This window comes from Lissotriton vulgaris, chromosome 11, assembly GCF_964263255.1.
Source record: "Lissotriton vulgaris chromosome 11, aLisVul1.2, whole genome shotgun sequence".
Lineage (NCBI taxonomy): Eukaryota > Metazoa > Chordata > Amphibia > Caudata > Salamandridae > Lissotriton > Lissotriton vulgaris.
Genome location: NC_141699.1, coordinates 639,055,383 through 639,127,471, shown reverse-complemented (window position 1 = coordinate 639,127,471; position 72,089 = coordinate 639,055,383).

The window sequence follows — 72,089 nt, the reverse complement described above, 5'->3', positions numbered from 1 at the left end:
GCCTCTGTCTGCCCGTCGCACCCTGCATGGTATACGGTGTGGTCTGCACCCGCCGGCTTCTCCTCAGTCCCTTCCGTCTCTGAGTTTTCGGAAGCCCCCACTGTGGCCTGCCAGTAGACGGCACATTTGCAGCCTCGCGCCTCTCGCCGTCCGCCCTCTGGATCATAGGGCGCTCCTCCAGCCACTGCCACGCATCCTCCGGTGAGTGAAAAGGTGTGCCTTCTCTTTATAGATCACCTTCAGTTTCGCCAGGAAGAGCAGCATATATTGCATATGTAGGTCTCTCAATTTGGCTTTCACTAGATCAAAGGAGCGCCTCTGTTTCTGCACCTCCAGGCTATAGTCCGGCGATATCATTATTGGGACGGATCTCCCCCATTTTTCTGGCTTCCTGCAGTATCATGTCCCGATCAGCAAAGTTCAGGGAGCGCGCGATGACAGGCTGCGGCCTTGCGCCATCCGGAGGTTTTCCAAGCAACGCTTGGTACGCCCGTTCAATTAGGAAGCAATTAGAGAACTTCGCCGTCAGGAAGGTCTTCTTTATCCAGGAGTGCAAGAATGTCACCATATTAGTCCCTTTGATACCTTCCCTAAGTCCCACAAAGCGAAGGTTGTTGTGGCGGGCCCTATTTTCCGCGTCGTCCACCTTCCATTGTAGCTGGCGATGTGAGGACTGAAGTTCCGCCATGTCTTTCTTGAGGGTAGTGATAGAGTCCTCCGCCTCGCCCACTCTTGTTTCAGCCATGGTCACCCTCTCTGTTAGGTTACGAAAGTCCTGTCTCAGCAGTGTTACTTCTGAGCCCACTTCCCCGATCTTGACTTCTAGTGCCGCCAGGGACGCCTGTATGTCGTCTCTTGAGGCTTGTATGGCACCCATCAAACGCTCTGTGTCTGAATGTGGGCCTGGGGGACAGTCTCTTTGGGAACCTGGGTCGTAGCATACCGGTCCAGTGTCCCTTGCCATGGCACCCTGGCCGCTGCTTCTATTTTACCCATTCTGGGCGTCTCTGAAGGCCTTTCCCTTGTGTTGATTCCCCTGGCGGGTCTGTTCTTCTCCGCTTCCTGGGGGTCTACTCCCTATCCGCAGGTCTGGTTCTGTTCATTTGGGCCCCCTATGGCTTCCCCAAGGCAGGCCGTCTGCCTGGCCGCGTGGCCTGCACGTCCCCGATGGGTCTCACCCCCCGTGAATGCCATCCAGTTGAAGATTGGACCATCCGCTCCCCCTCCGGTTTCAGGCTCCAATGTCTTTGCAGAGTCGTTAGCCCTATCTCCGTGGGAGGGGGGAGGGGGGGTGGGGGACTGTGGGGGCAGAAGGGTCTTCGCAGTGCCTCTTGAGTGAGCAGTCCCTGCTGTCCAGGCCGCCCGTGATCGTGGTGCTATCTCTCACGGGGGTGGCAGACTCACGAATGCCCATCTTGCCATTCGTAGGCCCGGTGTGGGTGTCGCCTGATGTTGGCGGGGGGGTTCCCTCCGTTCTGGTTCCCTGCCGCCTTAGCCACCGGTCTGGAGCCCCCGAGGGCATCTCCGCTACGTCCTGCGGCCCAGCCTCCAGCCCTCGCGTGTTGCGCCCTCAGGACGTGGGTTATTTCAGGGCCCCTTCACCTTCTCTATCTCCGCCAACTCCAGCAGGGCCTCTGGGCCGGGCCCCGGTTCTGCAGTGGATCCAGCTGCGCACAGTGTCCCCGGGGTGTGTTGCCGGTGCCCGCTCTTCCGCACTACTGTCCCGTTGGGGGCCCAGTCGGGCGCTCGGTGCCGCCTGTAGTTACTGGGCTTCCGTTGTCCGCATAGCGCGGCTACCGTCTTTGACCCTGGGCCTCCGCTCTCATTCAGGCCCCGACGCCATCTTGGGTCAGTCCGCTGGGCCGGCACCGAGTTCGGATCAGCAGTAAACCCGGTGTCCGTGTCAGGGAGCTCCGATGTCGGACCCCGGGGGTGTCTGGGTCCTTAGCAATCTGTTGCTCGCTGAAACGGGGCTTCTTGGGTGAGTAATTGCGTCGGAGCTATGGTGAAATGCATCTTATTCGGCCGTGTTGTTGGCCACGCCCCCCGTACACCAATATTATTACTTCAATGCATACCGTCTGAGATTCACATAAGAATCGTATGAGACCCTATTAGTTAAGAACAACCATCTGTCAGCAGTTCACTAAGGCATTTTACCATCATCCCCAAACAATGCAGCAGATACAACAAGTGGAAATGGGCATCACAGTTTTTCCCCTAAAGTAGGGGCAATCATTTACCCATCACCATACTCAAATTTGCACACAGATTCCGTTCATCTAGTACTAGCTATTGCGTACAATTGGTATGTGATACACAACTGCGCTTCACTGCATATTCCAAACTCATTGCCAGCACCTGACATGTAGCAACATCATGGGTGTCAATAGAATCTTAACACAAAGCAAAGTCCCAGACATAAAGCCTGTTTGATTTTAAGAGAAATCCACACATAGCCACATGGTATACAGTGGCTCTGCTCACAACTCCAACTCTTAATGAATCCCCATTTTACTACATAAGTGACAGCTGCTGCCTCTTGAAGACCTAGTTGTTGACACCCTACCTCTACTACACCACCAAGGAACAGAGGAAATGCAGCAGGCTGGTATTGAACCTTGACCTGTATGTGGGGTTTCCACTTGGTGTTTTTTTACCAATGTTATTAGATAGCTTGACCATGTGCACATCTGCCTGGGTCAAAGAACTAGAATATCCTATTTTGAGTAGCCCTATCATGCTACCATTGCCAGCTCCATTGTTGCTGACCCTTACATCACATGCCGTTTACCACGATTGATGCTATGGATAGAGCCATTGAAATAAATCTCAAATGGTCCAGGGGTGCAATCCTCAATGACCCCTACCTCATCAAATAACTTGAACATTTTTCTGGGCTCTAGGCTTTGTGTTGGATCTGTTTGGTGTGGTTTCTCCTGGCTTTTTGCCATCTGAACTCCTGTTTTGACTGTGCTAAACTTTGTTTTTTTCTGGTTTTAGGACTCTGGGCGCCTTTTTTTTACTGCTGACCAGTGCTAAAGTGCATGTGCTCAGCATCTAAAATGTAATGGCATTTGGTTTCACCATCATTGCCATATCTGATAAGTTCCTAGTAAAGTGTACTACATGTTTACAGGGCCTGTAAATCAAATGCTACAATTGGGCTTCCAACACTGAGCCAGCCACATGATTAGCCCTTCAAACCTGTCTCAGGTGTGCCACTGCAATGCCAATGTTTGCAGTTTTAAACTGCCATTTCGACCTGGGTTAACCTACTTGCCAGTCCCAAACCTTCCCTTTTATTACATATAAGGCACCTCTAACATAGACCCTAGGTAGCCGAATGGGCAGGGTACAGTGTATTTACAAGATAGGACATGCACTTTGGAGTTTTACATGTCCTGGTAGTGAAAAACTACTACACTTGATTTTCACTACAGCAAGGCCTCTCTCTCCCATAGGTTATCATTGGAGCTACCTTGCAACACCTTACAAGTGTAATTTCTAATTGGGAAAAACTAGTAAGAGTAAGTTTGGTATCTCTGGACTCAAACTTTAAAAACATATCTCTTAGTAAAGATTGTTTTTACATTTTAGGTCTGAAAATGCCACTTTTAGGAAGATGGCATTTTCTTACTTTAACCATTCTGTACCTTTGCTTGTCCCTAGAATGCAAGCCTGGTTTGGGTGACAGCTGTGCTTTGTGCATCACCTCTAAACATTCACACACAAAGGGAACTGAGGTGTGCCCTGCATATTCTGATGGCCCATCAGCAGGCTTATGGGTCTTCCTAAGCTAGAGTGAGAGGGAGGTGCAGACACTTGCACCTGAATCAGACTGTGCCTGTCCCCAAACAAAGAGCTGCATACCCCCCTGTAGTGTGCCTAGAGCCAGGGCCAGGATCGGCAGGGTCTTGTGTACTACAGAGACCATTCCTTGATGTCTCCTGACTTCAAAGGCTAAAATGGATATAAGTACTGGCCCTCTGACACCATATGCTCAGAAAACGTCTGGACTGAGGACATTCTACCAGGAAGAAAAGCTGTTGTGCTGCCAGGAGGAACTGCCACTTTGCTGCTTGCTTTTCTGTGCTGCCTGCTGCGCCTTGCCTGGGAGTGAGAGGACTGGACCAAGACTTCACCTGCATCTTGCTACTAGCACCTGGGCTTCTGTGCTGTGATTCCTGCACTGCCAATACATGCTAAATCCAGTCCTGAGCCCTTGGAAGTGAGTGTTTGGTGCTGCAACCCAAGAAACCAGCTCATTGGCACCAAAGCAAAACTCCAGATGGAGCTATTGTTTTCTAACACTGCATTTTGATTTCATCTTGAAACATTCATATCTAGGCTTGTGTATGTTGCATTTTTGTCATATCTATCTTGGTTTTCTCAGATAAATATTGGCTATTTTTTTAAACTTGTGTGGAGTACTTTTGTGGTGTTTTCACTATGTTCGTGTGCACAAATACTTTACACATTGCTTCTTTAGTTTATCCTGACTGCTCTGCGCCACGCTACCAGAGGGTGAGCACAGGTAAACTTTTAGTGTGTGCTACACTCACCCTGACTAGGATAGTGGTTCCTGCTTGACAGGGTGCATACCTCTGCCAACCAGAAATCCACCCTCTAAAACATTGCAGGAAGAGTTATTTCACAGCTGTTTTATATTAAGAAAATTGTATTTAATAATGTTAGTATTGAAGAAGATATCCTGCAAATGTCTTATTTAATGGTCACATGGCAAAACATAAAGCCAAATCAGCGCCCCAAGTCCTCACATTCACCCTTTTGCCATTTTGGAACAGCTGCAATTTTCCTTATTCCCTATTATTGTGTCATTTAGAGTATCTTTTTTCTTTTTATATGAGCATTGTATGTTTGGGAGTTGGTCCTTTTATGTGCTTTACACCATAACCTAAATTAGGAACAGTAGCAGATTAATTTGCAAATAAAAAAGCATATGTAAGTGGCAGTCACGTGATGGTTCAGTTGGAGAGAGGGAAGACTGGAGAGTTGAATATATGGATGTTAAGAATGGCTGAAGCTATTCTGAGCACCTAACTAAAATGTTGTGCACACACCCATGGGTTTGGCATAGTTTTTTTTTCCGGGCACTACCCCCTCCAACTTCTAACTCTAATAACCACAGCACTTGGGAGCCTGTGAAAGTATGTGTGGTGCCATCGTCCATTCATCACCCAGACTCCAGTGATATAATTTGACTCATGTTGGAAAATTGCCCTCCCTGAAACGTTTTGCCTCCCGCCTCCTCTTTTTCTGACTTCGTTTTTGGTGGCCTTAGGATTGGAAGCACTTTCCCACTGCTGACAAGTGCTAAAGTGCATGTGCTCTCTCCCAAAACTTGGTTTGATTGACTTATCTACAATTGGCATATTTAATTTATACGTAAGTCCATAGTAAAGTGCACTATATGTTCCAAGGGCCTGTAAATATAATGCTACTTGAGGGCCTGTAGCACTGATTCTGCCACCTGCACCAATGCTTCTCCTACAAACCTTTACTTTGATGCCGACATGTCGCCTTCCGATTCCTGCATCTCGGCTCTGTTGACAACGCTTCTAAGGTACTTTTCAGCAGGCCAATGCTGGTCCCTGCCTCCGACCCACACTTCATCATGGTTCGTCTGAACTTTCAGATATACCCGGGTCTAGCACAACAAAATAACCCCAGTTGACTCTTTAAGCTTTTAAGCGCTGTGTTTTAATTTAATCTTTGAAAATGTATGCCTCCGATTATACTCATTGTATTTTTGTCATTTTTGTCCAGTTGTGTTTATTAAATAAAGCTCTATCGTTCTAACCAGGGGTGGTATGTTTTTGTGTGGTATTTTCACTGTTTTACTGTTTGAAGTGTTGCACAAATACTTTACACATTACCTCTTAAGTTAACAACTCATGATCCTCCACGTAAATCTCTAGAAAGAAAACCATGGGCCTACTGAATCTTACCAATTTTTATGGTCAAAAAGCCTGGCCTTTTCAAAATCACAGGCTTATTGACTAAAAAATGCAAGGATTCAATGTAATAAAGAGATTTTGCAAGTTGAAAGCTGTAGTAAATTGGGTTACTAGTTGGGGGGTGATTCCCTACTCAAGCAGCAATCAAAATTCTTGTGAAGGTAAAACACAAGTAAGCCCCATACTAGCCTATGGCTAACCCTCTGGAAGCGAGACACAACAGCAGTCAAGCTTAACTTAGAGGTAATGTGTAAAGTTTTTATGCAGCACTTGAAAAAATAATAAGGTGAAAACACAACACAAGAAAAATCTCACACCAATTCAGAAAAATAGAGTAACACCAACATGACAAATTATGCAATCAGTAGAGCCAGAAAATTGCAATGTTAAATATTTAGATTCAAATAGTACTTAAAAGCACAAAGGGCCATATGTATGAAGGTACCCGTTTGCGATTCTGAAATAGCGATTTTTAAGAAATCGCTATTTCAGAATCGCAAATTGGTATGTATGTACAAATTAGCTTTTTTTTTGCGATTTCCTAGTATTCCTTAATTGCGATTAGCAAATTGCGAATCGCAATTAAGGAATACTTTCCCATTCATTTCTATGGGCCAGGAGTTCCATAGGAATGAATGTGAAGGTATTCTCAATTTAGCGATTCGCAATTTGAAAATCGCAAATTGAGAATAATTTCAAGGGTGCAGGGGTGTCCAAAGGACACCCTGTTGCACCCCTGAAATATGCATGGGTGCACATGTGGCGCACATACATGCCCTGCATGTATGTGCGTCACATGGCACTTTGAAAAAGGCTGAAATGTGCATTTTTAAAGGAAATCTCAACTTAGCACCAACTAGAAGTTGGTGGTAATTTGCGATTCCTTAAGGTCATTTTGGCAATTTGTTTGACTTCATACATTGCATTTAAGGAATCGCAAAATTTGCGATTCCTTAAATGCAATTGCAAAATTAGGAATCGCAAATTTTGCGATTCCTTATTTTGCACCAGATTTTAATTCATACATATCATTTTCCTAATTTGCATTCACAAAGGCCAAAATTCTACGAATTTCGGCCTTTGCGAATGCGAATTTGCATTATACATATGGCCCAAAGTGCTAATTGTGGTCATCTGCTCATGCCAGACGGGACAAGCCCTCATGTTCAGGCCGACCGTGTTGGAGCGTGGGCGGAATACAAGGACCAACTGAACAAAGAACTTTAAATCCTGTGCATGGTGTGCGCAACATTGCTTTGCAAGGCTTTGCATTGTCCACCATCTGTTCCAATGCTATACGTGGGCCGCATTGCGAGGTCCAGCGTCAGGTTGCATTGCGCTACGTCGGTTCCAATGAAGCTGTGTGGTGAGGGTTTGCAAGGCTTTGCGTCAAGTTGTGTCAGTTCCAAGGAAGCTGGGCAGCAAAGCTTTGCAAGGCTTTGCGTCACTTAGCTCCTGGAGGGGCAACACTTGGCGGCTTAGATCCAGCAGTGGTCCGTGCAGTGGGGCAGAAGGGGTCGGGGGCTGGCCAGGAGGGGATTTTTCCTATTCTGTTGTCTGCTGACTCCCCCTCCTGCTCCGCCCCCACCCCACCCCACCAGCCCACTGCGTTTACATGCATGGACTGCCGCTGCTCAGAACTCACAGCAGGCAGAGTCCAGGTGAATGGTTCAAGAGAGGTTGATCCTTTTCTTTTCCGGAGGGCTACGACATACACTGCTAGAGGCCTTGTGTCCACTGCATATATTCATTGATTTGTTATCGTTTGTGTATGTTACACATCCTTTTGTTTCTTACAATGCAATTACTATCATCTTTAAACTGTATCGATTTGTTATTGGTTGTGTATGTTATACATGATACTTTCATTACTCTTGTTCAATTGATGTAACAACCCCTATTGTGTTGTGTTAGGAGGAATCCCAAGCAATTGCACCAGTGTTTGTATTGAATGCCCATGTACACATATTGCAGATTGAAGCACGGGCCGGGGAGGCGAAGCTGGACCCCGGAGGGGCCTATGGCAAGTGCCTTCCGGGGGAGGGAACCCTCCCCCAGCAAGCCTGTGACAACAGGGGTGCCTCAGATTGGTCACCCCGCAAGCCAACTACTAGCCACCCAATCGGGGAAGGAGGTGGCAAGCAGCTGGGGGGTTCAAAAAGGGGTAGTGAACCCTGACTAGGCACACAAACCCCCCAGAAAGAATTTGAAGGTTACCTGTTGCCGAGATCACCTAGGACCAGGGGCGTAGGAGACACTAAATTTCTGGGGGGGACAGGGACAACCTTTTGGACTTTCTAGTGCCCCTATTCAAATCGACCATTGTCTGGGAACCATACACTCCGTTAAAAGAATACAATTGCATAGTTTTGTGGTGGAACATTGATAAAGGCAGGCATGTAGGCACAGTTTGCAAGTATGCTTCGATTCACAAAGTAATTAGACCAAATGTGAAAAAACATGTTTTTGAATCTCACATCTTCATGCACACAGCAAACAAAGATGGGACAAAAAAGGAAGAATAAGCTGAATGCTTTTACGACATGTGCATGATTGTGAGGGACTGTACAATTTACTTGTGAGGAAGCACATCTTTAACAACTGTCAAAATCAGCAACTGCACCAGTACATGGTGGACTCAGATCTGACCTCTCCCCAAGTATTAGTAAAGAAGGAAAACTAGTGGGTCTGTACCAGAGTGCAACAAATGTCTCGTGGTAGTGCTGACCAGAAGAAGTAAGATTATTCTAAGGTCCAAAAGAAAGGTGGGGAGAAATCAAAAGAAAAGAGCCTTCTGAAGGTCCTCCGAAATCTTTCTCTGGGGGTAGGTCCCATTCCTCTTCCTACTCTAACAAGAAACCTTGGTGCTATTTGTGTAAGGAAAAGGGTAAAAGGGCAAAGGATGCTGATTGCTCTAAGTCTAGCACCAATACTGCTACTACTACTCCTAAACCTCCTAGTGACCCTAGCAATAGCACTGGTAGGGCCCCCAAGAGTTTAGCTGGGTTAACCTTGTGTACTAAAGTGAGCTCTGGCCTAGTCAGGACACCCACTCAGGCTGTTTTAGTCTGTGATGGTAGCACTGAGCTCACCACCCTTATTGTAAAGTCCCACTAACTTGGGCAAATACAGACAACAGCCTCTCATGAATGGTCAGGAAGCTGTGGCATACATGAACACATTGGGCCAGTGTCACTATGGTGACAGAAAAACTTGTCTCTACTGAGCAGATTCTACTTGGACAGCTTTATCAAGTGACCAATGCTAACAATAGCAGGACTGATCATTCCATGGCAGATGTCAATCTCAGCTGGGGAAGGGTAACTGGCCCAAAGAGAGTTGTGGCATCCCCCAACCAACCTGTGGACAGTCTACTGGGCAATCATTTGGAAACTTCACCCTGGTCTAAAGTGGAGTTCATGACTCATGTAGAAATGATAGGAATTTCAGCCAGTGTATTTGCTGCCACTAGAGCTGCGGCCAAGAAGTTAGGCACTGTGGGAGCCCTGGATCCTGTAGAAATGGACCAGCCAGCTCCCAGGAGATGGAGGAAGAAGGATAAAGATGTATCCTCCTCTCAGACTTACAATGAGAATCAGTCTCCTCAGGAAGATGTTCTCAGTACTTGTGAAGGAGCTGTACTAGAGGAGCTTGGGCCTGACAAGGCAGAGCAACTAGGGTCAGGGGTCCATTCAAGGGAAGACTTCAGTCTGGAGCAGAAGGCCGGCCCCTCTCTTGAACATATCAGTCATCAAGCTGCTGCTGAGGAAGCAGGACATTTCAGCAGGTCCAACAGGACTTATCAGGAAGAAGGGCTCCTGTTTTCGGTAAGTAGAGACCCCAATCCTTGTGCTACCATTGGTTGGTCATACCTATGAAGTTCAGAGGGTTCTTATTGACCCTGGCACACGACATTCCCCTTGCAGAACATCTTGGGCAAAGCAAGACTTAGTGCAGACGTGTTTCTTACTTTCATTGGCCCCACATGTCTGAGGCACCAGGGAGTTTTGTCAGTCCTGTGTCACCTGCCAAGCCAGTGGTAAGTAAGGTGGCACTACAAAGGCCCCCTTAATCCCACTGCCAGTGGTTAGGGTTCTCTATGAGAGGGTAGGGATAGACATTGCAGGTCCCTTAAACCCTCCAACAGCATCTGGAGATAGTTTTATCTTAGTGGTGGTAGACCATGCCACAAGATATTCAGATACTATTCCCCTTAGGACCACTACAGCTCCTGCATTGGCCAGGGCTCTCCTGGGAATCTTTTTCAGAGCTGTGTTCCCTAAGGAGGTCTTGTCAGATAGAAGTACTAACTCATGTCTAGTTACATCACTGCTATGTTGAAAGAGTGTGGTGTAAACTATAAGTTTTCCACACCTTACCATCCACAGGACAATGGGGTTGTTGAAAGGTTCAACACGACCCTCAAAGGTATGATCATGGGACTCCTACAAAAGCTGAAGTGAAAATTGGATGTCTTACTACCTGCCTTCTCTTTCTCTACAGAGAGGTTCCTCAGAAGGGGTAGGCTACAACCCATTTAAACTTCTGTTTGGACATCCAGTTAGGGGTCCATTATATATGGTCAAAGAAGTATGGGAGCAACCTCTCAAGCCTCCTAAACACAGTAGACAATGTTATGGGCCTGCGTTTTCACATGGCTGAGCATATGAAGGTGGCCAGCAAAAACCTTGAGGCCAGCCAAGAGCTTCAGAAAGCTTGACATGACCAAAAGGCTGTACTTACTGTTTACCGGCCAAGACAGAAAGTGTGGGTGTTGTGACCTGTGGTCCCAGCAGCTCTCTAAGACAAGTGGAGTGGCCCCAAGTTGACCTAGGGACTCCAAGAAGTCCCCACATGGTTCTTCATGTGATTGGCTCGAAACCTTTTGTTAACAGGGCTGAAATGAGCTTGCTCATGACCATTGATGAGGGACAGGAAGAAGAGAGTGATCTTCTCCCTAATCTCCTCTCTCAGGACCCTGTTGACGGATCAGCTGACGGAGTAGCCTTGGCAGACAGCCTCACTGATCAACAGCAAGCTGATTGTAGACAGGTTCTCAGTTTTCTGGTCTCTTTTCTCTGACACCCAGTCAAACCACCTGGTATACCCATGAAGTGGACACAGGTGACAGCAGGCCTGTGAAAAGTAAAATATACAGATAGCCTGACCATTCCAGAGACTGCATCAGGACAGAGGTCCAAAAGATGCCAGAGTCAGGAGTAATTGAGGCTTGAGATAGCCCTTGGGCTAGTCTTGTAGTCCTTGTACCAAAATCTCACAGCAGGATGGTAAGAAAGAGATGAGTTTTTGTGATGACTATAGAGGCCGCAATGCAGTCACTAGGGCTAATGCCCATCCAATTCCAAGGGCAAGTGAACTGATTGATACTTTGGCCCCAGCCAAATATCTCAGTACATTTGACCTGACTGCTGGTTATTTGCAAATCAGACTCAATGAGGATGCCAAACCTAAAACAGCATTTTCAACCCCCAATGGACACTATCAATTTATTGTGATGACTTTTAGTTTCAATAATGCGCCTACCACATTTCAGAGGCTGGTGAATAAAGTCTCAACATGTCTGGAAGCTTATAGCACAGGCATTTGATAACCTGAAGCAAGCAATGTGCTTTGCTCCAATTCTGCAAAGTCTATACTACTCCAAACCATTCATTGTCCATATAGATGCTTCTGAGATAGGGATAGGTGCAGTATTGTCAATTTTAATGAAGAGGGCCAGGATCGACCCCAGCTTTTATAAGCAGAAAGCTGACCACCAGGGATAAACATTGGTCGGCTATTGAGAGGGAGGCCTTTGCTGTGGTCTGGACCTTGAAGAAGTTGAGGCCATACCTGTTTGGCACTCACTTCATTGTTCAGAAAGACAATATGCCCCTCTTATGGCTGAAACAGATGAAGGGTGAACAACTAAAACTTTTGAGGTGGTCCATTTCCCTACAGGGGATGGACTTTTCAGTGGAACATAGACTTGGGAGTAACAATGCCAACAAAGATGGACTGTACAGATATTTCCACTATGACAATGAAGCCTCAGATGGGAAAGGTTAGTCTCATCCTTATGTTTGGGGAAGGGGGTATAGGAAAGTGGGATCTGCTTTCATTGTTTTTTCCTGGGGTCAGTGTGTTTTGACTGTAGTCTGCTGGGATCCTACTAATCTGGACGCCAGCAAATGTGCTCTCTGCCCAAAATTGGCTCGGGTATGTACTTTGGCACATCCACAATTGGCGACTGGTGTAACATTATACGTCGCTAGTATATGCCACTAAGATACCCAGGACATAGGTACACCAGAGGCTCCAATGGGCTGCAGCATGTATTTTTTCACATGTGGTAGTCCACTTAAACTTGACTACAGGCCTGCCCTTACAGCCTGTATGAGATAGTACTTGCACCTCTCACAACAGTTATAAGTTTCTTATATCTGAGGTCACTGCACTTAAAAACTATGTCACCCCTATGGTAGGCAGGATGCTTGGTTCCAAATGTGAGGGTGCCCCTACATGAGAAAGACACCCCTACAGGGATTCTCCTGGCTTTGGAAGAGCAATCAGCCATTTTAAGGTATATAGTGGACATCAGTTATTATGAAATGTCTAATTAAATAACTGCTGCACTGGACCAGGTCATGTTTTGTATAAAACGTGTTGAACTCATACCCCAACACTGACTCTGGTGCCAGAAGAATGATCCCAAGTACTGGAGGCTCCTTAGATGACTTCCCTGTACTTCAAGTAACAGCCTTTCAGGGTCTGCCAGCAACCTAGTGCTGCTGACCACAGACACGATTCTGGCCTCCTTCTCCTGAGCTGAACTTGAGCAAGGGAAGGTAGAACAATAGGTTTCCTGTCACATGGAGGTGTGACCACCTCCCAGACAGGACTTATTGTATTGGCCTGGGGTGAGGCGCTTGCCAGTGGCACCAGACTGCTTTGAAGGGTCATATTTCTGCCTGCCTTCCATACTTCTGTTTGAGACAGTCCAGGAACCCCTGGTTTCCACTCTGGTGCAAAACTGGACAAAGAAAAGGGAAGTATCCTCCCTCTGTCCAGTCCCTCCTCTGAGAGGGACCCCAGAGTCGTTCCAACCCTTTCCCTAGGGTACTTAAGGGTACCCCCGTGGGTAGGTCCTCTGATTCTTCATGGAACAAGACTCGCCTCTGAAACCAAGACACTCTTGTACCGTTTGGGAACTTGGACTTCGTCGGACTTTGACTGGACCTGAGACTGCATCAAGGAAGGCTCCTGCTGTTCCTGGTCTCACTGTTCTTCAAGTCTTCTGCGTCGTCTGTGTCTGTGCATCACTAAAGTTCTCCAGAAGCCCTGTGGGCATCAAGGGCATCCGAAGTAATCTCCCTTGGCGTGAAGGAGTCACTCCACTGCATCTGCAAGCACCGCAATAAAGCTGACCGGTCTGCTGCTCCTGTCATCCAACAGACTTCCCACAGCACAGCAACATAGGTGGTGGTTCTACAGCCTCTAGAGGCCTGACCTGTCTTCTCTGCAATTTTGAGGACAGTATAACTCATCGAAGTCGTTGGGACCAAACTCATATGCACTGCGATGAATTACTGTTGCCAAGGCTTGTTGGCTCTGCACTCCAGAGATATTTGGGCTGCAAGATGATTCACCCTCTCGCACCTCATCCCTCAAAGATCAACATCCTCACTACATCCTCTACATCTTTTGTGAGCTTCCTGACGTCCTCTTGCAACTCCTGTGCCTTTGGCATGTGGGTCCTTTCGAGGGTCTTCCTTTGCTTCAGTGGGCTCCCCTGCTTGCTCAGGGCCTGCTCTGACTCTCCTGCACTTGGTGAGTCGCTTGGATCTTACTGGTCCCAATGTTTGAATTTATTTGCTATCCACGCCATTTGCGGCTAAAAAGGCTTGTTATTCCTCCCGCTAGACACCGACCACCTGAACACCGACACCCAATATGGGACAGCTCGTGCATGGCTCCTAGTCTTCCTCAGCATTCCTGGTCATCGCAGCTGCAGAAACACGGTCACCGTCTTCACTCTTGAACCTCCCACCATCGGTGGGGATTGTGCTTCTGTGCCTCCTGGTCACTTCTGAGTGGCATGGACTCTATCCCCTCTGCTTGCAGGTTCTCTTCTTCAAGAATCCATTATTGGATTCCACCAGACTCCTTCATATGCTTCTTCAGAGAGATCTTATGTGACGTCTTCCTTTGTCGTCTATGGCAGGTTCCGACATCAATTCACACCATGCACCCGGCTTTCCTGGTGCAGGTAACCTGGTTCCTGGGGCATCAATGGGTGGGATGACTCTCCAACCTCCCGAACTTCAAAAGGGTTTCTTCGGGGTCCTCTGGGAAGGGTCCTTCTTATGTAAAACTACAACCGCGACTTCTCCTTTGACTTCCCTTGGGCATGTGGCTGTGTTTCTATTCTGCACACAGCCCCTTGAGGTTCCTGGGTATTTACCTTGGGTAGTTCCTTGTGTCTTCATCTCCTATGAGTTTTCTGGTCCAAGTTTTGTTTTCCTTGAAGTTTGCATACCACTTTCTTCACATATGGTTTGGTTCTCCCCCTGGACACCAGTGTAGATTTGTGCTACTTACCTAATTATTTTGAAGTATTCTTGTGTGTATTGTTGATATCTCTGTGTAGGAGATATGCCAACGTGTTAGTGATTGTGTTGCATAAGAAAAAGCCTTATTTTTCTAATCATTGTGTGGTTCTTTTTCATCTAATCTACACTGTTGATTAATTGTGGTAAACAAGCTGCTTTACACTCCTTCAAGATGAGCCTGAAGGCTTCTCTCCACAGCTAACACTTTGAGAGCTTTATATGGTTATCAAAGACCAGTAAAATCACCATAAGGGTTGCCTGTATTAGTGTACGGTGCATCACTCCAGAGAATGTGTGCCATATCCTAAGCCAGCCTCCCACAACCGCCAACACCAGTTCTCTAATATACATCTCCCAACAGGGCACAAGTCCTAAACAAAAAGTGGTGGACTCGAGGTCCAGCAGCTAGTCTAAGCAGCCGTGCACCCTTGGGCTTCTGACAACAAGCCCGAGGGCCCTCGCAGGAGCAACCCTCAGATACAGGAGAGGAACAGCACTGGTCTTCACCAGAGCGTCCATCACAGGAAATTTAGGCAAAGCACTGTGGCTGAAAACATAGCTCCTGTCTTTTGGTATGTACAAGCCTTCCTTGTCTCGCCGTTTTTCATGCCTTTACGTTTTATTGTAAACAGTCTGCTTGTCAATGTTTTTACTTAACAGCCTGCCCCCTTTACACCGCTGTACTGATCCATACTGTCTTACTTTACCGTGGTAGACATCCTGCCTGTGCCTATTTACACTGCTCTCCTGCTACCAGAGGCCTATCAGTGTGTCATGGACCCCAGTGAAAGAAAGAAAATGGGTCTTTCAGGCCAGTGGGTCCAGGCAACCCTGGGTGCTGTGTACAGTATGCCCTCATCTCTCTTTACACTACTCTTCTGGTGTACAGCCTACTTGTGTGTCTATACTGCTATCCCTTATATGCATTCTATTTTTTTACCCTCTTTACACTGCTGTGGCTTGTCTTCATTTAGACTGCTGCGCTGGTATGTACAGTCTGCCCTGTACCATTTTTCTGCTACTGTCATCGTGTGAACAGTCTGGTATGGACTTTTTTTTATACCGCTTTTATGCATATACAGTCTGCCATCCGACAAATTCAAGTGGCCAGGATACCAGATGTGGCCAAACGTATAGACCTTCTGACTTTCCAACTATGCACTCAGGTTAAAGTCCCGGCGTTGGCTCACTATGCTGTGTCTCTGGGCAAAGCATTTAATTTCCCCATACCTGGAAAAAACATGAATCTGACTCGTGTACTATAATCTAGTGTTCTCATGAAGCACTGTGATCCCCTTCGGCCAGGTTTGCGCAATAAGAAAATTACAGAAGTGGATAAAATGGTGGGTGGACACCCTGGGCCATGTCTGAGTGCCCAGACTCCCCCCCCCCCCCGCAAGCCAGGACCTCTGTAATACAATCTAGGCTTTCTAGCCACCAGTACCAAGCCTGCCACCCAGGCGTCGTCTAAGCAGGCAGACTGTTAGGCTATTAGGCAAAATGTTACTGCTAAGAAATCATAGAAATCGAACATATCCTCCGACTCAAGAAGCCACTCTCCATTCATATCACTACTAGGCATCTGTGCTCCTTTGCTTCGTGAAGGTCTGATACACAAGGGCCTAACCTGCAAATTCTTTGTCTTTGTGTCTTATAAAGCATCAGATGTCAGTCAGTCGAACAAGCTTTATTCGACATAGTCATAAAAGCATTACAGATAAAAATCTATACTACTATTATAAAGAGAGAACTGTGGCCTTTGAGCCAGGTAAACTCGAAAAATACTCAACCAATCGCAACACCCAATACAGCATTGGAAAGGGGGGGTCCTGTAGATGGACATAGGCTATAAAAAAAATTAAAATAAACGTTATTTAAGAAATAAACAATAAAAAAAAAGTAGTCCCTAAGAAGTAGCACCGGCCGTGTGAGCAAACAACGTGGACATGCGTGCTGACATCATCTAGCGCGGGGAGGAGCGGCGGACAGCAGCGGTGAAGTCCGGCTGAGATAGATGAAGCGCGGGGAGGAGCGGAACGTGTGCGGCTGACTGAAGCAATGGGAGGAGGTGGAACAAGGAGCGGTGAAGTCGGGCTGAGGTAGGTGTGGAACGTGTGCGGCTGACTGAAGCAATGGGAGGAGGCGGAACGAGGAGCGGTAAAGTCGGGCTGAGGTAGGTGAAGCGCGGGAGCGCTGGGAGGAGGCGGAACGTGTGCGGCTAAGTGAAGTGCTGGGGGGAGTGGCCCGTTAGTGCGGGGAGGAAAGGTGAACTGTGTGCCGATGATTGGGGGCCATGAAGGGGGCGGTTCGGCTGATTGGGGGCCCTGAAGGTGGTGGTTGCGCTCCAGGGGACCCCCGGACAGCATCAGGACGGGCTGCGGCCCTGAAGCAGCCTTTTGCTCCCGAACAACGTCGGGAGGGGCTGCTAGTGTGTTTATAAAAATAGAGTTAACATTTTTACAGAAATTTAAAACAGTTTTAAAATCAAAATTTATTACAATGTTAAAAAATCATCATATTAAAATGCATCAAATATTCAGGTAGAAGGTGATTTATCAAAAACCTATCCCTTTACATTTTTGTTTCTGATAATCCAGGCCCATACTAAAAATGTCGCCACAGTTATGTATATTGCAGGACTTGGGTTTGTACAGATGATTCTAGCAGCCACAATTCCACTCCGAGTGCCCAACAATTTTACCATGGGTCGCAACCAGACTCTGCGCGGAGCAGAGTATGCCGGGCATACAAAGAGTAGATGACTAACTGTTTCTTTGGGATCTGGGCAAGATGGACAAGAGACACTTCCACCATTAGACCATCTGGATGTGAAAGCTCTGACAGGTATACTACCAAGTCTCAGTTGGAAATAGAGCTTTCTATCCAGTGGCTTCATTATATCGTCCCAGAATGTCTCGAAACGAGTCTCATCCTTAAAGACCATAAACACCCCTGTTAATGAAAGCGGGGGGATGGTCCTAAACAGTTTTGAGGATATCATCTCCCAGTACAATCCCTTGATAGCCTTTTTCGAGGGAAATATGGCATTAATAGGGTCTTCCCAGGTCCCTGCCAGACCCAGCTCTTTGAGAACCGCTGTAATTCCAGAGAGCCATTTTATCTGGTGAAAGACGTCACTTTTGATAATGTCCAGAAGTCCCATGGCGAAGATTTTTAGCTCTGGCGTTACCCATATTCGCCTCCAGTATAATACTGGGCGAAGGTTTGCAATAATCTCGATTGGTTTCATGCCAAGGTCTTGGAGAACCGGGCCCATGGGGGTACTCTGCGGCAGCATGATAAGGTTGCATAGGAACCTGTTTTCAGAAGCAGTTAGCTTGCTTAGGTTCCCGAGCCTCCACATCTCAACCCCATAAAGTGCTGCACTCACAGGCTTTGCATTATAGACCATAATTGCAGGGGCCATCGGTTTTGTCAAGGACTTGGCATGTTCCCTGGTCAGTGCCCCTGTGATTTGCCTATGCTTTAGAGTGGATAGGTCAATCTGTTGATTCCATCGGAGATCATGCTGTATGGTAACACCCAGATATGAAAACGATTTTACTTGTTCCAGGGGTAGGTTATTCATCAGCACCTTCCCTCTATATGACTTATGTTGGTTAAAAGACATGAATTTGGATTTTAAAACATTAATTTCCAGGCCTTGGTCAGTGCAGAATGTTTCGAAGATTCCAAGTGCTTTTTGCAAGCCACTTGCGGTCTTGGAAATGATAAGACAGTCGTCGGCAAACATTAAGATTGGTATTTTGGCGTCTGCTAGAATAGGAGCATCAACGTTTGCCTCTATCAAGACCTCTGCCACGTTATTAATGTAGAGGGAGAAGAGGGTCGGCGCTAGCACGCAACCTTGGCGCACTCCTCTCTCTACAGGAAACTGATTTGTGACACACCCAGGGGGGCCCCATCTTATCTGTGCGTAGTTGTGCTCATGCAGTTTAATGATCATGGAAAGAAGAGTAGGAGGCATGCCCATGTCATTCAGGACAAACCAAAGATTTGACCGCGGGACAAGATCAAAGGCTGCCCTCAGATCAATGAAGGCAGCATGTATGTAGATGTAGATGTAGAGTCCATTTATAACGCGCTAGCAATCGCTCCAAGGAGCATCTCGGCGCCAATATGAGGACAACCAGATGAAAAGGTTGCCTTACTGCTAAGGAGACCATAACCGGGATCACACTAGCGCTCTGGCCATTGGGTCTGGAAGATTGTAAATCCAGGTTTTCAATTGCTTGCGGAACTCAGATTCCTTGTCCAGTGCTCTTAATAGAGGGGGTAGGGCATTCCATGCTTTGGCACCCAACACCGCTAGGGATTTGCCCCCGCGGGTTTTGAGTCTGAATCTAGGGATGGTCAAAAGATTGGCATTGGAGGATCTTAGTGCGCGATTTGGACAGTATTTTACAAATTTATTTCTTAGGTAAGTGGGGCCTGAATTATGCACAGCGCGAAAAGTGATAGTTAAAACTTTGTGGAGGACCCTTTTAGTTATAGGCAGCCAGTGTAGTGCATTGAGGGCTTTGGTTGCTGAGGATCTTCTTGGCCATTTCAGAACCAGCCTTGCAGCTGCATGCTGCACCATCTGGAGTTTATGAGTAACCATCTTATTGGTGCCAGCGTACAGGCTATTGCAATAGTCAATGCGGGAGGTGACTAATGCAATCGTAACAGTTTTCCTTGCTTCGAGGGGCAGCAAGTCGAAGAACTTTCTAAGCATTTTTATTTCCCCGAAACAAGTGCCTGCCACTTTTGACGCTTGATGTTTGAAGGATAGATCGGCGTCAAACTGTACCCCAAGGTTGCGAGCCGAGGAGGTAGTGTGGGGTGGAATTTCTGCCTTCTCAGGCCACCACAGTCTGGGGATGAAATCATTATTTGAGCCTATGGGCATGATCTCGGTCTTTCCTGTGTTACATTTTAGGTGGTTTTTCCGCATCCACTCAAAGGTGGCCGTTAAGCAGCACTTAAGCTTTTCCTCCCAGGCCTGGTTGTCTTTGTCCATGACCAGGATTAGTTGGGTATCGTCGGCATATGCTATTACATCTATGCCGTAGGACGATATCAGCTGAATCAGGGGTGCGGTGTAAACATTAAACAATGTCGGACTCAGACTGGAGCCCTGAGGTACTCCCGTTGACAGTGGCTTCTCGCTGGAACGGAATTCCCCCAGAGTCACCACTTGTCTCCTGTCACTAAGAAAGTTTTTTATCCACTCTAAGGCAATACCTTTAATGCCAGATGTTATTAGCCGGTCTATTAAGATGGCATGTGAGACTGTGTCGAAGGCCGCCGACAGATCTAATAGTATCAGGACGGCCTTCTTGCCTTGGTCTAGAGCTGAGCGGATAGTTTCCGTAGTGAACAGGAGAGCCGATTCGGTGGAATGCTGAGTTCTGAAGCCAGCCTGATTGGGGTGCCATACTTCATTATTTTCCAAGAAAAGTGTCAGCTGTTTGTTAACTGTGGACTCAGTGATTTTACACAGAGCTGGAAGTAATGAAATCGGACGTAGATTGGATAGTGTGGAGGGGTCAGGAAGTTGTTTTTTTTGTAAGGGTTTTACAGCTGCCAGTTTCCACTCGGGGGGGACATAGGCGGTGGACAGAGAGTTGTTAACGATAACATTTATGTCCGGGTTGACAATATCCGCAATAAGATGTAGGAGTGCTATAGGACATGGATCAAATGGTGATCCTGATTTGGTTGCCAGGATGGCCTTTTTTGTCTCTTCCAGGCTGATTGTGCGGAAAGCTGTAAGCTGGGTGACTTCCTGCCTAGTAGTTTCGTCCTCACATATTTGATCAAAGCTGGGAGCCTCAAAGTCTTTCGTCAGACCCTTAACCTTTTCCTCAAAAAAGTCTGCGATGGAGTTGCAAAGCATTTGAGAGGGGGGGATGTCCTGTGTTAGACATTTGGGTTTACTAAAATCTTTTACAATATTAAAAATCGCCTTCTGTTTACAATTGGCTGTTGCTATGGCTGACGTGAAATACTTTGTTTTTGCCTGTTTGATTAAGGCATGATACGCTTTCTTGGTCTTTTTGTATTTGCTGCGTTCTGTGCTGAGGTAGTTCTTACGCCATCTACGTTCAGCCCGTCTTAGTTCCCCCTGTTTATTTTTGAGCTCTAGGTCAAACCAAGGGGCAGATCTCTTCTTATTCCCGGGTTTGAGCTTGCGTCTTCCCTGTCCGGTCATATTTTTTAGTTCTGTCATCCACTCCCTAAAGGTATTTAGGTTTGGGGGTCCGGGTAACTTAGTTCTACACTCTCTGGCTATTGGTATTAATTCTGGATGCTTCATGGTGGCCTTCCAATCCTCGTGTCTGGCCTGGTTGCTTTTGCAAGTATTCTTTTTGTTGGCATTAGTCTCTGGTGTAATCGAAAAAGGCATTAATACATGATCAGTCCATATTTGGGGTTTCAGCTGGTCTATTGTTAAAGTGTCTAAGTTGGTAGCAATACAATCAATCGTGTGTCCCGCCTCGTGAGTGGCTGGAGTATCACGTATTTTAAGACCCAATACTTCCAAGGTTTCTCTGAAGGAGGCAGTAGGTGCCTCAATTATAGACTCAAGATGAATATTCACATCCCCCAACAAGGTGAAGTTTGAATATCTGAGTATCAGTGGGCTTAGCGCTTCTCCCACACTTCCTAAAAAGTCAGTGCTAGTACCGGGAGGGCGATAAATTAATGCCCCAGAGAAAGAGAAGTTGTCATGAATTTTAATACTAAAGGCCATCCCTTCCGCCCCTTTTAAATCATGGAGTTCCGTCATGACACACCCAAAGATATCTCTGTGTATGATAGCCACTCCCCCTCCCCGTTGCTCGTTGCCTCTGTCAACCCTCTGGATACCATACCCTAAAGGTAGGGCATGTACCAGATCAGGAGTGCACCAGGGTTTGAGCCAAGTCTCTGTAATAAAAAGACAATCTAGGTTGTCGTCTATGAGGAGGTCATATATGTGCTGGGCGTGTCTTGGTAAAGATCTAGCGTTTATTAAGCCCGCTTTTAAGGAATGGGTGGGGGGGGTATGTGTTGTAAGGGCGGATACCTGAGACCATGAAAATGCGACATGGCATTTATGGCAGCTCACCGGACCTATCCAGTCCGAAGGGTCTAGGTTGTGGTAGTCACAGTCGTGGTCTGGTTGTAGGGTTAATAGTTGTTGCCTGCTGTAAGTGTCTTTACTGATCCCAGCAGAGTCCTTAGCCCTTTGCCCGGCCCGTGCGCGGACGGGCGCAGACGGGCAGGACTCTGGCTTGACTCCGGCGCGAGTCCGGCGCGTCCGCTGATCGCGTCCGCTGCGCGAAGTCATGGCTGTCTATTTTTATAGCGGTGACTCTCGCCCCTAAGGAAGGCTCGCCCTACCTAAGATGGCCGCCGCAATACTTCTACCCTTGCCAGCAGGTAAAAACAGCCCTGAAATCGGCTGTAGTGTCTGGGGGAGGCAGCGCTCTGCAGGAAGAGTGCACCCAGTCAATTTAGAAGGTCAGAGTTTTAAAATAATGTTTCTGCCCGAAAATCGGCCGAAACACCACAGCGTCGCGCTAATTCAGCGCGCTGGTGCAGGGGGGAGAGGACACAAAGGGCAAGTAAAAAGCAATGAACAAATGTATTTTAAAAAGATAGCAAGAGAGAAAGAATGACCGCCCGGCTCAAGCCTCAGGCGATATTAGCAGTAATGGTAAGCCAAAGTCCTTCTTTCCTCTTTATAGCGGTGACTCTCGCCCCTAAGGAAGGCTCGCCCTACCTAAGATGGCCGCCGCAATACTTCTACCCTTGCCAGCAGGTAAAAACAGCCCTGAAATCGGCTGTAGTGTCTGGGGGAGGCAGCGCTCTGCAGGAAGAGTGCACCCAGTCAATTTAGAAGGTCAGAGTTTTAAAATAATGTTTCTGCCCGAAAATCGGCCGAAACACCACAGCGTCGCGCTAATTCAGCGCGCTGGTGCAGGGGGGAGAGGACACAAAGGGCAAGTAAAAAGCAATGAACAAATGTATTTTAAAAAGATAGCAAGAGAGAAAGAATGACCGCCCGGCTCAAGCCTCAGGCGATATTAGCAGTAATGGTAAGCCAAAGTCCTTCTTTCCTCTTTATAGCGGTGACTCTCGCCCCTAAGGAAGGCTCGCCCTACCTAAGATGGCCGCCGCAATACTTCTACCCTTGCCAGCAGGTAAAAACAGCCCTGAAATCGGCTGTAGTGTCTGGGGGAGGCAGCGCTCTGCAGGAAGAGTGCACCCAGTCAATTTAGAAGGTCAGAGTTTTAAAATAATGTTTCTGCCCGAAAATCGGCCGAAACACCACAGCGTCGCGCTAATTCAGCGCGCTGGTGCAGGGGGGAGAGGACACAAAGGGCAAGTAAAAAGCAATGAACAAATGTATTTTAAAAAGATAGCAAGAGAGAAAGAATGACCGCCCGGCTCAAGCCTCAGGCGATATTAGCAGTAATGGTAAGCCAAAGTCCTTCTTTCCTCTTTATAGCGGTGACTCTCGCCCCTAAGGAAGGCTCGCCCTACCTAAGATGGCCGCCGCAATACTTCTACCCTTGCCAGCAGGTAAAAACAGCCCTGAAATCGGCTGTAGTGTCTGGGGGAGGCAGCGCTCTGCAGGAAGAGTGCACCCAGTCAATTTAGAAGGTCAGAGTTTTAAAATAATGTTTCTGCCCGAAAATCGGCCGAAACACCACAGCGTCGCGCTAATTCAGCGCGCTGGTGCAGGGGGGAGAGGACACAAAGGGCAAGTAAAAAGCAATGAACAAATGTATTTTAAAAAGATAGCAAGAGAGAAAGAATGACCGCCCGGCTCAAGCCTCAGACGATATTAGCAGTAATCAGGCTACCTCCCCCCAGTTGAACAACCTTCCAATGAAGCATGGCAAAGTGTAGGACTTGGTCAACTGTGCTTATTAAGGCTCTAAATCCTGCTTGAAGGTGAGACAAAATATTCATCTCACGCTCCCACTCATGGACTTTGTTTAATACCAGTCTACCGTAGATCTTCTGAATAGTATCAATATGACTGATTGGGCGATAATTGCCTGGGAGCGATTTGTCGCACTTTTTGAAAACAGGGATTATTTCCGCCCCATTCCAGGATTCAAGTATTGGCGATCCACTGGCTATCATGTTTGCCAGTAGTAATATATACTTCCCCCCATAGTTCTCTGTTGTTTAGGAAGATGTCAGCCGGGACACCATCTATTCCTGGCACCCTTCCAGGTGTGATGGAGTCCAATGCTTGTTGGATATCCATGATAGTAAACGCTTCTTCCGCCCAGGGGGTATATACAATCCCTTTTCTCTGTTCTGAGGGTAAATCCAGCCCTTTGGCGTATTGGAGCCTAAAGTGGATTACCCAGTCATCCTGGGCTACCCAATTTTGGGGGTTTTCCGGGTGGCCTTCACATCCCCATTTTAACAAGTCCCAAAATTGTTTAGAATTATTAAGAGAACTAGCCTCCTTAAGCTCCACCCATTTTTTTACATCCCAAGCGCGCTTTGATATTTGGATAACAGTTTTATATGCGCTCCTGGCTATACAAACACTGGCACTGGATCCAGTTTGAGCAATAAGAAAACTACAGAAGTGGATAAAATGGTGGGTGGACACCCTGGGACATGTCTGAGTGCCCAGACTTCTCCCCCCGCAAGCCAGGACTTCTGTAATACAATCTAGGCTTTCTAGCCACCAGTACCAAGCCTGCCACCCAGGCGTCGTCTAAGCAGGCAGACTGTTAGGCTATTAGGCAAAATGTTACTGCTAAGAAATCATAGAAATCGAACATATCCTCCCACTCAAGAAGCCAATCTCCATTCATATCACCACTAGGCATCTGTGCTCCTTTGCTTCGTGAAGGTCTGATACACAAGGGCCTAGCCTGCTAATTCTTTGTCTTTGTGTCTTATAAAGCATCAGATGTCAGTCAGTCGAACAAGTTGTATTCGACATAGTCATAAAAGCATTACAGTTAAAAATCTATACTACTATTATAAAGAGAGAACTGTGGCCTTTGAGTCAGGTAAACTCGAAAAATACTCAACCAATCGCAACACCCAATACAGCATTGGAAAGGGGGGGTCCCGTAGATGGACATAGGCTATAAAAAAAATTAAAATAAACGTTATTTAAAAAATAAACAATAAAAAAAGTAGTCCCTAAGAAGTAGCGCCGGCCGTGTGATTAAACAACGTGGACATGTGTGCTGACATCATCTAGCGCGGGGAGGAGCGGCGGACAGCAGCGGTGAAGTCCGGCTGAGATAGATGAAGTGCGGGGAGGAGCGGAACGTGTGCGGCTGACTGAAGCAATGGGAGGAGGTGGAACAAGGAGCGGTGAAGTCGGGCTGAGGTAGGTGTGGAACGTGTGCGGCTGACTGAAGCAATGGGAGGAGGCGGAACGAGGAGCGGTGAAGTCGGGCTGAGGTAGGTGAAGCGCGGGAGCGCTGGGAGGAGGCGGAACGTGTGCGGCTAAGTGAAGTGCTGGGGGGAGTGGCCTGTTAGTGCGGGGAGGAAAGGTGAACTGTGTGCCGATGATTGGGGGCCATGAAGGGGGCGGTTCGGCTGATTGGGGGCCCTCAAGGTGGCGGTTGCGCTCCAGGGGACCCCTGGACAACATCAGGACGGGCTGCGGCCCTGAAGCAGCCTTTTGCTCCCGAACAACGTCGGGACGGGCTGCTAGTGTGTTTATAAAAATAGAGTTAAAATTTTTACAGAAATTTAAAATAGTTTTAAAATCAAAATTTATTACAATGTTAAAAAATCATCATATTAAAATGCATCAAATATTCAGGTAGAAGGTGATTTATCAAAAACCTATCCCTTTACTTTTTTGTTTCTGATAATCCAGGCCCATACAAAAAATGTCGCCACAGTTATGTATATTGCAGGACTTGGGTTTGTACAGATGATTCTAGCAGCCACAATTCCACTCCGAGTGCCCAACAATTTTACCATGGGTCGCAACCAGACTCTGCGCCAAGCAGAGTATGCCGGGCATACAAAGAGTAGATGACTAACTGTTTCTTTGGGATCTGGGCAAGATGGACAAGAGACACTTCCACCATTAGACCATCTGGATGTGAAAGCTCTGACAGGTATACTACCAAGTCTCAGTTGGAAATAGAGCTTTCTATCCAGTGGCTTCATTATATCGTCCCAGAATGTCTTGAAACGAGTCTCATCCTTAAAGACCATAAACACCCCTGTTAATGAAAGCGGGGGGATGGTCCTAAACAGTTTTGAGGATGTCATCTCCCAGTACAATCCCTTGATAGCCTTTTTCGAGGGAAATATGGCATTAATAGGGTCTTCCCAGGTCCCTGCCAGACCCAGCTCTTTGAGAACTGCTGTAATTCCAGAGAGCCATTTTATCTGGTGAAAGACGTGACTTTTGATAATGTCCAGAAGTCCCATGGCGAAGATTTTTAGCTCCGGCGTTACCCATATTCGCCTCCAGTATAATACTGGGCGAAGGTTTGCAATAATCTCGATTGGTTTCATGCCAAGGTCTTGGAGAACCGGGCCCATGGGGGTACTCTGCGGCAGCATGATAAGGTTGCATAGGAACCTGTTTTCAGAAGCAGTTAGCTTGCTTAGGTTCCCGAGCCTCCACATCTCAACCCCATAAAGTGCTGCACTCACAGGCTTTGCATTATAGACCATAATTGCAGGGGCCATCGGTTTTGTCAAGGACTTGGCATGTTCCCTGGTCAGTGCCCCTGTGATTTGCCTATGCTTTAGAGTGGATAGGTCAATCTGTTGATTCCATCGGAGATCATGCTGTATGGTAACACCCAGATATGAAAACGATTTTACTTGTTCCAGGGGTAGGTTATTCATCAGCACCTTCCCTCTATATGACTTATGTTGGTTAAAAGACATGAATTTGGATTTTAAAACATTAATTTCCAGGCCTTGGTCAGTGCAGAATGTTTCGAAGATTCCAAGTGCTTTTTGCAAGCCACTTGCGGTCTTGGAAATGATAAGACAGTCGTCGGCAAACATTAAGATTGGTATTTTGGCGCCTGCTAGAATAGGAGCATCAACGTTTGCCTCTATCAAGACCTCTGCCACGTTATTAATGTAGAGGGAGAAGAGGGTCGGCGCTAGCACGCAACCTTGGCGCACTCCTCTCTCTGCAGGAAACTGATTTGTGACACACCCAGGGGGGCCCCATCTTATCTGTGCATAGTTGTGCTCATGCAGTTTAATGATCATGGAAAGAAGAGTAGGAGGCATGCCCATGTCATTCAGGACAAACCAAAGATTTGACCGCGGGACAAGATCAAAGGCTGCCCTCAGATCAATGAAGGCAGCATACAGGCTACCTCCCCCCAGTTGAACAACCTTCCAATGAAGCATGGCAAAGTGTAGGACTTGGTCAACTGTGCTTATTAAGGCTCTAAATCCTGCTTGAAGGTGAGACAAAATATTCATCTCACGCTCCCACTCATGGACTTTGTTTAATACCAGTCTACCGTAGATCTTCTGAATAGTATCAATATGACTGATTGGGCGATAATTGCCTGGGAGCGATTTGTCGCACTTTTTGAAAACAGGAATTATTTCCGCCCCATTCCAGGATTCAAGTATTGGCGATCCACTGGCTATCATGTTTGCCAGTAGTAATATATACTTCCCCCCATAGTTCTCTGTTGTTTAGGAAGATGTCAGCCGGGACACCATCTATTCCTGGCACCCTTCCAGGTGTGATGGAGTCCAATGCTTGTTGGATATCCATGATAGTAAATGCTTCTTCCGCCCAGGGGGTATATACAATCCCTTTTCTCTGTTCTGAGGGTAAATCCAGCTCTTTGGCGTATTGGGGCCTAAAGTGGATTACCCAGTCATCCTGGGCTACCCAATTTTGGGGTTTTTCCGGGTGGCCTTCACATCCCCATTTTAACAAGTCCCAAAATTGTTTAGAATTATTAAGAGAACTAGCCTCCTTAAGCTCCACCCATTTTTTTACATCCCAGGCGCGCTTTGATTTTTGGATAACAGTTTTATATGCGCTCCTGGCTGTACGAACACTGGCACTGGATCCAGTTTGAGCAATAAGAAAACTACAGAAGTGGATAAAATGGTGGATGGACACCCTGGGACATGTCTGACTGCCCAGACTTCTCCCCCCGCAAGCCAGGACTTCTGTAATACAATATAGGCTTTCTAGCCACCAGTACCAAGCCTGCCACCCAGGCGTCGTCTAAGCAGGCAGACTGTTAGGCTATTAGGCAAAATGTTACTGCTAAGAAATCATAGAAATCGAACATATCCTCCCACTCAAGAAGCCACTCTCCATTCATATCACCACTAGGCATCTGTGCTCCTTTGGTTCGTGAAGGTCTGATACACAAGGGCCTAACCTGCTAATTCTTTGTCTTTGTGTCTTATAAAGCATCAGATGTCAGTCAGTCGAACAAGCTTTATTCGACATAGTCATAAAAGCATTACAGATAAAAATCTATACTACTGTTATAAAGAGAGAACTGTGGCCTTTGAGCCAGGTAAACTCGAAAAATACTCAACCAATCGCAACACCCAATACAGCGTTGGAAAGGGGGGGTCCTGTAGATGGACATAGGCTATAAATAAAATTAAAATAAACGTTATTTAAAAAATAAACAATAACAAAAAAAAGTAGTCCCTAAGAAGTAGCGCCGGCCGTTTGAGCAAACAACGTGGACATGCGTGCTGACATCATCTAGCGCGGGGAGGAGCGGCGGACAGCAGCGGTGAAGTCCGGCTGAGATAGATGAAGCGCGGGGAGCAGCGGAACGTGTGCGGCTAACTGAAGCAATGGGAGGAGGCGGAACAAGGAGCGGTGAAGTCGGGCTGAGGTAGGTGTGGAACGTGTGCGGCTGACTGAAGCAATGGGAGGAGGCGGAACGAGGAGCGGTGAAGTCCGGCTGAGGTAGGTGAAGCGCGGGAGCGCTGGGAGGAGGCGGAACGTGTGCGGCTAAGTGAAGTGCTGGGGGGAGTGGCCCGTTAGTGCGGGGAGGAAAGGTGAACTGTGTGCCGATGATTGGGGGCTATGAAGGGGGCGGTTCGGCTGATTGGGGGCCCTGAAGGTGGCGGTTGCGCTCCAGGGGACCCCCGGACAACATCAGGACGGGCTGCGGCCCTGAAGCAGCCTTTTGCTCCCGGACCACGTCGGGACGGGCTGCTAGTGTGTTTATAAAAATAGAGTTAACATTTTTACAGAAATTTAAAACAGTTTTAAAATCAAAATTTATTACAATGTTAAAAAATCATCATATTAAAATGCATCAAATATTCAGGTAGAAGGTGATTTATCAAAAACCTATCCCTTTACATTTTTGTTTCCGATAATCCAGGCCCATACTAAAAATGTCGCCACAGTTATGTATATTGCAGGACTTGGGTTTGTACAGATGATTCTAGCAGCCACAATTCCACTCCGAGTGCCCAACAATTTTACCATGGGTCCCAACCAGACTCTGCGCGGAGCAGAGTATGCCGGGCATACAAAGAGTAGATGACTAACTGTTTCTTTGGGATCTGGGTAAGATGGACAAGAGACACTTCCACCATTAGACCATCTGGATGTGAAAGCTCTGACAGGTATACTACCAAGTCTCAGTTGGAAATAGAGCTTTCTATCCAGTGGCTTCATTATATCGTCCCAGAATGTCTCGAAACGAGTCTCATCCTTAAAGACCATAAACACCCCTGTTAATGAAAGCGGGGGGATGGTCCTAAACAGTTTTGAGGATATCATCTCCCAGTACAATCCCTTGATAGCCTTTTTCGAGGGAAATATGGCATTAATAGGGTCTTCCCAGGTCCCTGCCAGACCCAGCTCTTTGAGAACCGCAGTAATTCCAGAGAGCCATTTTATCTGGTGAAAGACGTCACTTTTGATAATGTCCAGAAGTCCCATGGCGAAGATTTTTAGCTCCGGCGTTACCCATATTCGCCTCCAGTATAATACTGGGCGAAGGTTTGCAATAATCTCGATTGGTTTCATGCCAAGGTCTTGGAGAACCGGGCCCATGGGGGTACTCTGCGGCAGCATGATAAGGTTGCATAGGAACCTGTTTTCAGAAGCAGTTAGCTTGCTAAGGTTCCCGAGCCCCCACATCTCAACCCCATAAAGTGCTGCACTCACAGGCTTTGCATTATAGACCATAATTGCAGGGGCCATCGGTTTTGTCAAGGACTTGGCATGTTCCTTGGTCAGTGCCCCTGTGATTTGCCTATGCTTTAGAGTGGCTAGGTCAATCTGTTGATTCCATCGGAGATCATGCTGTATGGTAACACCCAGATATGAAAATGATTTTACTTGTTCCAAGGGTAGGTTATTCATCAGCACCTTCCCTCTATATGACTTATGTTGGTTAAAAGACATGAATTTGGATTTTAAAACATTAATTTCCAGGCCTTGGTCAGTGCAGAATGTTTCGAAGATTCCAAGTGCTTTTTTTAAGCCACTTGCGGTCTTGGAAATGATAAGACAGTCGTCGGCAAACATTAAGATTGGTATTTTGGCGTCTGCTAGAATAGGAGCATCAACGTTTGCCTCTATCAAGACCTCTGCCACGTTATTAATGTAGAGGGAGAAGAGGGTCGGCGCTAGCACGCAACCTTGGCGCACTGCTCTCTCTACAGGAAACTGATTTGTGACACGCCCAGGGGGGCCCCATCTTATCTGTGCATAGTTGTGCTCATGCAGTTTAATGATCATGGAAAGAAGAGTAGGAGGCATGCCCATGTCATTCAGGACAAACCAAAGATTTGACCGCGGGACAAGATCAAAGGCTGCACTCAGATCAATGAAGGCAGCATACAGGCTACCTCCCCCCAGTTGAACAACCTTCCAATGAAGCATGGCAAAGTGTAGGACTTGGTCAACTGTGCTTATTAAGGCTCTAAATCCTGCTTGAAGGTGAGACAAAATATTCATCTCACGCTCCCACTCATGGACTTTGTTTAATACCAGTCTGCCGTAGATCTTCTGAATAGTATCAATATGACTGATTGGGCGATAATTGCCTGGGAGCGATTTGTCGCACTTTTTGAAAACAGGGATTATTTCCGCCCCATTCCAGGATTCAAGTATTGGCGATCCACTGGCTATCATGTTTGCCAGTAGTAATATATACCTCCCCCCATAGTTCTCTGTTGTTTAGGAAGATGTCAGCCGGGACACCATCTATTCCTGGCACCCTTCCAGGTGTGATGGAGTCCAATGCTTGTTGGATATCCATGATAGTAAACGCTTCTTCCGCCCAGGGGGTATATACAATCCCTTTTCTCTGTTCTGAGGGTAAATCCAGCCCTTTGGCGTATTGGAGCCTAAAGTGGATTACCCAGTCATCCTGGGCTACCCAATTTTGGGGGTTTTCCGGGTGGCCTTCACATCCCCATTTTAACAAGTCCCAAAATTGTTTAGAATTATTGAGAGAACTAGCCTCCTTAAGCTCCACCCATTTTTTTACATCCCAAGCGCGCTTTGATATTTGGATAACAGTTTTATATGCGCTCCTGGCTATACAAACACTGGCACTGGATCCAGTTTGAGCAATAAGAAAACTACAGACGTGGATAAAATGGTGGGTGGACACCCTGGGACATGTCTGAGTGCCCAGACTTCTCCCCCCGCAAGCCAGGACTTCTGTAATACAATCTAGGCTTTCTAGCCACCAGTACCAAGCCTGCCACCCAGGCGTCGTCTAAGCAGGCAGACTGTTAGGCTATTAGGCAAAATGTTACTGCTAAGAAATCATAGAAATCGAACATATCCTCCCACTCAAGAAGCCAATCTCCATTCATATCACCACTAGGCATCTGTGCTCCTTTGCTTCATGAAGGTCTGATACACAAGGGCCTAACCTGCTAATTCTTTGTCTTTGTGTCTTATAAAGCATCAGATGTCATTTTTTTGCATTTCATTCTAGAAGTCTCATTGGTTTAAGCACCGTGCACTAGTTGTGCTTCACGTAGCCTTGCACCTGTCACTGTGTGTGTCGCACAATGCCTTTCAGCAGTGTGCGCCTAATGCATTCTGGGCACCTCTTCATATTCCTTTACTTTGTGTGGCTCTAGCCCAAATACCTTTCTTGTTTTCAGGAATGCAGTAAATAGCACATTTTTCATCTCATGTGCTCAGAGCGACATAAATCTGATTCCCTTATTAAGCATTACACCAGCATTGTTTTCCCGCATAACTCAAAATACAAAAGTTTTTTGGGGCACCCAAAGAGATGGTCGCACTGGGCTCAACCAACTCTAAAGCCGGCTCTGCAGTCAGCAATAAACAAACTACCTCTCTTCCTTGAACTGGAAATGAAGACTGCAAGCAGCGGTGGCAAGGGAGAGGTGTGAAAACATTCCTGTAGCTTTTGCTGCATAACAAAAGGGAAGGTCACAGGTCAAGTACAGGGCCATTAGCACGTCAAAGCTCTAGCGCTTTGACATACCAATGGCCCTGCCACAGACAGGAGAGAGAGGGGAAATTATTTTGTTCCCTCGTCCCCCCCACACTTGTTCCCCGCGTCCCTCCCACTACAAAATCTGGGGGGGATATGTCCCCTGCGTCCCCCACACTTCCTACGCCCATGCCTAGGATGCTGGGAAGAGCCTGCTGTGACGAAGAGGCCGTGGAGCAGCGAAGGTTGATAGCGCCTGAGGGCGACTCCAGGGCATCGGACCAGCAGTAATCGGTAGATTGGCAGATCTGGAGCAGAGGCGACCATGAGGTTTCGGCTGGAGTCGGTGGCAACCGGTCCTCGCACCGCAACGTGGAGACGGCAAGTGCAGCCCGGGAGAAGTGAGGATTGTGGCGGCCCAAAGTGGTGGGGGTTGAGAGCAGAGCGATCCCCTCACCACAATCTGGATCCGTGAAGAGACGCCGGCACCCAAGTAGGTTGAAAGGAGCCGGTGGCAAATGGGACCAAGTGAGCAGCGGTCCAGCCTGCCTCTGCCGCATGCACCGAAGGGAGGCGGGGTAACGAGCCAACCATGCCACAGAGTGGTGCATAATTGAATTTAAAGGGTAAGGAGCCTTTTTGCTCAACAAAGGACGGCGGGGAAAGAGGATTCACGTAGCGTGGCCATACCTGGCAGGAGTATCAGAGGTAAGGGGGCCAACTAGGTACTATAGGATATTTGTTCCACCACGGCAGAAGGAAATTGCAAGACTAAGGTGTGGCGATAATTGTTTCAACACCGGCATGCATGATCGGGAGGGCCGGTTAAGGACAGAAAATTATAGAGAGCCAAAGAATTCTTTCAAGGAATTACAGAGCCCACACAGCCCTTTACTAAAAAAGTTCTTCAAGTCACAATGGAGAGCATGTCTGGGAACTATGGGGCTTCTTCAAGGGCAAAGCAGGTGCCAGCATGATACAGGGGAGTGCTGATAAGTGATGAGACCCCCATGAAAGACCTGAAGAGGCCCCGGGACAACTTTGGGCCAGAGCTAGACGGAGATTTGGAGGATCTGCTACAGAAAGCAAGGGCATTGGTGGCCCTGAAGGGGAAAGCATGGATGGACACTGAGATAACAGAAGGGCTAACCAAGAAGAGGTACAAACCAATGCAAGTACCAGCGCTAGCGCACCCACATAGTTAGACAAGACAGAGCTTTCACCCAGCACGGTGACCCTATCTAAGCCAGACAAGAGGAGGCTACAGAAGGCCCCAGAGCAAACCCCTGCAGCTCCAGGATGGAAGGGGCTAGCCCCTAACACAAAGGATAGAGGCAGGGGCAGGGGCAGGAGCAGGGCGATGACATCACCAGAAGTGGTGAGCGACTCGAAGACCAAGAGGGATAATAGCGATGAGGAGGGGTCTGTGACCGACACGGCGGCCCCTCAGGAAGCATACGACAAGCCGTGATCTGGTGAGCATTAAGCACTGAGCGCACGGGTTGGGTGGCTCAAAAAAGGACAGGGGCACTCTGGTACACGTGTAGGGAAGCCCGCACTAATAACGGACTATGGCACGCAGCTAGGGGTAAGAAACTACGCAGCATGTGGGCCATGGTCCTTTCAGCCCCCCTTTCCAGAAAACCCGAGGGGGGTCCAAACAGAATTCCAGGTTGAAGCATTTGGCACAATATAGTCATACTCAGCTCCTTGGATGCCCTGGTGGCAATGACCAGGGTAGGGACACCCTTATGGAGGGGGGCACAGGGAAATCAGGAACACAGAGGGGAGGGCCAGGGGCATGAGCACAGGAAAGGGAGTAAACATGAAGGGGAACAGTGAGAGAAAAACACAAGACAGGGCAGACCAGGTCTCAACATGATGTGTAGCCATACCAGTGACCGTGAGACTAATGGATGCATGTGTGAACAAATACTATTGAGGAACACACAGGCTAGGACAGTTCCCATCAGCCCACCATGATGGTGGAATTTGGCATCATTTGGAAAAAGCTAGTCATTCCATACCACATCCGACCATGTAGTGCCGGTGTGGGAAGGGATGTCAATGATCTAGCCGTGATGTTGCTCATAGGATAGTGTTGATGAAGTGCAGTGCTCAGGTGAATAAAACTGACTACACCAAAACGCTACAAAACATTCTAACAGAGGTCAGTGTGTCAAGGGTTAAAAACACGCCGAGTAGTAAGACTACCCTATGGCGCTATGCAGGACGGTCGACATGTTTCAGCCTTAGGGGACTTGTCCCGAGCTTTCTCCAGGACCATAGATTTAGAATGGCTACTGCAATTACAAGTGTGTATTAGGTGAAAATTACAATAATGATATGAAAGAATGACATATCTACCAGGACCTCAACACTTAAAAGTCCACTGGAGGGAAAGAGCCATGTCTTCTTCCTATCAAAAGAACAACGAACATTTTTTTTGTTTTCTTTTCCTTTTTTCTTCAAAAACAATAAGTAACACACATACAGCCACATCAGTACACAAAGACCGTATAGACATAAACACATCTGCATGAATAATTTACATTCTGCATTAATAAAAGAAGCATAGTAGCTTAATCACCTCGAGGCATTTCCTCAAAGTGATACTCACCCAGCTTTGTGTGGGTGAAGACCTCACCTCACCCGGCAACCGCTCGGGAGTATGAGGCCCCGCTCTATAGTGTAGAAAAGGACACAGTCAGCATACAACTCTACCGTGCCCAATCCAATTGTTCTACACATATAACCCAACGGACGTGTGATAGTGGCCCCACTGTCAAACCAAAGACTAACCCGCACTGAGGGTATTAACAGACACTCTGCAGTCGCAAAAACCACGATAATTATCATGTTGCCCAGCTCTGTTAAAACACTTAGATATACCTCTAATTGTCTTATTTTGGACTTCTCAGAGGATTATAATTGCCTTAATTTCAGTCCACGGCCTTCTGTCATTGTTAGAAACTACTGGTAACTACCATTAGACGGATATTTAGGCCACCCACATGCTGACTGTGTCCTTTTCTACACTATAGAGCGGGGCCTCATACTCCCGAGCGGTTGCGCAAAATCAGGCTAATACACCACCTGTCACACCCACACAGGAATTCAATCAATGATTGGTTGGAACAAGGCAGGTGCTCGGTAGCCTACGCCTCTCTTGATGACGTGATAGATCGAATCAGACAAGCAGGGGAGGCGACACTATTGGCCAAAATGGATATAGAGTCAGAATTTCGTTTGCTGCCAGTGCATCCAAATAGTTACCACCTCCTCAGCTTCCAGCTAGGCGGGGAGTATTATTATGACAAATGCCTACCCATGGCATGTTCCATATCCTGCGCTTACTTTGAATCCTTTAGCTATTTTCTGTATAGGAACTGGGGATGCACCATCCTGTAATACGTAGATGACTTCCTGTTCATTAGGAGGGATGGAACAGGGGAATGTGCAGACCTCCTATGCCTATTTGTGGACATGACAAAGTAGTTGGGAGTCCCGCTAGCACTGGGGAAAACAGGGACCTACCACCAGACTGTCCTTCCTGGGAATAGAACTAGACTCTGTGGCTGGTACATTGTGACTACTTCAGGAGAAGTTCGCTGAGCTACGTCAAATCATACAACAGCTACTGCAACAGAAAAAGATGGCACTAGGTGAGATACAGCAGTTGCTAGGCAAACTGAACCTCTCCACCAGAAGAGTCCCGGCAGGACGCCCCTTTGCTAGGCGCCTGTCCTGGTTAATTAAGGGTTTGTCACAAAAACACCACAGGGTCCAATTGGAACTCTACACGGACGCCGCGGGTGGCTATGGTTTTGGGGCCATCTTGGGGTCAGCATGGGCAGCAGCTGCCTGCCAGGTGGTATCAGAATGGGACTACCGGCAACATCACCTTGATGGAACTATTCCCTATTGTAGGGGCCATATGGGGCCCCAAGCTAGCCAACAGACAGATAATCCTGTAGTCAGACAACCACGCAGTGGTACAAGCAATCAACCTAGCTACAGCAAGCTGCCCGGCTGTGGTCAGATTATTTCATGTATTATAGAGTGCCAGCTGACAGCTAACATAGTAGTTAGGGTAAGGCACATTGCAGGCTGGACAACTCAGTGGCTGATTAAATTTCTCATTTCCAGTGGGGCAGGTTCAGAGAGCTCGCACCAGAAGCGGACCAAGAACAACGACCCACCACCACCAGCAACAGGTCGCCCGCAGAAGCTGGAGCAAGATCACAGCCGACCAGCTCGCCGCTTCCCTGAGCCAGCACCCTCCCGCCAGCTCAGCGAACCCCAGCCAGGCCGCCGACAACCTCACGAAGTGGATCAGCAACTGTGCGGACGAGCTCGCCCCACTGAGGACCCCGCCCAGCAGACCCGGCAGCAAGAAGGCCCCGTGGTTCACCGACGAACTCAAGAGCTCCAAGAAGAACTGCCGAGCCCTCGAGAGAGCCTGGAGAAGGGAGCCAACACCGGACAACATGACCACCCTCAAGCTTGCCACCCGGAAGCATCACCAACTGATCCGTGACACCAAGAAAACTGCATTCAAGGACCGGTTGGATAACAACGCACACAACAGCAAGGAACTCTTCAACATCGCGAAAGAGCTCTCCAACCCCAACGCCGGAAACAACGACATCACCCCATCGCAAGAACTCTGCAACTCCCTCGCCTCCTACTTCCACAACAAGATCGCGGACATACACAACAGCTTTAACACCCAACCGACGAACGCCACGTCCAACTCGACCGAACCACCGCTTCCCACCACCACCCTCCGCGCCTGGACTCCGATCTGCACCGAAGAAACCGTCCGCATCATGAACTCCATCCACTCCGGATCTCCGACCGACCCCTGCCCTCACCACGTCTTCAACAAGGCCGACGCCGTCATCGCACCCCACCTGCGGGACGTCATCAACACCTCCTTCACCACCGCCACCTTCCCTGAGAGCTGGAAGCATGCCGAACTCAGCGCTCTACTCAAGAAACCAACAGCGGACCCCACCGAACTCAAGAATTACCGCCCCATCTCGCTGCTCCCGTTCCCAGCCAAAGTCATCGAGAAGACCGTCAACAAGCAGCTGGCCGCCTTCCTCGAGACAAACGGATCCCTCGACCCCTCACAGTCTGGCTTCCGAGCCAACCACAGCACCGAGACCGCCCTCATCGCTGCCACCGATGACATCCGAACCCTGATGGACAACGGAGAAACAGCGGCCCTCATCCTACTAGACCTCTCCGCGGCCTTCGACACCGTCTGCCACCGCACCCTAGTGCAGCGCCTCAGCAACGTCAGAATCCAGGAGAAGGCGCTGGAATGGATCATCTCCTTCCTCGACGGAAGAACACAGAGAGTCCGTCTACCACCGTACAAGTCAGAGGCCACCGAAGTCATCTGCGGCGTCCCTCAAGGATCCTCGCTGAGCCCAACCCTCTTCAACGTCTACATGAGCCCCCTCGCGGCCATCGCACGCCAACACAACCTCAACATCATCTCCTACGCCGACGATACCCAGCTGATCCTCTCCCTGACCAACAACCCCGCCGCCGCCAGAGCCAACCTTCACGAAGGAATGAAAGAGGTAGCCGAGTGGATGTCGACCAGTCCCCTGAAGCTGAACTCGGACGAGACGGAAGTCCTCATCCTGGGATCCTCACCCTCCGCCTGGGACGACTCCTGGTGGCCCCCCGCCCTGGGCACCGCACCCAAACCGACAGACCACGCACGCAACCTGGGCTTCATCCTGGACTCCTCCCTCTCCATGACCAGACAAGTCAACGCCGTCTCCTCGTCGTGCTTCAACATCCTGCGCATGCTACGGAAGATCTTCCGGTGGATCCCCATCGAGACCAGGAAGACTGTCACCCAGGCACTCGTCACCAGCCGACTGGACTACGGCAACGCCCTCTACGCCGGAACCACCGCCAAGCTCCAGAAGAGACTCCAACGGATCCAGAACGCCTCAGCCAGACTCATCCTCGACATCCCACGACACAGCCACATTTCCGGACACCTAAGAGACCTGCACTGGCTCCCGGTCAACAAGAGAATCACCTTCCGTCTCCTTACCCACGCACACAAAGCTCTCCATGACCAAGGCCCGAGCTACCTCAACAACTGCATCAACTTCTACGCTCCCAAACGACACCTCCGATCAGCCAGTCACGCCAGCGCCGCCGTCCCCCGCATCCGAAGAGCGACAACAGGAGGAAGGTCCTTCTCCTACCTGGCCGCCAAGACCTGGAACTCCCTCCCGACCGACCTGCGCCTGACCCAAGACCACCTCGCCTTCAGGAAGAAGCTCAAGACCTGGCTGTTCGGGTAGCAGCAGCACCCCCCCTCCCTAGCGCCTTGAGACCCTCCGGGTAACTAGAGCGCTCTATAAATGCCTATGATTGATTGATTGATTGATTGACCAAGCCATGACACCTGGGTTTCAGAGGGACTATGGGAGTTGGTGGACTCGGGATGAGAACATTATTGGACAACGCGCTGGCTCCTACGATGGAGAGCCGCTATTGTAAATGCAGGGCAATCTTTGCTGCCATAATGGGCAGCAAAGGAATGCAAATGGTAGGGCTAGATGAGGTGACCACATTTATAGGGTGGGCATTTCAGGAAGGAAAAAACAAATCCTGGGCTCAGGCACACCTGAACGCAGTGGCTTACTTCAGCAAACTAGCAACGGGGAAGGATGCCACGGGGTCCTTTTACTGCAGGATGGCCATGAAAGGCAGGGGTAGACTGCAGCTCAGAACAGGGGACAGCTGGAGGCCCACTGATTTTGCTGTCCTAAAAAAGTCAATTCGTGCAGTAGAGGAGGTGGGCATCTGGGAGAAGGAGATGAAGTTATTCAATGCAACATTTGTGCTTGCATTCTTCAGGGCATACAGGGTCAGTGAGATAGTGCCCCCAGCTAGGTGCACCCCGGGGACCACATGCTTACACAAAGCAGACATGGTAATGGGAACAGCGCACATGGTAATCCACCTGCGCACATCCAAAATGGACCAAGGGGACAAAGGGAAGTATACTAGGATCAAATGTATCAGAGACAAATCCTGTGTTTGGTACAAGAATATATGCTGAAGGGTGGACCTGCACAAGGGCACCTGTTTACACATAGGAATGGGACATGCCTCAGCTGTTTCCAGTTCATAGCGGTAATGTGAAAAACCCTGGTAATGACTGGTTTCCCGCCAATGGGGTTTGGGTCCTATTCCTTTTGCATAGGGACATCAACCACAGCGACATGCCTGGGTTTTGGCTCGAAGTGAATGAAAGGAGTGGGGCCTTTGGCATCGAGCGCCTACAAAGTGTACATATGCCCCTCAATTTACTAACCGTGGCTTTCTACCCGTCACCCCAATCCCGGTCCACTGGAAGGTCACAAGAAAGTATGGATAGTGGGGCCCTCCTACATAACCCAGGCACAGCTGTGGGCGGCGGAATGTCACGAGTTCAAGGGGATCTGACTCCGGAACATGAAGGTGACCTGGCTCAGCCAATCTGGGATGAAATGGGATCAGCTACTCCCCACAGTAGAAAGGGCGCTGCAGCGGGGCCACGGGCCGGACGCGTTAGTGGTCCACCTATGGGGCAATGACCTAGCCGCAATAGGGCGGAGATGCCTTCGGGAATAAATATGGCGGATCTTGCATCACTTGCCAGGTTAATTCTCCCTGCAAAATTAATTTGGTCAGAAATAATAGTATGGAGGGCATGAAGAGGGGCCAGACACCAGAGAGCAGTCATAAAATCCAGAATCAAATTGAACATCACCATGGCAGAAATATGAAGGGCCAATAGCTGGAGTTTTGTGAGACATGGCTTTATTAACTTGGGGTCCCATGGGTACCACCTGGAAGACAGGGTACACCTGAGGGGGTGGGGATGAACATGTTCATACTTAACTTGGTGGGAGTCCTAGAACAGCTGGGTTCCTCGTGAGCAGTGCAAAGAGAAAAGGGGGTGCTGCCTCCGATCTGGGTACCGTAGGCAGCATGGTGGTAGGAACCCAAAAAAATACCCAAAAGAAAGCAGTGAAGTTAGGTAGATGAGCTGCTCACGCAGTGCCCTTGCAATGCCTCTTGGCAGGGGCACTGAGTGAGTGAATAATAGCACACAAATACAGACAGTGTAGATGAGATGCTCTCACAGGGTCCTTGGGATGACACACGACAGGTACACTGAGGAGCAGGCGAATGTCCAGCAATGGTCCAGAACTAGCAGAACAGAACTTGCAGCACAGGCAGGTCCTAACGGATGCCCGCAAATTGGGTAGCAAGGGAAGCCAGGAACCGTAAACACAGAGACCTTGCTTAAAGGGGCACCTCGAACAAGGAGAGTGCTGTCAGAAAAGGAGCAACAACAAATGTTAGAGGACAATGCACGTCGCGAAATTAACCTGATGTTTATAAATGACCAACCGAAAGTTGTGAGATGTACGAATTATGTTCAATAAACTGCGGCCTTTCTATGCACCATATCATATCATCAGGGCCGGTTGCTAGGCATGGGCAGTGTGTGCAGCTGCCCAGGGCCTCGCGCTCAGCTTAAAAACAGGGGGCCCCCGCTTCACTGTGAAAGGCCACGCTTTCACACTTAGTCCACCTACTCTTCCGGGGCACCCTCCCCACACAATCACAATACACATCAGAGATGTCTCGACCTTGCTGGTCCAGGCGTTGTGAGATTCCTGGGGTGCAGGGGTGGGGGGATGGACAAACAGAGTGGGGACTGCAATTATGTTGGCTCACAGTGTCAGGGCACCTCTGTTAAATACTGGCCATTCCCTTTCTACATTTTGTTCCTAGGCGACAGAATGCCCATTTGTGTCCAGAAACAGCCGGACATAGGAAAGGAGAGGTGGGTGAGGGGATGAGGGAGCAGCCAGATCACTGTTTTTTTTAAACTTTTGCATCAACCATTTTTTTGATGATAAAATGCATTTAAAATGCATGTACAACTGCAGTGGTAGAGCAGTGTTTTGTGAAATGCCTTGTTACTGCTTCGAAGGGGCAGGGGAGAGGGCCCCTTTCCCTGGGCTTCTAAGCACTAGACTGCTAGAGCAAGATGCAGGGTCCAGATGTGGGGCACCCCTTCCCTGTGTTTTGTAGCCATTACTCCCTCTTTCCATTATTTGTTCCCCAGTGAAATGTATCCAAAAAAAGAAACACTTACTGGAAAGGTAGTCTCTTTCTAAGAGTTTTCACTTCCAAAGTGCAGCCTCGGGATGGAGAGAAATAAAATGTTAAAAATGTGAAAGGTAACTAAAGCAAGACAGAGTGTGTCGAAAAGGGGCCAGATTGATTTCATTCACATACAAAACATGTTAGTGCCACTTTACAGTGTTTGTGAAGCACTACTTTTGTTTTCTTGTATTTCTCTGAACAGCCTTTTTTTCCGAGTGGGGAAGCACACCATTCCTGGAGGTACTGTGCAATACCCGCTTGATGGGCGGATAGGAAAACAAAATGCATACCATTGCTCTGTATTCACGAATGTGGTCTTTTTAAACCATATTGCTTACATTTTTTAAGGATCTATGCAATGGACATTGAAAAGGGTCCCTTCTGGTGCTCTAGTCATGTCCTTACCTTTTCATGCAAAAGCACTCACTGATTCTGAACAGTGAGTGTAAAAGCGTTGAGGCTAGCATGTTGTTCATGCTTACATTTCACATGCTTTACTTGATCTTGCATTCCCTCTGTGTGTTTGCTTTTTCCAGTATGTTACTTTTTTTTAAGGCAGCATATTGCTCTTGTCTAGTGCGTAATTTGAGTTGTGTCGCATTGAGGTGCTTGTAGCGGGGCGCAATTGGGTTGTAGGTGAAGGCAGCACGAGTTTCTCTCAATGGGGCAGTATGGTGGTCAGTGGGGGAGAGGATGTGGCACTATGGTCAGAGCTGCCAAATTTGGAACTTTGGAATCAGGTTCAGCCTTCATGACCTGTCCACCAGACCACTCTCCTGAAAGAGCACATTTCCAATGTAGATCTTAGAAGGCCCCGAAAGATCTTAGAATAATGGTGTCTGAGCACCAGCAGGTGAACCATAGCGGTGGCAAGTGTGGCTTAACCTTGAAGGTCTGTCCACTACAACCCCTATTGAAGCTCACCTCCAGTCTTGCCGGCAGGCCTACGAAGCAGCACACCCTAGAGCAACAGTGACTCTGTTACTGAGGTCACAGGACCCTTGAGTAGGGAGGCTCTAGGGCGGTGTGACCGGTGAGATCGCACTGAGAGCTGACTCCGGGTGGAGGCATCATGTTTTTGAGTATATTTTGTTTTTAAAAGCACTTGCTGCCTCCTTCCTGGCCTCCAGCTATTTTCGGCAACAATAAAAATGTCATGATATCTCCGGTGTTTAATGTTTCTTCCTCTAGAGAGATAGAGTTTCATCAGGTGGAAGTTTTGACTTGTGAAATGGTAGAGCAGAGGGTTAATGTGCCTGCTGCATAGAACATGTACCCTGCAGATCACTAAGTCAACATGATGTAAATAGACCAGTGGGTTACTGCTTTTGTCCGAGATCCTTTTTTTTTTACTTGCAGTTTATAAGTCAAAATCCTTACACAGAACAATGAACTATTAACTGTCATCTAAGAGCTGCATGCAAACACACAAGGTATAAATTAGAGCGTTATGCTTTTTCCCCAGTCTTTGATTATCCTAATGATGCAAAAAGGGTTCATTTGGACAGAAATCAATTCTGGTTATTAACGAGAATCCCTAACCATGGTATTACGTTCTAAATTCAGAGTTTCTGTTTCTCCAGATAAATCGCTATTAAACTATACTGCCTACAAGTAGGATTGTAATGTGACTCCTACACCTTGTAGTCCGTTGTCTTATGTAACATTACCTTTTGTGATTTACACACGTATGATTGATTGTCTCTGTGTAATGTGTGTGATATAAAGTTCTCTGACAGCCTACACTGATGTCAGTGGCGCTGTAAATCAAATGGAATGCATGGAGACTTGAGGGACTCTGTTAAAGGGTGGTAGTGAGGGAATCCGTGGCAGAGCGAGTCATTGGGGGGCCAACAAACATTGTCGCACAGGGCTCCACCAGCGATAAAGCCAAACACTTCTACTTCCTACAGTTCTAACATCAAATCAAAAACGCTGATTTGAAAACCCCTTCAATCTGAAGCATACCTTAAGTCAATCTATGATTTAGCAGTGGTCTCGGTTGTTTTAAGTCTTTTTTTATTTATGTACAATATTTATTTCTTTGCAATGGTGTCTTGCAATTTTGTATTATATGTGTTGTGTTTTTGCACTTAACATAATTCTGCCGAGTAAAGAACCCACACATAAAAAAGATTGTCCTATGACTCTGGGATACTGGTGAGAGGATTTACGTTAAAACAAATTACTAAGTATTACGGTCATCCTAAGGTAGCACAATATTGGCACAGAAAGACAAGGGAGCCTTTTGAAATTTGCGATTATATCCATGAAGTGAGGGTTTTTTTCTTGTGTAATTTTATATTCTGAATGATCCCGCCCCTCATTACCTCAAGAGGATCTCCCTCCTTTATGAGACAGACCTGGAATGTTTATCATGCATTCATCTTGAAACAATCAGTTAACATGAGTAAAAAAATATCCATCTTTGTGAGACCTACACCTAGCATTTCCATCCAATGCGACAAATGTAATTCATTTAATACAGTTTTAAAATATATGGACTTATTTAATTTGTATATTTATCTTTTTGTCCATGTTACTGATATTCACATTAGATCTCTTCTGTGATGCCAAATAAGATCAATAGTCCTGCGATGTCACTTTCTGTGATGTCACTTCTTGTGATGTTACCAAGGATGGCTCCTCCACTAGGGTGGAGGAGCGTCGCCCCACTGCTTTCTCGCAGAGCGAGAAGCAGAAACATAAAATGCTAAAACTAAAATGTTATGTTTCTGCTTCTCGCACTGCGAGAAAGCAGAAGTGTTTAGTTGGGGGGGTTCTGCTCTAGGGCAAGGGAGGAGTGCCTTGCACACTGCTAAGGGCTCTGACTGTATAGTCGGCCCTCTGAGTCATTAGCACTCTGGCCTTTCTCGTCTGGCTGGTCACCGTCCCGGCAAATCACAACGCTGTCATTTCAGCTTTGTGATTGGCTTAGGGAAGGGGAGGGAGGCTGTAGGAGAGCAGGTCAGGTGCAGAGATGACGCCAGACCCGGGAAGGGAAGTTTCGTTTTATAATACCCCCCGCGTACCCTCCCGCAAGATCCCTGCGAGACCCCCCCACCTGCGAGTCATGCCTGCCGCGACTGGATGTTACATGCAAATTAGAGGGGCCTCACATCTTCCATTTCCCCCCGGGCCCCAGAAGTTCTAGGACCGGCCCTGCATATCATCACTAGAATGATTATTGGGGAAAGGGACGCAGGTTTGGGGGCAGCGCGCAAAGGAGGGGGGGAGACTCGCCCACGGGGAGGTGTTGCATAATGACCAATGCTGCCAGGGACATTTATACGTGGTATGCATATGTTTTAGCATGCTCAATCCTCATCATTATTTTAATGCTACTCAGGTGGCGTTCAATGTGTTATTTACCCTAAAAATATTTGGGGCATGTATCCTCCCACGCTGCTTGTATTTTTCCTATAAATATTTCAGAAGCTAACCGTTACTTGAGACTAATGTGTGTTTTTCTCATGAGGTGATTACATTTTCATTAATCACAGTACCCACTTAAGATCGGCATGATCCCTATCACAAAGTGCACTCTATGGTTTAGGGGCATATTTCTGTTTCCTTTTCCCTTTCTTCACTTGCCACATCTTTCGCGTGTATAGTCTGTTGTTTATTTTCGCACAAGTCGGACACGCGTTCACATCATTGAACATCAGTTTATATCACCTGCGTTTCGTTCTCCAGAGCACAGTTATCATTCTTTAGTTGTTGTAGTCAGTTTCTGAGTTCCCGCAATTTCACCTTGTCACACGTACTGTACCCTCGGGGCATAGTTAATTTATTGGCACTTTATGTTATTACTTTTTTGATTTGCAGAACGACCGGTTTGCAACCGTGTGGCAGCTGAGTGCTACAGCATATACTGTTGCAGGTACATGCATTTACATTTTGTGTCACTAGGGTGTTCGTAATGTCTGCACTCGAGCCACTGTAATTCATATAATTAGTTGCATGTTTCTTTTGCCCAACAGGGATTCTGGTTTGTTTGGTCCCCATTGCACAAAATGCGTTGTCGCGTTGCGTACCATTCATGACATTCACATGATTTTCTAGGTATCATTTTCTGTTCACATTGTGGGGCATATTACCAACAAGTAGCGATATTTATCGCTAAATAGGCTTAGCGACGATTTTTTTATCGCTGAGCATCGCCGGAATTTATCACTGAGATAACGTGCTATTAGCAACGTTTATCTCCAAAGCGATACATTTTCCAGCGATAGGGGCGAAATACGTGAATATCGCTGACAATACAGCGATATTCACGCATTAGCGACGAAATGCTCTTAGCCATGTTATCCACCTCCCATTGGATAACATGGCTAAGAACTGGTTTGGGCAGGTGTTAGTATTTGGAGATATTCGCGCTTAGCGTGAATATTTCCATCGCCACGCCTGCCTTGCTAATAGGCGATAGGGATGTTAGTGACTGTTTTCAGTCGCTAACAGTTTGGGTACGCCCACTTTGCATGTCCTTAGCGATAAATATCGCTAACATGCAAAGCGGGCCCCAATCCGCTCGCTTTCACCTAAAAGCTGTCCCTAACTGCTGTTAGCGACAGCTTGCTAATAGGGCGATAGAATTATCGCCGCTTTCGGCCGCTAAAGCTGCGAAAATTCCCTATCGCCACCCTTGATATTATGCCCCCGTGTTTGTTGCACTTCGTTCCCCCTCTGTACGGATAATCTCTCATCTTGTCTCCTCAACACACCAGAATGGGTGCATGCTTGGATTTTGTGTTTTTTTTATTTTCTTTTTTCATTCTTCCTTGTCTCTTGCATGCTTAATAGAGTGCACTTGTCTTGTATTTATCCAAATACGAGCTTGCTTTGAGTGTTCAGGAAATAACGTGTATAATGTTTGACAATGGCACGTCAGTTCCCACAATTTACACTCTTTACAAGGGTTTTAAGAGGAATGAAAAAACTGGGGGGGTCTTTCAAATGGGCGTGGTCGATGTAATTAAGGGAGTAGTATACAACATTTAAGGTAAAAATATGTGCATAGCATAGTGTGCCGACAAACTAGTATTTTGCCTCTCAGTCATGTATCTAGATATATAGATACAACATGTAACATTACACCTACAACAAGCCAGGACTATTGGCTTTGTCAATGATTGTTAGTTGCATAAGATAAATACGCAAGAACTATGGCTTCGTTTTATATAATCTTGAAAATGCTAAAACAAACCAGGACTGTTGACTTTGTCAATGGTTGTTAGTTGCATAAGATAAATAAGCCACAACTATGGCTTAGTTGTATATATTATTGAAAATGCTTCAGTTCTGAAAGGTTGAGACTGTGCAAGTACTATAACCAGTTTCATTTGATGTTGCATCACAGGCAGTGAAGGGTGGTACTGCTGCAGAATAAGGATCTTTTTTTCACCATGTTAGTGAGGGCAAGAATGGAGAGCCTGATTGAGACCCGTCTCTGCACCAGCTTTTTAGAATTGCCGGTGTTTAGCAAGAGCAGGAACCGGCCCACTTAAAGGCCTGATCCTTGCTGCCATTGTGCATAGCATGCAATAATTCGGCATAGGCCTGATCCTTGCTGTCATTGTGCATAGCATGCAATAATTCAGCATTTGGTTATAGCATGGGATGATAGGGCCCACAGTAACTTGCCTGATCAAATTTCATTAGGCAGGTGGTTTTACAATGTCATGCAAATGGGCAATTTGCAATTTTACTGATTTGTACACAAGTGGCATCACGAAGAGAATAACTGTTCGCAAACCCATAGGTTTGCCGTGTGCGCATAGTGGTTTGCAACAGGCAGTATTAGTTCATCATGCACCAAACTCTACAAAAATCAGAAAATGTTGAAAAGTATAATACATCAAAACAAGAAATCATCTGACATCGGAGATTCGCAGCTTTTTGAAAAGTATCCACAAAATGGGTTTTGACATAATCTAGTTGTCAAGTACCTTGTGATTAGAACATTTATTTCTGGTTTGTATGTTAACGCTTTAACACTAAAACATCTATTTGAAAAGCTCTCAATGGCTTCGAAAAATGGAATCGCAAATTATTTCGAATTCACCCTGAGAAACATGGAGCATCTGACATTTGGAAACGCTTCAGCATCGTCACCAAACACCTTGCATTTAGCAAACAATTAGCAGGAATTCTATGTATAGCTGTGAAGCTTTACATCTTTTGGGGTAGGTGAAGGCGATAGACACGGTGTTGAAATTTAGAACTTTTCTTGTCTAGTGTGCAGGGATGTCTTTATGGCATAATATGCCTTCACCTTGCAGCTTAGTCAACACATTTTATAAAACGAAATGTAACACCGGCCACCCACCCACCGTCCAGTAAGTAACGTCACAAAAGTACCACTGTCCATCACTATGTGAGTCATTGAAACGCCCATTAGGAAAATACAACTCAAAAACTGGAGCACTCATCAAACAGATTAAAAATCCCCAAAACGCTTGTATCCATCGTAGTGAGAAGTGTGGAAAAAACATGCACACCAAAAACACATTGCAAGTTTCCTGCCAGCAACAACACGATCATGGTCACTTTTTAAATGCTGCTCTACCGAAGGCTGAGACCAAATACTAAACTGAGAAAGGTATTACATACTGACTATCTTTATTTATGCTTTTGCAACCGAGAGATAAAACTATACTTTGTGAGAAATGTTGGCATTCTCTTCGTTTTCACGATAATCACAATCGCCACACCATTGGCGTCTATTTCACGGTTTATGGAACTGGATAATGCATGGTGCAAAATTGCCGATTTGCAAGTGGCCCAAGTAGGATACATCAGAGGTTTCTTGGCACACACCTGGCCGTTTGTCTCTACCTCAAAGGTTTTCACTTGCCGCACTTGTCCATAAATAGACTGTTTACAACCTGTCTTCTTCTTGTCCACTTTAAGCTAGGGCAAAATTTGAGTCATTCCAGTGAAATTCGTAAAGTTTGTGGATTTCATGGTAGGCTAAATTTAAATTATCTGAACTCTGAAAAACAAATTCCAAAATTTCTCATTGTACGATTTTGTGACATTTTGAGCCATGATAATCTGGTTCACACAGAAATTGTCTATCTTGAGGGATATTTTCTGCTCAACCATTTGTCTGCTAACATCTCGCATGACGTTTTTAGGTCAAGTCTACAGTACTTGCACTGTCAGGATGATCTGTTGTAAGTGCTTTGGGGCTTTGGCTCCTCCTATCACTTTAGATTTGTCTATTCGGTTGTCTTGTAAAAATCCTTGCTTGCTAGTAGGTAATTTGGCTTCCTGGTTCCTCCTTGTCCAAGTTGTTCACTCCCCTGGAGTACTGCCCAGGACATGGAAAATAAGGAATGGTAGGTGGTAGTGATTAAAGTGAAGACGTGGGGGTAGTGGACAAGGACAGGGTAGTGTGACATATATTCATCATAATCATATGGTGATACTGTTCCGGCCTTAATAAAAGGTCAATTGTTACGAAGGAGACACATAGCAGTCTATGAACACTGTCACATTGATTACAGTTGTCCTGGCTTGTGTTCAGGTCAAAGTCAACGTTTCAACCCCTGATGAGTAAACTAGGTAGGCCCAGCCTTAGAGGGGGGTCTCTCTATGCAGTAACGGAGCCAGGCAGTTGATTAAAGATTCATTGAGAATTTGACAGTGATCTATTGACCTGCCTTTTCTTTTCGTTTGTACGTGCACAGATGGCAGTACCTCACCCGCCTGTTGGGAGCTCAGCTGAGCCTCACTACAACACTATTCTCCAGCCCGTAAGGAACACGTTGGATGCAGAATTAGTTGCTTCCTACCTCGCTAGTCCTGATGAAGACCCCACCCTAAAGCGGGACCTACCTAGTTTACCCATTAGGGGTCGAAACGTCGACTTTAACTTGAACACAAGCCAGGACAACTATAATAAATGTGACAGTGTTCATAGAATGCTATGTGTCTTCTTTGGAACAATTGACCTTTTATTAAGGCCGGATCCCCCAGGTGACTGTTTCCCTGGCTAGGTGCAGCATCCACTTCATGGACGCCGAGCTTTACTTTTTACAAGCGCTCGTTATTATTGTTGTCTTGTAGTTTTTTCTGAGATTTTGTCTGTTACAGAATTTCTAGATTTGGCAGCATTCTGCTGGCGGCAACAATAGGGCCATATACAAAATCCTGGCAATTCAATTGACTGCCCAGACAGCTGCAACTGTGCTTGTGCACAGCATTTCTATGCCCCCTAGGAAAGTTATGTCATGACGTCACTCAAATGGTGAACACCGGCATAGGATTCGAGAACATTGCAGTGGCTAGTGACGTAAAGTGGATACTTGTCCAGCCCCTCCTCTGCCAATTGAGATTCCTGTCTGTCATCAAGCGCCATCCTAACTACTATTTTTGGCATTGGTAAAGCACAGTTTCGGTTGGATTTGCCAGCAGTTAGAGGGCCGCTTGTTCCTTCCCACTTCACATGTCGTTGCTTAGCCCTGTACCATGCGTAGAAAGAGTAGATGTTGTTGCACCCAGGATAATCTATTATATGGCTAAATTCTTCTAAAAGTGAGTGATTGGAAAGATTTTTAGTCGGTTTATAAACTTGCTGGTGTTCTGGATGCATTCATTTTCAATCACAAGTTGAACTAAAGAGTGTCCACTGATGCATTTTTTGGAAAATTTGGGAGTCCTCGTGGACAATTTCTTCTCCTTGAATCTGCAGATTAGCAGGGCAGTGGCTACCTGTTTCGGGCTAATAAGGCTGATAAGGAAGATCTCACAGTTTCTTTCGCTTGCATCACGCAAATAAGTTCTCGTTGCTCTAATATTGTCCAGATTGGATTATTGTAATGCCCTTTATTTGGGAATTAACAAGGGACAACTGTGGCACTTGCAGCTGGTGCAGAATGCTGCTGCTAGGGTGGTGATGGACTTGCCCAAACACCATTCAGTCTCTGCTTCTATTCTTTCTCTGCACTGGGTCCTGATTGACCGTAGGATTATGTTCAAAACCCTCTGCCTCACTCATAATACGGCCTGGGCCCTGATGGCATTAAAGCCTTATTTTATCATTATGTTCCTACTAGGAACCTCAGGTCAGCAAGCAAACATCTTCTTACTGTCTTCAGGTCTAAAAGGATGAGTTTGGGTGGGAGATCCTTTTCAATGGCTACAGCCAAATTGTGGAACTCTCTCCCTGAGGAAATTTCGGGACAACGATCACACACTCTTTTTCGAAAGATGTTAATGACCTGGTTGTTCCCTTAGATGTCTGTCTGAATGTGTCTTTTCTTCCTGCATATCGCTCTTCTGTCAGCACCTTGAGACCCTTGGGCTAAGTTAGCGCTCTACATATCTTATATTCATTCATTCAAGCAGACAGGTATGTAACACTGGAGACAGCGACACTGCTGAGTAGTGCCATTGTCTGAAGGAATGTGCATTCTACACTAAATATACTGTTTTACTATGGCCACTTCTCATTGAACACCTTCCCTCCCCTCCTGTTACCCACTTACTAGACCATCTTCTAGTGCCCGTGTTTCGCCCTAAGTTTCCCTTTTAAGATGTCTGATACTTTCAGTGTCTCATCCCTCTGCCCTGGCTGCAGTTCCTCCTCCCTGTCTGAAGCACACAAACCACTCACGGACCTCAGCGCTCTGCCCAACTAGGAAGGCTGCACAGGAGTCTGGGGTTCCGCTGCCATCCTCCCTGCACCAGTGTCCTTCGTGGCTACCTTCATTGCATGCCCTCCTCAGAGCCCTTCCCTATCTGTTCCTCTGAACGCCCTTCACTGTCTCCTGCTGCCCTGCCTTTGTCTTCCAGAGTTCTTCACTGCCTCCTGCACTGAGAGCCCACTACTGCCTACTCACCTCAAGCCCTCTGCTGCTCCTTAGAACTCAGTGTTTCCGCCTGCACCCTCGGTTCCCCTTTAGAGCATTCAACTGCTTTGTTTTTTCAGATCCTTCCTCTGAGGAACCTGACGAAGGAACCTATTGAAGCCCTCACTGACTGTTTCCCTCAGCCGTCCATGACTGCTCCCCTCTGACGGTTCCACTTCTCACCCTCAAACAAGACACGAACCAGTGCAGTACTGGTCTGTTGCTTAACCTGAGTGGGAACTCCTGCTCCACACAGGTCTATATTTCACCTCTTTCTCCCAAGTGACACAGTCTGCCCTCAAAGCTTGTTTCCTTTCTAATCCCCTCCACCCTTCTTATTCCTGGAGCCACTCTCCCCTGCTGTTCTTGTCCCATGTTGCAGTGCCCCCCCATACTGCCCTTCTGCTGGCTTGCGGTCGGGCACCAATGGCTCTAGTTTCTGGGATGATCATGGCTGATAGAGGACGCCTCTCTGGGCTTTAATTGTGATGAATTTTGAGTCAGTTGGGCACACTCTCAGCCTTGTGTGCAAACTCCCAGCCAGTTCCAGGGCTGCGGGCAGACACACACTATTCGCAATTTCCACAAGGTCCTCGTTCTCCGGAGTTGGACACTGCCTGACCTCCCTGGCTTGTACTGGTAAGTTTGTTTGAAGGGATGCCTCGTGCAGCATGACATGATGGTATCCATGCCTATACATGCCTATACCCCGGCACTTCTTACCTCTGGCTGGTCTCACCTTTCTGCCCTCATTATTCTGACCTTTGCCTGTCCTTATCTGTTTCCTGTCTTGTGTTGTCATCACTTTTGAGTGTCCTCGCCTTGTTAAAATTTTGAACAATCTTCCAGGGCTAATATTTAAGATAACACCAAATTCTTCACTTAAGTTCTCTTCTCCATCACTCAGGCGATCTCTGTGCACCCCCCCCCCCCCCACCCCATTGACAAAGCCAATAGGTCTTCCATCGAGGAGACCTATTAGCATTGACAATGGGTTTTTATACAAGGTATGCCCTTGTGTAAAATTTTCGCCCAACCTACTGGTAAACCAAATCTTTCATAATATTGTGTAAGTTTCCAGAAATCTCACAAAAATGTATTCTACACATCAATAGTACACTCCTACAATAAGGACGGTGTTGCCGTAAGCATTTTAATATTTCCTTGGTTCCAAATTTAAACAATCCCCATGCGATTGAAGTAGTCTCCATTAGTACATAGCAATTAAATGCCCCTCCTCCTCAATAGATAATTAATCAACTATCAACCCCCCAATTCCATCCGTCACTTTTAAAATATTCTTAAAACATGATGTAAATATTTTGTAGTGCAAATAAACCATTTCTATTGTTCTACAACACAATAGACTCAATTTCCTTTAGCCAATAGCCAATGCATATTGCTCTAACAAACTCAGCAGGCGATGCTCCCAACAAAGCAAAACATCCTACAGCGCCTCTTCTTCCAGCACCACTTAGACCTCATGGCTGTGGACTTTAAAAATGGACAGTCAATCAAACACACTGCCTTCTAGAGAAAATTCAAACACCCAAAATAAAAGGACAAGTAAAAATAGAGAAATAAATAATTCTACTACCTCTCCACTCTTCCACCAATCTGACTCATGAGTAGAACATTAAACATAATATATTGGCCACCGAGAACTGCCAAAACCTGAAGAGCTAGTCACAATTAAATGAATTTGCGGTCACCCAAAAAACCACTGACCTGAAAACATTTATTTTAATCTAAATGAAACTTTGAGCACACCACACAGTTAGCCAACCACAACATTATATATTTCCTGCAAAAACACTCAATTCTGCGCATGCAAAGCAAATGGCCACTTCTTCAAGTATCTACATTACTCAACTTACTCTACTCAAGAAAAATGTATGATCTATCAATTCCACTGGAGAGAAAAATATATTGAGTCACATATTGAATAAAATAGTTTGGATTCATCCACTCCTTTTCATCTTATACGACGGAGGTCACAGTAAAAATGTAATCAGTACTACAGCAACAATACTTACCTCAAAATTGCTCCCAACCCACTGAGCTTGAACATCATGCTGATTACAAACAATGCATCTGATTTGCAAGCTGTATTTTGTAGCACTTAAAGTAGTGCTCCAGTAGTATTATTTAATTACTACAAAATGCAATTCACAAACCTAAGAATGTAAACCTCCATCTCCACCTATCATAGCTTTTCGATGGAGAGATCCTAACACATGTAATCTTACTACTTAGGGTCCCATTACGACGTAATTCGGAAAGGCTCCGAATGGGATTCGGATTATCTGAATCCGATTCGGAAGCTATGTTTCCGACTGAATTGGATACATTTCTGAGTGACCGATTACAATGCAGGGAAACCATTAGGGCTGTCTGAATTGATTCTGAATGGCATTCAGACAGCCAGAGTCATTCGGAGCTGAATCATACAGGACTTTGGACACGGTTTCTGACCAAGCAATTAGGATGGCTGATTCTGACAGCCTTTCCGAATCGGTTTACCTGAGACAAAACGTCTGTCGGAAACTGACTTTGGGGCTCCGGTAGCAGGCCCCCCTGCAGCCTGAGGCCTCTGGGTGGGGCCTGTGGAGGTATCCATGGGACCACTCCTTACAACCGTGAACAGTGTGGCAGGCACCATGGGGTGCCTGCCACATGGTGCTAGGTTTTCCCCGACCAACCCTTTTTTCAGTGGGAGCCTGTGTTCTCATTCGGAACACAGGCTCCCATTGAAGCCAATGGGAATTCGACGGAATGATGTTGGGAAGTATTGTAATTGGTCATCGCACTCGCACAACCAGATTCGGTTGGAATCGTTTCCAAAACCGATTCGGTCGTAAGACTTTCCGACCAAGAACGTAAACCGCCCCTTAGTAGTAAATATGGGGGAAACCAGGGGGAATGGTTGGAAAAAGCAGTAATACTTTGTACAAAATCAATGGAATTTAAGGCGAAGTTAAGAGGGAATTCAGTAGGGTTAAGGATACGTTTAAGGAGAGACATGCACTCAGCCGCAAAAAAGTAAGCCCAAGCTATGCACAAACTGCACTTCTAAAGCTACTGCAGCCAAAAAGGACACAAAACAGGAGAAAATGTTCTCCCAGTTCTGGGCTGGAGTAAGCCTGTTAGATCTGGGGGTCTCTAGTTGGCAGATTTAGGTACCAATGTCTAAATAGGGACCCTTGCTTCTAGTCAGGGCAAGGGGGATACACTCTTTAGATAACCCCTGCTCACCCCCTTGGTAGCTTGGCATGAGCAGACAGGCTTATCAAAGGCAATGTGTAAAGTATTTGTACCAACACTCACAGTAACACAGTGAAACACCACAAATGGACTCCACACCAGTTTAGAAAAATAATTATCTTTATCTAAACTACACCAGACCAAAACAACAAAAAACCAAAAAACACAGTTCAAGAATTAGGGGTCGATTAGGATGGCGGACGGACTTGCGTCCGTCCGCCACCCCTGAGTAGGAGGGACCGTCCGAATGGGCTGCGGCGGTCCCTCCATGGCAATTAGGATGTGACCGCCACCCTGGCGGTCACATCCTGTATCTTTTACATTGCGGCGGGTGCTGCTTGAAGCAGCACCCGCCGCAATGTAAAAAATGAAAGCAGTGCATTTGCATGCACAAAGCGGCAGGCACCACGTGGTGCCTGCCGCTTCGTGCACGCAAAGGCCCCCATGTGCACCACCCACGCAACCTTCACCCAGGGGGCCCACAACGGGTCCCCAAAGTGAATGTCCGTATGCTTTTCCACGGCGGAAAAGCCGCCGCGGAAAAGCATTACTTTCCCTACATCCTAATATGGCTGGCGGTGTCTGATAGACACGCCAGCCATGTTAGTGCTTTTCCGCCGTGGTCGCCTTCCGACCGCGGCGGAAAAGTGGAGGACAGATCGTGAGACCCACCAGCCATCCTAATTTGGCGGTGGGTCTTTCAGGCCTCCTCGGCGGATTCCACGCATACTCCGGGCCGGCGGTGGCTTCCGCCGGCCCGGAGTATGCGGGGAATCCGCCATCATAATGACCCCCTAAGTCTTTAAAACAGTTCTAGGGTTTGTGTCCAAATAATCCACAGTTGCGTCACGTTTAGTCCAAAGTACCTGTAGATGCGACAAAAGTTCCAAATGGAAGCTGCAGCGTTGAAAAACAAGTGATGCGTCACTCCTGAAACCCTGGGGAGGCGCTGCAACAGCCCTGCTGCACGCAGCAGGCGTGTTGCAACGAATCTGGTCTGCATGGGGAGGGATGCAATACCTTGTATGGATTCCGGTGCGTAGGTTAGGTAGGAAGCGTATCGCACAGGCACGATGTGACTATCTTCGGGACGGTGACGATCTCCTGTGCGGCGATGATGCGCGGCGCAGCGTTGATCTCCTCTTGCAGCTCCTTGATGCTTTGGCTCTGCGACGATGTACGCAGCGACGTGATGCGGTCCGCAAGCAAGCGGTGCGACGATCTCACCCAGAGACGGCAGGCTCTGAGACAATACTCGCAGCCAAATTCTCAATGGGAGCTCAGAGGGAGAAAGGCAAGGGTCGCCCTCCACTCAAAACCTGTAATACAACAAAAGACCCAGTCTAAGGGCGTCAAAGCATGTCAGTGACTCCAAAAAAGGGGCAGTCAATATATACTGCTACCTATCGCTCTCTTATACAATTTATAAGGGGATACTGCACTGCACTCCGCCCAAGTTAAAAGACAAACCTGTTCTCCCTGACAGTGCCACAGAACAACAAATATTGTGACCTAAATAGGTTAGTCACAAGTGTCCACACAATAGTGTTGGACTAAATTCTCCTTAGAAAAAATGTGTGAGAAACAAGTGACGCCTCACGGAAACACCACCAATGGGGTAACTGGTATGTAATTTCCAGACAAGCCCCTGTCTCATCATCGGTAGTCACTTGATTCTCAAAGAAAGTTAGAAGAAAGGAAAGAAGTGTCCAAAACAAACAACAAAAATTGTGACAAACAGTGGAAAGCAGAAGTATCTGCTAGTGACAAACACATAACATAAACAAGTGCATAAAACACAGCATAAAGTTCCCTTAACCAACTTTATTTATAAGGAGGTGATTATATGCTGTTTGTGCTAAAAAGGCTGGTAGCTATTCATGCATACCATTACCTAATACCAGTGCCGACATGTTTCACTGCTATAACAATTTAAGCAGTTTCATCAGGGCTGCACTCATACGCTGCCACTCCACTTTTGGACGGATGTATGTCGTTACAACGCATACTTTTACTCCGCGTACCATTACAACGCGGTATTTACAACGCATACCGCTACAACGCATAGCGCTTTGGGGTGCTGGATAGTGGTAAGTATAATTTACTATTCTAACTCCAGTCCCCGTGGACCCTAGGGAAGGTGTTGGATAGTAAATTAAACTTACCTCTTATCCTAGAGCGCCCCCCAGCGCAATGCGTTGTAACGGTATGCGTTGTAATGCCTGCATTGTAGTGGTAGTGCGGAGTAAAAAATGCGTTGTAACAGGTGCATACCCTTTTGGACACTAGTTCTGTGTGCACCAGAGTCAGCCAAGTTAGTCATACCAGCCGATCCGGTGTCGGAAAGGTACCAGGGTACTCCAATAGTGAGCTATCACCTTCACTTAACATTAAGTTTTCGTGATACCGTCAGGTAGACGCTGTTCCTCCACCCCAACGGTTGTTGCGGTGGAGGATGGGAAGATTTGCAGGTAAACATTATACACAGCATTCCCCATTCTAGCTAATTGGCCAAGATAGCCTTCCAATGAGTGAAAAACGAAAATGGCTGTAATTCACTATCAGAGCATGTCACCCAAACTAGTACCTGCTCTACCTTTCACATACACTGCACCCTGCCCAGGGGGGTACCTTGGCTCTTCCATAGGGGTGTCCAATGTGTACAGAAAGGGCAGGGTTAGGCCTGGCCAGTGGGGACACTGGTCAGGTCAGCATGGCAGTTAGCAACTGCACACAGGCACTGCGGTGGAAGGCCTGAGACACCATTTTAGGGCTACTCATGTGGGTGGCACAATCAGTGCTGCAGGTCCAACAGTGGCATTTGAATCACCAGCCCTGGCACACTCAGTGCACTTTACTAGAGACCTACTGGCAAAACAAATATGCCAATCATGGATAACTAATCACAATAACAATTTATACAGAGAGCATATACAGGTTAGCACTGATCAGCAGTGGTAAAGTAACCAGAGTCCTATAGCCAACAACCACAGGTCAGGAAGAATAAAGGAGGAAGAAGCAAAAAGTTTGGGGATAACCCTGTAAAAAGGGCCATTCCCAACAAAGCCCAACACCACAAATAATCATACTCTGGTAATTAAACACCCTCTCATAGAAAACAATGAAGTTAGGGACTTAATGTAAAGCCTTGCAGGAAATAATGTTAAATGAAATAAAATGTAAATTATTTAAACTGTTTGAAAATATAAATAAATATGCTCAATGTAATGTTAAAAATAACCTAAAAATACAATATTCATCATTTTAAAAAACAGATATTTAACAAATAATTTTTTTAATTTAAAAAATAATGGGCATTAATTTGTAGAAAAATACAATTCTATTACTTTTAATTAAATTTCTTCATACTTAATAAAAATATTTGTTTAATTGTAGGTGGAATTTTTTGATTAAAGCTTGGGCAAAATAAATTATATTTAATATACTTTAGTGAATTAGATTTTGACTTAATATTAAATAGTACTATTGCATTTTGTATTTTGTTCTAAAATTAAAATAAATGTATTTAGCACAAATATTTTGGCTATTTTTTCAAGCAGCATTTCCCAAATTGTGGGTCATAACCTGCTGAATGAGTTTTCAGCCAATTGCTGGTGAGTTATGAAATAGCAAGAAATAAATATGCCTTTGCATTTGTATTTCTTGTCCCATGTACTATTCTTTAAAGATAGAGGTCAAATGACAGGCTATATCTTCTGATAAATTGCTGCTTATTCTTTTAACATGTGCTGTTTACTTTTCTTTCACTGACTGCAAAGTGAGAAGAGATTTTAAAGTGAACTATGTGACAAACTTGCTAGAGCACAGGGAACATTAACGAAAAGGCTTTAGGATGTACTTTTTTTCGTAATACACATCAAAATTTAAATATATGTAAATAAACTGTACGCATATTTCCAAATATATCCACAGTTAAGGATGTGAAAATGAGGCACATTTCTTTCTAATTCTTAAGTATGATGGAAACAAACCCTTGCAAGTATTCTCAAGCAAAACAACAGAAGAACTTTCTAGAATTTTTTGCTGATGTTTTATTACTTCACATAGCCATATCGAAAGAGAATGTGCTCACTGTACGTGATCATACATATTCATCCCACTTTTGTGTAATGTTCACACATTAATTAAGAAATATGGATAAGGCCAGAGGTGCTGACTTTGTATTTAGGGAACTAGTTTCAAGTAGAAGCATTGGCTCTAAGCAAATTACTTAATCTCCCACGCTTAAAATAGAATGAATCAGATTTTATGTAAAGCAATCTGGTGCTCATATAAAGCCCTCCAACGCCATTGGGCAGATATATATTACCTACTGCCAGTCGCTGTTAGCTATAGTTTGGACTTAGTTTCCCTAAGAAAAGTGTTTTTTGACTTGCCTAGATCTTTAGCTTTGTTTTACTAACCGTCGTGAAATTTTCCAAAACAAAGTGCCCCTGTGATTCTTGGTGCGCTTGGACAGTTTCTGGGTGCTCCATCAAGCTGGGGCCGAGAAAAGGTGAGGGGGTGGGTAAAAAAACATGCATTTCTCATGTTAGTTTTCATGTGAAATTTACACATAGCCGCAGACCAAACTGCTGAACGGAATTACACCACATTTGGCAGAAAGGTAACCATTGGTCCAAAAAGCTTCCTTTTTGCAAATTGGCATAAATCTGTTAAGTAGTTTTGGAAATATTAAGGAAAATCCCAATTTGTATATGTAGGGACCCAGATCCTCAGAGGATCCAATGGTCCTCATGCTCAAATATGATTGTCTGCCAACACTTCAAAGCAGGAAGTGTTGGCAGACAATTTGGGACTCAGTTTCAGGCGAGTCCCAAAATAAAACATTATAAAAAAGAGAAAGGGGCAGGAATACCCTGACCCCGTGGATATCTAGGGTGGGGAGGCTTCCAGAGGGACCCTGACATGGCAAAGAAAGTTTTATAAAATGCATTGCGGGAGTCATGTTGTAGCCGAAGCTTTTGCTGGACAGAAGAAAAAAGTCAAGCATGGGCTCTGCGTTTCTCTATTATGTCCCAAGGTGGTAGAGGTCCCAGGAACACGTCTCCATTGATATTCTAAAGAAATGGTGGTATCTCACGGGCCGCCGCATGGCCTGGCGACCACCACCTCCCTGGGGCAGTCCCGACAACAACAAAGGAAGGGGTCCCAAGGCCCCCCTCTTGAAGCCATAGATGGCCCTGGGGCGCACCCAACCCTGTACAGCTCCTGCTATGTCCTGGGTTGCCCACTCAGTGACATATATGTTTGATGTGGCTTGGTGGAAACCCACCAAGTGATCACAAAAACTCTGCTTCCAGCAAGCGATAGCTAACAAAATGCTCTCGCTTGTTGGAAGTGGATTGTTCACCTTTTTCTCTGCTCACTATCATGCGAGCAGGGAAACAGACAAACTGCTTTCAGGCACAAGGAGGTGCATGTTTAGCAGCTCCCTATATCTGAAAGCAATACTGGCTCCCAAAGGGACGGGGAGTCAGCAGGGAATGTGGGGCCTTCCTCCTCCCCCAATGGTCCTAATAGGAGAGAAACTTGGCCATGCCTCGGGGGATGGGGTTCCAGGGGCTGAAATTGTCCCAGGGAGAAGGCCCAGGAAGAGGGTTCTTACTTGTCATCTGCTGCTGCGAGGAGAGATCATGTTCTAATCTTTTTAAAACTAGAAGTATGTAAATTGCCTAGAAGCCTTGCCCGTTTGGCCCACCCTACATAGATTAGCGGTATGTATTGTCTTCCCGCCCTTTTCCCAGGATAATGAACACTTACTAATTAGCCAGTAGAAAGTACACCACTTGGGTAGAGGTGTTGCACAAAATGGTGGCTTCTTCTCCAAAAATTACACAGGGCAGGATTCATTCTGTCACCATGCTCATTTACCTCTACAATTTACAGTTAGGAAATACATTATTCTAAAAACTTCACTGAAAAAAACAAAGGTTACAGGGACATTAAAGTTAGAAAATAGAATTCAAAAAACTTAGAAAATCATTGACATCATCCACAAAACCACTGACACACCCACTTACACCCCACACAATATCTCATACACCCACTCCCATTCAACCACTGACCACAGACCAATACAAATGCTCCTACATCTACTCACTATATATATATATATATATATATATATATATATATATATATATATATATATTTATTTATATATATATTACCTACTGGCGGTCGCCAGTAGGTATATATAGTTAGGATTTTTTCTCTATGGAACTTTTGAAAATTCTATGTCTAATAACTTTGGCGTTTGTGGACGGAATCGGCTGAAATTTTCAGGAAAATGGCACATTTTGTTTCTGAGCAGCCCCTGAAAATTTGGGGGGGTTCCGTCAAGGAGGGGCCGAGAAAAAAGGGGGTTCCCAAAATGCGTTTTTCCCATTCATTTTTCCATAGGGCCTTTGGCCTCACTTTTAGCTCGAACGGCTGAATGGATTTACACGAAACTTGGCAAAATTATAGGAACTGTTAGCCCGATGTGCCTTTGCGGGGTCTCAATATATGTGCTCCAGTGGATTTTGATAAATTAACGTTTAAAAAAACAGATATATCTGTGACAGCGTCCCAGATAGCGCACCAGATCGCGTACTTTTTGCGTAACGGAGCTTTGCGTAGCGAAGCTGATTGGCTCTCCGGTGTCTTTCAACATTCTAAACAGTCCGGTGCGGCCGCCATCTTGTCTCTCGGTAGGATCGAGAGACAAGAGGAGGAGAAAAACGAAGGGGGAATTTAATGAAAGGGGGCAAGGTAGATCCTTCTTGACCCCCTAGGAATGATGTTGGGGTTATTAAAGGGTCCCGTGGGGCAAATAATAAAAAAATGATTTTTCACGGTAGAAGCGCTTCTCGGTTCGCGAACCGGGTCGCAACTGGTAGCGAAACGTGAATTCGCCATTTTGTGTTTCGATTTAATTAAATTACTAGGTATAAGGGGGTACGGGAGTCGTATCCTGACCCCTTATGTTTTCTGAGGGTGGCTGAGGAGGCTCATATATGTTGATACATGTCTTCCAGCGGCTGTGCGTGAGCGTTTTTTTTTTGCTGCCTGACGTCTGTTAACGTTCGATTCGATGGAAATCAGGAACTGTTGACCGCCATTTTGTCACTGCGAGTAAATATTTTGTTAAAAATAATTGTTATAAATTAATCCTTATTGATAAACATTGTCTGCGCCATCTTGCCTTTTTTGCAATGCCACACTTTTGTTGAGCACGGCAGCCATTTTAGATGCCTTGACCAGACCCACTCTCTGAACGCCGCCGATCCTCAGCATGGCTCCCCACCCTCGCAAGCATCTCCCCCACGCACTGGTCACCCCCGCTCTCTCTCTCATGCATGGGCCATAAACCTCCCCCCATTTGCGCTGCTCTTCCCTGAGAATCACACCCTGTGCCCGCCCGACACCTCCCTTCACCCTATTCACTACCGTACCCTCTGATACTCCTCTTCCTCTGTGTCCGATTGTCCAGGCCGGTCCCAGGCTATCACCTAGCCCTGCAGATGTAGTTTATGGCCCCAGCTGTAGAGAATCACCCCTCTTCAAAGGAGTTACAGTAGATCAAGGCCCCCACCCGATGAGATCCGTCACACCACACGCGTTCCTACTATCTGATAACCATCCTGTATTGTGCTTGGGGAGGGGATTCTCACTGTGAGGGTGTGTGGGTCCGAGCCTGAAGCGGAAGATTCCAGGGATGCCTTTTTGTACATCAAAGTCTTCACAATTATGTGTCACATTAAATATATAGCACTCCAACAAAGTTGTAGGATTATAACACTTTAATAACTTATAAATATATACAACGCTCCAACAAAGTAAACACGTTAAAAAAAACTTTTTAAACAACTATTTACATGACATTGCTTTAACCAGGATAGACAAAGATGTGACACAGTGATGTAAAAGTTTCTGAAAGAAATGCCAAGAACGTCCCATGTGAAAGTGAATTTTATCTGGCAATTTTTTTCTTTTCCTTCTCATGAAAAGAAAGTTAATGCCAGGTTCGTTACCTGCCACATCTGCAAAAAAAAAACTCTCGAGAGGGACCGAAAAAAAATATAGCTATGGTAATCATACCATGCATCGGCACATGGAGAGGTGGCACTCTCTTAATTATTCTAAAGCACAACTTTGAGATTTGGTGGATAATCCCCGACCGGCAAAAACATCCACCAATGACTTAGCAATAAGTGAGTCAGAGGCAAGGGAAACGGTCCCAAATCTGTAAAAGAACTTTAGGCAGATGAGATTGACTTGTGTAGCATGTGGAAAATTAATTTCATGCGGAGAGATGAGTATTACTTTAATAAATAGATCATATGAAAATCATCAATGCCCAAAACGTCCTAGAAAGTCATTTTTGAGGAAGAGAGATAACCTACAGTGGTACGGTGTCGTTTTCGTTCGTACTAGGGGGGCCAGGTGACATTCGTTCGGGGTGGCTTAGGGGAATTTAAAACAACTTCCCTGATACAGGTAGCATATAAAGTAGAGGCTAAATACCAGGATCTTTATCGATTGCTTTATGCTGTAGAAAAATGAAAAACACACAACAAACCTGGACCATTCATATTTTCAATGTTTCTGCGTACTATACTTTTTAACCCTTAACTAATTGAGCTGCTTCATTTCACCTGCTTTTTAAAAAAAAAAAAAATCGGAAACAGTGGCCATTTCTTCGAAACTTACCAATCTACGCGTTACAACTACGTTTGCTTTTTCAAAAACCTTTAATAAAAATGTTGGTGCCCAAATACGGGCTTACAACCCCGTGGGCCGGCCACGGAGCAGGCTGGAACTGAAAATGGGGGGGGGGTATTTATTTGTGGAAAACATAACAGAGAGTCAGTGGTCGTTGATTTCATAGTAAAAAGTGCGACAAGTGCAACAAAATCATATCGATAATTCATTGTGAGTAAGTACCAAAAGTGTCGACAATTCGAACCTTCAATAATAAATACAGTAATCAATGATGCATTAGAAGTTAATATCAATTCATTGTTCGAACGTGTAATCAGTACCCGTCCCATGTCAATTCATTGTTCGAACGTATAATCAATACCCATCTTGGATCAATTCATTGTCCGAACATATAATCAGTCTTATCCCATATCAATTCATGTGCTAAAAACTGCATACATATCTCATGATATCAAGGCTGAGCAATCGGGGCACAACAAGGAGTTGAGAGTTTCATTTGTACCGGCGCCATTTTGGGTGAGGTCAGGAAGGTCCAAGTATAGTCAAAATGTCTCCACCAACTCGTGGTTGGACCGGGACCTCTTTCGGCAATCCAAAAGTTTTCGTTGAAGGGTAGCAGAGGGGACTGGTGAAATGAACCATCAGTGAAAGTGGGGTGGGAGTAAACAATCTCTCCTACCGGGTCATATTGGTGTCCCACCGGAACTGATCAAGTTGGTAGTCTTGCAGGATTTTGGTGATTTCAAGACTGAGGCTGGCGCCGGCATGAGCACGCCGACGTCCCGCGGCTACGTCGTGGTCGTTCCGTGGGTGATCATGGCAGTCATTCCCCATCGGGGGTCGGGGGGCTCCCGTGGCTTTTATAGAATCTTCAAAGTTGAGGAGAACGTTTCTGGACGCAGGAAACTAGAAGCGTCGTTGCACCGCAACAGTGGACGAGACCCCCGCTGGGTGAGCGGAGCATCATTGCCTCGCAATAGTGGACGAGACCTTTTGTCGGGTGAGTGCAGCGCCGCTGCATCGCAAGAGTGGAGGAACCCTTTTGTTGGGTGAGTGGAGCGTTGGGGGTGCAGCTGAGGGGCCCCCAGATGTGGGGGTGGGAGAGGCTCGTTTGCGCCGCCTCTCCCTCCCAGCGCACCCCACGCCGACACCTGGCGTTGATATCCGTGATGTCCGGACCAGGCGATAAGAGGGGGGGGGGGGTCGGAGGCAGAGGCAAGACATCCCCCCCATGGCCTGCAGGGCGTCGCTTCAGGCCCGAACGGGGAGCTCATATCAAGCCCACGTGGGAAGCGGGTCAGCGAGCCAGTCTAGAAGAACTCCCTCCGGCCTTGTTGACTGAAACTTCATGGATTCACACGAGGAATTCAAGGCAGCGAGCACGTCGCCAAGTGTAGGAAAACCTTTACAGTATTCAGCAAACGTGCCGACACCTGGCGTTGATATCCGTGATGTCCGGACCAGGCGATAAGAGGGGGGGGGTCGGAGGCAGAGGCAAGACATCCCCCCCGTGGCCTGCAAGGCGGCAGAAGAAGGGAATCGGGAGACCAATACATTTTGGGCCATCCACCCCACGGCTCATGGCGGTTAGCCGGGCCCCGCCCTGCACGTGTCGAGGCCTCATCTTCCGGATGGGCGTAACCGTGGTCCTGTTGCACTTCGGGAGTTTCCGGAATGGGGGTAGGTATCTGCTGATTTGTATCTATTTCATGTTACCGTTAATGGGCGTGGCAGGCGGTGGGACAGACATGCTTGGAGCAGTGGGGGGGTGGGGGAGCCTAGCTACCTCGTGGCTGCCGTAACGTCAAGCTTGGCTTTTTTCACCACTTCCATGTTTCTTAAGGTACTGGTGAAATTGTTTTTGATGGTAAAATGATGTGACTCCTGCAATGTGTCGCTTTTGCGGAACAGATATATGATGTAATTGTGTTGTTAATGTTACGGTGTACATGTAAAAAATGATGCATAAGTGTTGCACTGGCATTGTAGATACTCTCCTTTGTGTGCTTAGCAATTTCAAGTAACTTCCCCCGGGTTCAAGGGCCTTGTAAATACGTCGGGGATTATCCACCAAATCTCGAAGTTGTGCTTAAGTCATTTTCCTTGTAGTGTAAGGCCCTTGTAAATACGCCCCATGTGTAAAATTAATTAATTTGCCCTTAAATGTTGCGTTTTCGGTAATTTTACCAAATCAGTAATTTTACCGATTCGGTAATTTTACCGAAAATGCAAGATTGAAATGTGGGTAGCCAATTTTCCATTGGTACATGGCTTACAGAATCGGTATTTTACCATGGAATACAAATCCATGGTAAAATACCGATTCCTGTGTACATGCACATCTGTGCATGTACACATATGCCATGTGACAGACAGTCCTTAGGGCATGTCTGTGTGCCACATTGCACACATGCCCGTTTTGGGGGTGCTAGATGGTGTCAAAGTGATACCCCCTGCACCCTTGACAAATTCGGTATTTACCAATTCGGTAAATACTGAATCGGTATTTGAATTGAATCCTATGGGCTTCAAGGCCCATAGGATTCAATAGCAAATACCGATTCGGTATTTACCGAATCGGTAAATACCGAATCGGTAAATACCGAATTTTTAAGGAATCGGTAATAAATCAGATGTTGGTACTTACATCCCATTTACCGATTTTGAAATACCGAATCAGTAAAATTCGGTAATATTCGGTATTTCAAAATCGGTAAATGTGATTTACCTACATCTGGCCCTAGGTGTATTATTGTTTTACATAAAATGTTTTAAAACTTTGTTTGAAATCAAATGCATGCACACTTAGGGCCAGATGTAGGTGGTCGTTTCAGGCCATTTACCGACCGGTTATGGCCGTTTTCGGCTGTTTCCGATCGTTAAATGGCAAATCGGTATGTAGGGGCTTAAATCCAAGGCCACGTGTAGGTGAATCTACATTTACAGAATCAGAAAAATTATTTGTTTGGTAAAATACCGAATCGGTAATTTTACCAATTCTGTTAATTTGTTATGTAGGGGGGAGTCTTCTGAGTCCCAAAGGCCTTAACGAATCGGTATTTTAGCATGAAATCAAACTTCATGGTAAAATACCGATTCCGGTGTGCATGCACATGTGTGCTCGCACACCTATGTCATGTGAAAGGCAGACCTGCCCTTAGGGCTGGTTTGCTTGCCACATGGCACCTGTGCCTGTTTTGAGGGTGTCAGAGGGTGTCAAAGTGATACCCCCTGCACCCTTGTGCATACTTTTTTTTTTATAGCATTGTCGAATCTAGTTCTTACTGTTATTGATTTACTGTTTGGTAATAGTGGTTAATAACATTTTTTATTATATTTCACCACAGATTCAACTGCATTTTATTTGGGAATTAGACAATGTCGTCTAAGGATAAAATTCGAAAGGCTACAAAACGTGAAAGACAGCTTGACCCCGGGAGCCGGCCGCCTATGTTGGGTGCGATCTCAGGCTACACCAGGGCTATAAGACTTGGGGAGGGGGTCGGAGCCAAGCGTCTTCTCCGAGTCTGTGCCATCACACCGCCCCTCGGGGGCCTCCGTCAAGCGGTTTAGGGAGGTACCGTATCACATTGTTTTCAAATGCAGTCAGGTCCACAAACGGCCCCCACTTACTTTGAGAATAGTGAAGCTGCAGCAGGTGCAAATAAGGTTTAGACAGTGTTACAAGCGCTGCTCAGAACTCTGAAGTATGGCACCCAACATCCAGGACTTATGCTATTTGTGCAAGGCAGTGACATCGAAGCAACTCAGGGACCAAAACCATGAACGAACACTCATGTATTAAAATTTTACTATTGATGCTTGACTGAGGCCAAGGAGATCAGAGTGCATGAGTCTCATGCTCGATCGATTGAGCTAGCCGGATCGGGCAACTAAAAGTATAAAATAGTTATGTAAATAGTTATTTAATAAAATGTTTTACACTGTTACTTTGCTGGTGTGTTGTATATATTTATAATATTTGCATAGGGTTTGTCGTTAATTTGGGTGGGGTGGGTGGCGGAGCCGAGCTGTCTTGCAGCCATCATCGTGTGGAGCTCAGTTCATCTCACTAGTTTCGTATTTCTCTTGAGGGGTTGTTCTTAATGTTTCTATTTTAGCTAGGTCAAAAAGAGATCCCATTAGTGGCCTACTGATTTTGCTCGATTCCTTTTGTTTTTAAAACGATTTTTCACTATCTGCAAAGACTAAACAGAGTATTGCGACTCTGTGCTTGTTTGTAAATAGAGAATGAACCAAAGAGAACCAACTCTAAAACAGTAAATGCTTGGATAACAATCAATCAAATGGAGAGAGAAGCAGACACGACTGATTAGAACGGGGGCAAAGGCCTGCGTTAACTACCCTTCACTATCTGCAAAGAGAGAGTACTGCTAAGAGAAAAGCGAGGGGGGGGAGGGGGGCAGCGTTCAAAGTACATCAGCGTGCATAAATACGAAAATGTTTTTACCTATCACGTACTTCACATTTGACAGCTTTTGATATTTTCTATTAAAAAAACATTGAAATTCACTGAAAAAACCATAGGTTTTAGGCCATATATAGTTAGGGATTAGCATTTACAAAACCTTAATTTACTCGCACAAAACCATAGAAATTCGCATATATAGTTAGATGCAATAACTATATATCGCGCACCCGCAATCCACTGCTGATGATGTCACATATTACATCATTCATGACATGGTCAGTGACATCACTGATGACATCACTGATGACATCTCAAATGACATCACTGATGACATCACTGATGACATCTCAAATGATATCACTGATGACATCATTGATGACATCTCATTTGACATTACTGATCACATCACTGATGATATCATTTATGTGATAATACAATGAACATCTTCAGACTCTAATATAACCTTAGATACAATCAGTGTAAACAGACACTCACAGACTGTCACTTATCCATGGAGTTACTCACACACCTAGTCAGTCATGCAAAGAATCAATCACACCTCCATTTTCTCAACTATACAGTTATGCACACCTTACTTATTCAAACATATACTAACACATATTTGCTCTCTTATACAATCCCTGATACATGTTCACAATGATCCATACAGCCACTCACACATTCACTGGCTCTTATGCACAGTTATTTATATATGTCAACTCTCACATGTACTGTGTTTTACATATGTACTTACTTTGACATGTAGCACTGAGAAATCCATTCAATCACCAATACACTTATGCAGACAGTCAACCGCCCATACAGCTGTTTCCACATGCACTTTTGAACCCATACATCTAGTGAATCAACTACTCACATATCTATGCACAGAGTCATACACCTCCCAGCCACCCACACACACACTCAGTCTCCCATACAAATACTTGGGCAAACAATCAATAACCCTTATAGTTACTCATATAGCTACTGATTAACACATGCAGCAGTTTACAGAACAACAGACATAATGATGCACAAATTAAGACAGTTTAGTCACTTACCCAGACACATTTAATCACCCACTCATACAGTCAGTCATGCACCTACTAAATCCTTCATCCAGACACTTATACATCCACTCATTCTTCAAAATGTAAGACATATTTTAACACACAGTCACTGGATGATGTCATCAGTGATGTCTCTGACCATGACATGAATGATGTAATATGTGACATCATCAGCAGTGGATTGCGGGTGCGCGATATATAGTTATTGCATCTAACTATATATGCGAATTTCTATGGTTTTGTGCGAGTAAATTAAGGTTTTGTAAATGCTAATCCCTAACTATATATGGCCTAAAGCCTATGGTTTTTTCAGTGAATATCTATCTATCTATATATATATATATATATATATATATATATATATATATATATATATATATATATATATATATATATATATATATATATATATATATATATATATATATATATATATATATACATATATATATATGTATATATATATATATATATATATATATATATATATATAAATATATATATATAAATATATATATATTGTATGTATATATTTATGTGTGTGTGTGTATGTTTTTTTTATTTTTATTTCAAGGAACCAGCTTCAGTCTCCCATTTCAAGGCAAGGAAAGGGAAACAGCACAGCAGGCACATATATTTCATCTCTGTGTTTATTCACCGACAAGCAATAGTGGGTGATGCGTTTTGACGGTTGCTTTTACCTGGGCCATAGGGTTCACATGCCTAGACATTTTTAAAGTGCCCACAGCAATAATAGTCTGTCATTACTTTCTAGATGAGAAAGGAAAAGCTAGCATGTATTGTGATATTTTTGGTAGCCTGTCATTTTGACGTCGCTATTTTATAGTGAAGGCTTATTTTCCAATGTTGTAATTATTCCAAATGCTGATTTTCACACATAATTCCCAGGAATTTTCAAACAATATCTGTGAAGTACATTATTAGAAGGAATAAATCAATCTTCTGAAACAGATAGTGTGACAGTACACATAATGGCAGATAATTCTATTAAACAATGCGAGCTAAAGAGGTACATTATAAAAATTATAATCTCAATTCAGACTATAAACATTTCTAGGCAATCACTTATTCTCCAATTAAAATGTGGAATGCTATATTACATTTGTATTGCACAAAGAACAATGTTTATTTAACTTGTATTGTGAGACGATAATGTTAATCACCAATAAAGTGACTAAGTGCTTTCTTAACATTACAATGAAAAATATTAATGTATTAAAGTGTGAAGAGTGATCTAAGTTATTTATATGTTTTATTTTGTGTGTGGGGGCTGTTTATCAGAGAATATGAAACGAGGGTTTTAAGCAGAAAAAATGGATGTTATAAAAGGAGTATATCTGGTAAAAACATTCAGAGCATTTCATGGATCAGCATAACATCCAAAAGCAACTTATGAAGATGTTCATGTGTAGTTTCTAAAAGCAGAATGAAAATATATTTTAAAAAATGTATACAAAATACATAATGTGTATGTCTGTATGTGTTTATGTATGTGTATGTATGAGTATGTGTCTGTGTGTATATATATATATATTCACTGAAAAAACCATAGGTTATAGACCATATATAGTTAGGAATTAGCATTTACAAAACCTTGAAAATTCACTGAAAAAACCATAGGTTATAGACCATATATAGTTAGGGATTAGCATTTTCAAAACCTTATTTTACTCGCACAAAACCATTGAAATTCGCATATATAGTTAGATGCACTAACTATATATCGCGCACCCGCAATCCACTGCTGATGATGTCACATATTACATCATTCATGACATGGTCAGTGACATCACTGATGACATCACTGATGACAACTCAAATGACATCACTGACAACATCACTGATGACGTCATTCATGTGATAATACGATGAATCTGTTCAGACTCTAATATAACCTTAGATACACTCAGTGTAAACAGACACTCACAGATTGTCACTTATCCATAGAGTTACTCATACACCTAGTCAGTCATGCAAAGAATCAATCACACCTCCATTTCCTCAACTATACAGTTATACACATCTTACTTATTGAAACTTATTCTAACACATATTTACTCTCTTATACAATCACTGATACAAGTTTTCAATGATCCATGCAGCCACTCACACATTCACTAGCTATTATACACAGTAATTTATATATCTCAACTCTCACATGCACTGTGTTTTACATATAAACTTACTTTGACATATAGCACTGAGATATCCATTTGCTCACCAATACACTCATGCATACAGTCAACCACCCATACAGCTGTTTCCACATGCAGTTTTGAACCCATACATTTAGTGATCAACTGTTCACACATCTATGCACAGAGTCACACACCTCCCAGCCACCCACACACACACACTCACTCTCCCATACAAATACTTGGGCAACCAATCAATTACCCATATAGTTACTCATATAGCTACTGATCAACACATGCAGCAGTTTACAGAACAACAGACATAATGATGCACAAATTAAGACAGTTTAGTCACTAACCCATGCACTCAGTGAGACACATTTAAACACTCTCTCATACAGTCTGTCATGCATCTACTAAATCCTTCATCCAGACACTTATACATCCACTCATTCTTCAATATGTAAGACATATTTTAACTTTACAGAAACATACAGTCACTGGATGATGTCATCAGTGATGTCATTTTATTTGTCATTAGTGATGTTGTCAGTGATGTCATTTGAGTTGTCATCAGTGATGTCATCAGTGATGTCACTGACCATGTCATGAATGATGTAATATGTGACATCATCAGCAGTGGATTGCGGGTGCGCGATATATAGTTAGTGCATCTAACTATATATGTGAATTTCAATGGTTTTGTGCGAGTAAAATAAGGTTTTGAAAATGCTAATCCCCAGCTATATATGGTCTATAACCTATGGTTTTTTCAGTGAATTTTCAAGGTTTTATAAATGCTAATTCCTAACTATATACGGTCTATAACCTATGGTTTTTTCAGTGAATTGCAATGGTTTTTTGATAGCAAATATCAAAAGTGGTAAAATGTATACTTTTTTTTTTTCTCCAAAGTACGCTCCCCGGTTCGCTTACTGGTGCGCGTACCGGGCGCTCCCCCCGCGAAATTTTTAATTTTTTTTTCTTTATTTTTGCATGTATCAGCATCCTAATCCCCCCTCCGAAAACCTAGAGGGTCACAAAGTGTCTACCGTGCCCCCTTCTACCCATTTTGAACATTGTTTTTCCTCCATTTTGTGTCTCAATTCTACCAATACTCAAAATGGAGGACTCCCGTAACGCTGCCGGTTCGCGTACCGGGGAGCGCACCGGTAAGCGCTCGATAAAAAAAGGTGGGAAAGTAATTTACAGAAAAACCACTACAGACACTTTCATCAAATATAGAATAGCCCCTACTACATAGCAGTCCGTACCATTTCCCCAAATTTGATGGAATTTCATTGTGAAAATTATGCTGTAAACCTGATTAAATATCCTGAGGTAAATTACCTAACCAAAACACTTA